The following is a 72,089-nucleotide window of genomic DNA, read 5'->3' as shown; positions in this document are numbered from 1 at the left end:
TTTATGAATTAAACCTACAAATTCTATCCTAATTCATGTCATAATATTACCCAAGGGTCAATTAACTATTAACTATTTCTGTCATACTCAACTAATCTCCATTAATGGAGTTTTAAAGCTATAAATACCATCATTATTGAATTATTGGTTTTCTACCACCATAAATCATATTTTTAAAAAATAATTTCATACGAGAAAGAGTAAATTTATGATCTATAATTAGCTCTAGATTATGTTACTCCAACCCATATGTTTTTAAAAAATCTCATAAACCTAGGGTTCTAACCAACAACTCCACTCTGAAAGATCATTCTAATAATTCTAAGATGACGATGAAGATGATGGAAGAACTTATCTCAATAATAAATTTTCACCTTAGACCTTGAAAAATTGCCCCTATAGGGCTTTGGAATAAAGTTCTTGAGTTCAAAATCCCAAAGTCATCAAAAACAAGTATAAGTACATCCCGAAGCCCTTTATAGAGGCCTAAATTTATCTATAGCAGCCTTGTCCTGCTATAGCGACCTAGTCCTATTATGAAGGCCTCATCTTTTCAACTCAGATAATCTTTAGTAAAATGGCCATAACATTTTACCAATGAATTAAATTAATAAATAGGTAGTTTCATTAGAAAGAAGACCCAAAGATATATAATTTAGTGGGTATCTAGCCTCATAACTCTTTAAATTCTAGTAGGACTGATCATTGGAAGTTGACCCTTGTTTAAACTTAGACCAAAAATTAATCGGCAAGTACACTTCCAATTTAACTTTGTTCTGGGGGTATTTTATGACATTAATTAATGTCAAATGCACAACTATACCAAAGAATTGATCCTAAAAACTATGACTAATGACACTCTTATGCCTTGATCACAAATATTTTTAGCAATGATAGAATAAAAGTGTATCTAATTTGGACTTATGGGAGACTAGGGAGGTTCATATGCTAGTCAATTGTTCCAAACTTATACATATGTTATTTTCAACAAGTGTTATACTCCAATCCACATATAACATTAAGTAGGTGTGCTGCTACTATCAATATAAAATGTAATGCATAATTTTTAGGTGTGCAACCCTGATCACACTTGACAAATACAGATTTCAAGGTGATGTATTCATAGATTTGCAAAATTCTACTGACATTTTTAGCTTTCCTTTTCAATATCCACGTCCATATAAACATCTTATATGAGACAAAAATATGGTTAGAACATCCACTTTGATAAGATATTGTCATATTCTAACTCCTAATCCATAAAGGAGAGTAAGATAATCAACTCACATATTTATGAAATAAAATAAGTCATGTAAATCATGTTATCATGGAAATGAATCAAACCAACAAGTAAAATAATCACATAGTTTCATAAAATGTCTCCAGTAACTTCATAAATACTTATCATCTAATTTATACAAAAACCTCATTATCTATTTCAAAATATACACATTAAACAATGCATAAACACTTTATAAAATGTCAAAAAAACTCAACATGTCTTAAATCAAAGTCCAAAAAGTCAAATTATAGTATTATCCTACCTTATAATCTCTGAATGAGCATAATATGATTCAATATATAATCTACATAAGTATATAAATTTGAAGATATATTGATATACTTCTATTTTGGGCCCAAAACGTCAATTTCAAGCTCATAAGGATAAAACTAAAATTTATTAGAAAATCATGTAATACACAGTACAAGGAACCAAAATATAAAATATTATTAAAATGATCTTAAATTGACATTCAAAGTATTAGAATTTTATTTCAAACCCTTTTCCTTTGCTCTATTCCCAACTTGTAACTACAACCTTAAAATTCTCGATTTTCTAATAGAAATCTACAATTTGAAGGAAAAATCATCAATAAAATATCATAAATATATAAATTATGGCTTAGAATCATAACAAATTAATAAATCTAGATGAACCTTATTTAAATCATCCCAAAATGTGATTTCAACCTTTCAAAATTTATTACATTTAAGTTTGAAAAAATATATTTAAATATGTCTAGGTGATTGCATCTTCACAAATGCGATGGTCTCCTAGATTTCAAGGCTAACCTATCCTAACTAGTCATGATCATCATGAATTTTTTCAAATGCGAAGAAAAATTTTAACCAGGCTTGAACTAAACCCCTCTTACCATTCACGATCATGGCACCATCCACATAAGTACATTATATTTTTTGTTTCTATGTTATAAGAAATGGGTACTCAGTTAGATCTCAATACAACCTTTCATCCAAAGATAGATGGTAAGTCTGAGGAGATCACTTAGGTTCTTGAGGATATATTTTAACCATGTGTTATTAATTTTTGGTACAAATAGTCAATCTGAGTGGACTATTCAAGTTCTTAAAGCATGTTTTATTAATTTAGGTGGTAATTAGGATCAATTCTTAAATTTGTTAGAATTTTCTTATAATAAAAATTATCATTTTAGATTTTAAGTAATATTGTTTGACTTCTTGTATAATAAGGAGTGTAGATCTCATATTGGCTAGTTTGACATCTTTGAGATTAGGCCAAAGGTTTTATATTTATTGAGAGATTCTATGGATAAAGTGAATGTTATCTTGGAGAGGTTTCTTATAACCAACATTGGCTAAAGAATTATACTTATCATAGGATTTATGATTTGGAGTTCCTAGTTAGTCATAGAATTCTATTGAATGGATCTCCCATGAAAGTGTGATCAAGTGAAACACCTTGGTCTCTGGACCTTAGACAATTTCCTTAGATTATGATCTCTAGAACCAATACGACCCATGGTTACGAGCAGCATATTTGGGTACAGATGGTATGGTCCAATCGTATATTGACTAGTGTTAGTTGGTGGGATGGATTTTTTCTAATGGAATAGATACCACTTAGGTGTACGAGTCATATTAGTGGTTATGGGTTGTCTGGTCCCTTAACTTAATCTTGGACTTAGTTACTTAGGTTGGATTTGAGTATAAGTGACTCACCGTGAGCTGTAAGCTAGGGTACGAGTCATACCTAGGATTACTATGGTGGACAGTGTATAAGTCTTCCTCGGGTTTAAATCTTCTAGGGGTACGGATGAAAGGTACAGATCGTATGGTTTCGATATGACTTGGTTGGATTAGTCTCATACTGGACAGTATTTGATCCAAAGGTTGAGGCTAGGGTATGAGTGTAGGGTACAACTCATAGTGGAGGTTAAAACTCGTGTGGGTAAGTCGTACCCCTGTGATGGGATCTTGGTACAACTTAAGTAGGGGTATTTTGGACATTTCTCCACTTATCCTAATAAGGCCTCATCACTTCTAACCTACTTGAAAGATTATTTACCATATTATTCCATTCATTAACACTTAGAAACTTTTCAAAACAATCTAAAATTCTCTCAAGAACTTTTGGACAAGGAAAGCTAGGGTTTCAACTAGAGAATTGATTTGGGACTTGTTTTGGTGATTTTATTCCATCATTATCTTAGTTTAAAGCATGTTATCTTCCATCATTGTTAATTTTATCTAAAGGCGTGGTTTTATAAATGTTTTCATGATTTTATTGATTATATAATGTTGGTTTTCAAATATGAATTGAGGGTTTTGATGTTAAATGGTTGGTAATGGTTTCCCGTGGTTTAAATTATTCTTTTATTTATATTAATGGTGGTTTTAGATAATTAGATTTCATAGAAATGGTTTAATGGTATTTGAAATTGGTTTGGGTCATATTATGCCCCAATATGTTTGACAAAATTCTTATAAAGATATGTTCTTTACATTGACTACTTTTAATGGAACTCTTGCATGTTTTAAAACTTTATAAAACAATAATTCATGGTTTAAATGGCTTGGAATGGTAAATGGCTAATGGTTATGCTTGAGGGGCACATGGAATCCCCCAAGTGGTTTATTATAGTAAATGGAAGGGCACTTGAAAGTCCCTTTAAACCTATATATAGTTGGATATTGATGATACACTCAAGTAAGGGTTGGTATAATAATACTAATATCAATAGCCTAGGTTAATAAAAGGAGTATGGTTTGGTTATTTGAAACTTAGTTTTAATTGGGCAATAATGGCAGGATGTGTAGCAAAGCCATAGAAGGTAGAGGTCCTGAGGGGACCAAAAATTGAAACTCATATTTGTCGATATGAGGTTGGTATTGTTGACTGTGTGCATGATGTCACACTATATTTAGGGGATGTACTAGCCATCCCAGGATTTCTTCTCTAGTTGTACAGCTACACACGCTGGGGCCCTTTCAGCAGGGAGAGCTGAACCCATATAGCCCGTGGATGGTTTAGGATAACAAAGCTACATAACCTAGGTAAAGGTTTTAAAGGCATGCTAAACCCTACCCCTTTCCTAGAATGGTTATATATATATATATGCATGGTTGTGTGCATATAGATGATTTTACTTGGTTTTATAAATGGCATTATTTTATCCTTACCCTGAGATCATACTAGCGATCACTCGCTAACCTCATCTACTGGTGGTTGTATACCTAGGCTATGCAAAAACTGACCATTCTACTTCTCCTATATAATGATTGGATCTGGGACAACATTGGATTTAAGTGGTGAGGTTCCATCCTTTCAGAAGGCTCTATTTTATGTTATGGATATTTTTAGACAATTTGATTATATTTTGGATATTGTTTTTTTCTATGGTTGGGGGAATGTCCCAACTAAATTTCATCACTTTTTTGGTTTAAGACTTTGTGGTACTTCTATAGGTTGGATTGGGCGAGATATAAGCTGATGGGATTACATCATTAGATGATATTGTTGGTTGCTCCATCCTATTTCATTTTGGGATTAATTATGTTATGTTTAGTACTTCATTAGTTATGGTCTGATTTATGACCCTTGTTTTGGTATGGTTTTGTATGGTTGAATTATTGGTCTAGTATGGTTGGACTTGGTTGGGTTGGTCACGATTGTGATCTTATCCCAGAGTCTATATATGATTTGTTGCACTATCTTGTTACATACTCTAAATTTATCCAACTAGAGGTTAGGTTGGGTAACGAGGCTGGTGTCTGATCCTGGTCAAACTTTGGATGCCCATTATGACAAGGCCCCAAGGCAGGTCGCGTTATGTTCATATTAGAGCCTAGGTTGATGGTCAATTGGGAGTCCATAAAGACAAGTCGAGTAGAGTCTTTTTTTGGGGTGTGTAGCGTGCCACACTTATAATAGAGAGTCTACAAGGCATTTAGAAATGTTTCAGTTTCTTTGGTATTTTATTTTCAAGCTTGGAGTCTCGGTCCAGGAATATTCTCTAATTCTTGTTTGTTTGTAATTTAGATCATGCCTCATAGATATGAAAGACAAGAAAATTCTTATATCCCATCTAGGGGTAATGCTGAAGGGGTACATCCTACTTTTGGTTTTCATCTTCAATCTTACGATCCTATCCCTGATAGTTTTAGAGTCTGACTAGTTGCTAGTAGTCCTCCTCAAGGAGAGGTAACTAATGTAAAATTCTGTAAGTCCATTCTTGCTATTGTTAAATTAGTTGCTGCTTAGGCTGAGCAGGATATGTCTGGTTCTTTATCTTTTGAGGCCATAAGGGTTGTCTAATTTATGAAGATGGGTCCTCTCACTTTGTCTGGAGTAAAAGTAGAGAAGGATCTATAGGGCTTCTTGGATGAAATAGAGAAGATATTTTTGGTGATGCATACTACCAATATGGAAGTGTTAAACTTTACATCTTATTAGCTCAAGGAGGTTGCATATCAATGGTATGAAGAGTGGGATAGGGATAAAGAAGATGTGGAGAAGTCATCCTTATGGGATGCCTTCTATGGTGGTTTTTTAGATTATTTCTTTCCCTAAGAGTCGAGGAAAGCAAATATGGAGGAGTTTGGAACCTCAAGCAGGTGATAATATCTGTTAAGGAATATGCCTTGAAGTTTTACCAATTATAAAGGTATGCTCCTACTTTAGTAGATGACATGCGGAAAGGATGAGGAAGCTCACTTCTAGGTTAAATTAGGATTTTATTTTGGAGATCAAAACTACCTTGTTGATTAAGGATATGGACATCTCTAGGTTGACTATTCATATGCAATATATAGAGAATGAGAAGAGAAAATAAGTAGAGTTTAGGGATATATAAGGTAAGAGAGCAGGTTTTTTAACCAGGGAGGTGCTTAATCTTAGAGTGGTCGAGATGGTGGGAAATAGAAGAATAAGAAGTAGGGGAGTTCTGGTTCCTACTCTTCTACTAGTGCTCCTTACCATTCAAGCAACAGAAGTAATCATGGTGGTGACAATTTTCGAGCACAGGGTGCCCAATATCAGGCAAGTGGAGGTTAGTCAGTTTCTTTATGCCCTCCTTGTCAGTTATGTGGTCGTCCTCATCTGGGTTATTGTAATGAAGGAAGGAAAAATGCTTCAAGTATGTCTAGGCAGGCCATCATCATAGTATTTTCCTATTAATAAGGTTTATACGGGGGAGAATAAGATTCCTATGGCTTCATATTCTACTCCTACCCTTAGTGGTGAGGTATCTACTTCTATTACTGCTCCTGGTTCTAGTATTGGTCAGAATAGGTTGTATGCTTTGGCATCTCAATAGGATATCTAGGTATCACCTGATGTCCGTACTGGTATGTTCTAGCATTTTTCTCATGATGCATATTATTTGCTTGATCCAGGGTCCAATTTCTCCTATGAGACTTTTTATGTGGCTGTATCTTTTAGTTTTGATCCAAAATTTATTTTGGATTTTTTTAATTCTACCCTAGTAGGTGACTCAATTACTGCTAAGAGAGTCTATGAGGAGTATGTGGTATCTGTTGGTGGAAAAAAGAACTTGGTGGATCTATTTGAGTTGGGTATGGTGGATTTCGATGTCATTCTAAGTATCGACTGGTTGCACTTTTGTAACACATCTTTGGATTGTTGGACCCGTAGGGTTATTTTTTGGTTCTCTGGTGAACCAACTATAAAGTGGGAGAGTGTTTCTTTAGCTCCTAGGGGGAGATTTATTTCTTATCTTAGAGCTCAGAGGTTAATCTCCAAAGGCTGTCTTTATTATTTGGTTCAGGTTAAAGATTATAACTCAGAAGGTCCTTCTTTACAGTGAGTTCTAGTGGTTAATGATTTTCAAAAGGTCTTTTTGGATGATTTTCCTAGTGTTCCTCTGAATAAGGAGATAGAATTTGGCATTGATCTAGTTTTGGACACTCGTCCAATTTCTATTCCTCCATATATAATGGCTCTGACTAAGCTGAGGGAACTCAAGGAGCAACTTAAGGATCTTCAGGATATGGGGTTTATTCATCCTAGTGTATCTTCTTGGGGTTTATAGGTGTTGTTTATGTGCAAACAGAATGGATTCCTTTGAATGTTAATTGACTATAGCAGTTGAACAACGTGACAGTCAAGAACAAGTATCCTCTTCCAAGGATAAATGATCTGTTTGACTAGTTGCAAGGTGCCAAGTTTTTTCCTAAGATAGATCTTCGGTCTGGGTACCACCAGTTAAATATTAGGGAGGTGGATATCCCTAAGGCAACTTTTTGTGCTTTGTATAGGCACTTTGAGTTTTAGTGATGTTATTTGGATTGACCAATACTCCGGCGGCATTTATGGATTTGATGAATATAGTTTTTTGTCAGTATTTAGATCTCCTTTCCATTGTGTTCATTGATGACATTCTGTTCTATTCAAAGAGTGAGGTGAATTATTCTAATCACCTCCGTGTGGTGTTGCAGACCTTAAGGGAACAATAATTATATGCTAAGTTCTCCAAGTGTGAGTTTTGGTTGAATGCTGTAACTTTCTTGGGTTATATTATTTCTAGTGAATGGATCATGGCAGATCCACAAAAGGTCATTTTTCTGAAGAGGTGGCCTAGACACACTACTACATCTAATATTTAGAGCTTCTTGGGTTTAGCCGGGTATTACAGGCAGTTTGTGGAAAGCTTTTCATCGATAGCTGCTTCTTTGACTAAGTTGACTCAGAAGAAGGTTAAGTTTTCTCAGTTAGATGCTTGTGAAGGATGTTTGGAGAAGTTGAAGAATAAGTTAACTTCAGCTCCAATTCTGACTTTTCTGGAACATAATAATAAGTTCATAGTTTATTGAGATGCATCTCGGGTAGGTCTTGGTTATGTGTTGGTGTAGCATAGGAAGGTGATTCCCTATGCTTCTAGGCAGCTGAAAATGCATAAGAGGAATTATTCTAATCATAATTTAGAGCTATTGGCAATTATGTTTGCTTTAAAAATATTACAGCATTATTTGTATGGCATGCACGTGGATATTTTTTTTGATCATAAGAGTTTACAGTATGTGTTCACTCTAAAAGAGCTTAATCTCAGGCAGATGAGATGGCTTAAGATTCTCAAGGACTATGATATGAGTCTTCACTATCACCTAGGTAAGGTTAATATAGTTGTTGATGCTCTTAGCAGGTTATCTCATATGGAGGAAGGAAAGTGGGAATCAGTGAAGGATATTCACTGCTTCGCTAATCTAGGAGTTCGCCTCTTAGATTCAAAGAATAGTGGTGTGGTAGTGGAAGAAGTGGTTAGATTGTATTTGGTGCAAATATTAAGGAGAAGCAAGTTCTAGATCCTATCTTGATGAAAATCAAGAGAGACATTATTGGGCAAAAGGTAGTGGTGTTTGAGATCAGTGGTGATGGTACCTTACGGTACAAAGGGAGGTTGTACGTTCCTGATGTATATGGGTTATGGCAAAGGATATTGATGGAGGCACATGACTAATGCAATGTTGTTCATCCCAGCTTAAATAAGATGTATCATGATCTCAAGAAAATCTATTGGTAGAATAGCATGAAGAAGGATATGGCTATTTTTGTGGCCAAGTACATGGTGTTTCAATAGGTTAAGGTTGAGAACATAAGGCTAGGAATTTTTTATCAAGAAATTTATTTGCCGAAATAAAAGTGGGTAGTGATCAATATGGATTTTGTTACCAGCCTTCCTCGGATCAATATGATTCAATTTGAGTCATTGTGGATAGGATGAGTAAGTCTGCAAACTTTTTGTCTGTGCAAACTACCTTCTTGGTGGAGGATTATGCGAAACTGTATCTTTAAGATAGTGTCAAGTAGCATGGAGTGCCTATTTTGATTATTTTTTATTGTGTCACGCAGTTTACATCTCACATCTGGCGATCTTTTTACAAAGGATTTGGGACTAAGGTGAGCTTGAGTACTGCTTTTTACCCTCAGACGGATGGTCAAGCAGAGAAAACTATTCAGTCACTAGAGGATATGCTTTGGGGTTTTGTGATTAATTATTTTGGCAATTGGGTTGAGCATATACCTTTGGTGGAGTTTGATGAAAACAATAGCTATCATTCTAGTATTGGTATGGTCCCTTTTAAGGTATTGTTTTGTTGGAGGAGTAGATCCCCTATTGGTTGGTTTGAGCTTGGTGAGACAGATATGTTTGGTCCTGACTTGCTTTACTAGGCTATGGAGAAGGTGATGGTGATTCGGGAGAGTCTTAAGGATGCTCAAAGTTGCCAAAAGTCTTACGTAGATATTAGACTTAGAGACTTGGGTTTTGAGGTTGGGGATAAGTTTTTTCTCAAGGTATCTCCTATGAAAGGAGTAGTGCAGTTCGGTAATAAGGGGAAGCTCAGTCCCTAGTATGTTGGTCCTTATGAGGTTTTGTAGAGAATTGGTAATCTTTCTTATGAGTTGGAGTTACCTTTTATCTTGAGCTTTGCTCATCCGATCTTTCATGTTTCCATGTTGAGGAAGTGCATTGGCTATCTTTCTTCAGTTGTTCCTTTGGAAGGATAGAGTATCACTGATTCTTTGTTTTATGAAGAAGTCCCAGTTGAGATCTTGGATAGATAGGTTCATCGGTTGCGGACCAAGGATATGGCTTCGATGAAGGTTCTTTAGAAGAACCATAAGGTGGAAAAAGCTATATGGGAAGCGGAGGAGGACATGAAGTCCAAATACTCGTATTTGTTTTCTGCTCCTAGGATGCGTACGGAAGGTATATATCTTTAACATATCTTTATTTTCTGAGTTTGTTAAAGGAAAGATTTATATATTTGCCTCTTTGTTTTCAAATTTTGTTAAATATTAGGAATATATTTGATAATGCAAATTATAGTTGCATGTGGTTAACCCTACCTTATCTATCATTTGGGGATGAATGTTCCTAATGGAGAAGACTGAAATACCTTTATTTTTGGACCTTAGAAAATTTCCTTGAATTTTGATCTCTGGACCTAATATGACACATGGGTATGAGCCATAAGTTAGGGTATGGATGGTATGGTCCAGTCGTATACTGGCCAGTGTTAGTTGGTGGGATGAATTTTGGTTACTGGAATAGATACGACTTAGGAGTATGAGTCGTATTGGCGATTATGGGTCATTTGGTTTCTTAAATTAATCTTAGACTTGGTTAATTAGATTGGATCTGAGTATGAGTGACTCACCATGAGCCGTAAGCCAGGGTACGAGTTGTACCTAGGATTCATATGGTGGACAGTGTCTAAATCTTCCTTGGGTTTAAATATGCCAGGGGTATGGGTGAAGGGTAAAAATTGTATGATTTGGTTATGACTTGGTTGGATGAGTCATATGCTGGATAGTGTTTGATATAAAGGTTGAGATTGGGTACGAGAGGAGGTTACCACTCGTATTGGGGGTTATGACTCGTATAGGTCATTCGTACCCATGTGATGAGATTTTGGTGCAACTTAAGTAGGGGTATTCTGGATATTTTCCCACTTATCTTAATAAGGCCCCACGACTTCTAACTTATTTGGATGGTTATTTACCCTATTATTCCTTTCATTAACACTTAGAAACTATTCTAAACGCACTAAAATTCTCTCAAGAGCTTTTGGGCAAGGGAAGCTAGGGTTTCAACTAGTAGATGAATTTTACGCTTGTCTTGGTGATTTCTTTCCATCATCATCTTGGTTTAAGGCGTGTTCTCTTCTCTCATTGTTAATTTTATCTAAAGGTATGGTTATATGAATGTTTCCATTATTTCATTTATTATATAATTTTGGTTTTTAAATATGAATTAGTGGTTTTGATGTTAAATGGTTGGTTATGATTTTCCATAGTTATAATTATGATTTTATACGCATTAATGGTGGTTTTGGATAATTGGATTGCATGGGAATGGTTTAATGGTTATTGAAATTGGTTTTGGTCATATTATGCCCCAAATGTGTTTGACAAAATGCTTATAAATATATGTTTTTTGTGCTCACTACTTTTAATGGAACTCTTATATGTTTTAAAACTTGGTAAAGGAATTATGGATGATTTAAATGTGTTAGAATGGTAAATGGCTAAAGGTTATGCTAGAAGGGCACATAGAATCCCCCAAGTGCTTTAATAATGTTAATGGAGGGAACTTGAAAGTCCTCTTAAACCTATAAATGGTTTGCTATGGATGATACTTTCAAGTAAAGGTTAGTATGATGATACCAATATCAATGGCCTTGGTTAATAAATAGAATATTGTTTAGTTATTTGGAAATTAGTTTTAATTGGGCAATAATGGCGGGATGTGTAGCAAAGCTGTGGAAGGTGGAGGTCCCAGGGGGAACAAAACTGGAAACTTATATTTGCCGATATGAGGTTGGTCTTGATGACTGTGACCATGATGTCACCCTAGATTTGTGGGATGTACTAGTCCTCCCAGTGTTTTTTCCCTAGTCATGCAGCTACACGCACTGGAGCCCTTTCAGCAGGGAAAGCTGAACCCATATAGGCCGTGGGTGGTTTCGAACGACAAAGCTACACAACCTAGGTAAAGATTTTAAAGGCATTCTAAACCTGGTCCCTTTTCCCGACATGGTTACATATATATATAAGTATGATTGTGTGCATATAGATTATTTTAATTGGTTTTACAAATGGCATTATTTTATCATTACCCTGAGATCGTGCTATCAGTCACTTGCTAACCCTGTCTACTGGAAGCTGTATTCCCATGCTATATAGAAATTGGTTGTTCTACTCCTCCTATATAGTGATTGACTCTGGGAAAGCATTTGGATTGAAGTGTTGAGCTTCCATCCATTCAGAACGGTTTATTTCATGTTATGGATATTTCTTGACACTTTGATTTTATTTTGGATCTTGGTTTCGCTATGGTTGGCGGCATGTCCTAACCAGAATTTATTACTCTTTTGGTTAGAGGATTTGTGGTACTTCTATATTTTGGAATGGGTAGGATAGGTATTGGTGTTGGCCTTGGCATTAGAACATGCTGGTGGGCTGACATCATTGGTAGTTATTGTTGGTTGTTCTATTATATTTCATATTAGGATTAATTATGTTATGTTTGGGAACATCATTGGTTATGGCTTGGATTATGGCCCTTGTTTTTGTATGGTTTACTATGGTTGGATTGTTGGTATGGGATGGTTGGACTCGCTTGGGTTGGTCACAATTGTGATCTTATCGTAGAGTTTGTATGTGAGTTTTTATACTATCTTATCACATGCTCAAAATTCAGCCGACTTAGTGCAGGCGGATAGAAGTTGGGTTAGGTAACGGGGGTGGTCTCCGATCCTGGTCAGACTTAGGATGCCCATTACAACAAGGCCCAGAGCAGGTCCATCATCAAGTTTGAGAAGAAGCACAAGTTAGCTCAATGTTCATTAATCAATTTGAGATCCTTCAGCATATTGGGGATGTGACCTATAGTTTCCTTTATATTTAGGTATTTTAGGTATGCATCCTGTTTTTCATCTGTCTATGTAGAGGAAGTATAATTCTAATGGTTCTCAGATGATTTAGTGAAAATTCATGGATTTGGATTTGAACATATCTTTTGAGGAGGAGCCTATGGCTATTTTGGATATGTAGATTAAAACGTTAAGGTCCAAGAAAATTGCTTCTATGAAAGTTAAAGAAGCATTGTCTAGTCGAGGAGGCTACTTGAAAGATTATTTTGGATAAGTTGAGTAGATATCATAATCATTTCGACAATTCAGGTATCTTAGTTTTTCCTACGTTTGAGGATGAACATGTGTTTTAATGATGGATGATGTACTAATCCTCATAGTTGCTTTTCAAGTTTTGCATGTATTTCACCCATTCATGTAACTTCATGACATTATTTTTGTTTGTAGAGATAGGTGTTATAGTTCTTGAGGTGATTATATATGTATTTGAAGAAGTTTTTTTTTCAATTTTAGAAGACTAAAATAATTTAGCAAAGTCAATATTTGATAAAGATAAGCTCAAAATAGAATTTTGACAATTCCATTAGCTATGTAAAGTGATTTTTGTGTTTGTTAGGCATTTGAATGATGTTTGAAGGCTTTCAAATGAGTTTTGGGGTCATTAGACAGAAGTTTGAAACTTCTAAGTTAAGAGATGACTTCAATTAATATTTTTTCAAATTGACCTAAATTCGGTGTTTTTATGGTTCCAACAAGTTTAGAAGGTCGTTTTCAATCTAGTAGCATATTTGGTTTATATTCATGGGTTTGGGAGTTTGAACATGACTGTATTGTCTAATTTTTGTTGTTTTATCAGCACAAATGGTTTCTACTTTGCATTTGTGAAGGAACCCTAGTTTGCTCTAAGAGATGACGAATTACATGTAGATATTTTTTAAGTGTTAGAGAAAAAGGAGAATCCCATTAATCCTATTTAGAGTAGTCCTAAATAATGTGGTGTAGGTGTTAAAGAAGTGGGAAAGACAAAAAAGAGTCCCTGATAAAACTATAATTGAAGTTGAAACTACTAAACTGAGACAAATGAGTCTTAGAATGACTAATTATCACTTATAATGACTCATCATCTTAGTCATAGTGAGGGACTATTTTGGGGCCTCTAGATAATGAGTGGTCACAACAGCTCATTATGACACCCAATGGCACATTGTCAAAGGTCATCTTCACTAAGTAAGATTACCAATCCTTAGACCTTTGGGAAATTTCACACAAAATGAGTGTCGGCATAACTTTTTGTACCTGACACGGGTCATTGACAACAATCATTATCACTCAGGTGGAAAATAGCCCTTTAGGACTTTCATGAGACATCTTCAGGATGAGACTCATGACGACTCACATGACAAATGATTACTAGTAGTCATGAGTTATTGCCAATGGTATGATTTTCAATCTAAAGGATTTTTAGCAAATACTATAGGACGGATCACCCAACGAGTCATTGGTAAGGGTGATAACTCATTTCCTAAGTGGTTCTATGGATAATTTTCTGGTTTCTAACTAGCTTTTTGCACTAAGTCTAAAATGAAGTCTTAAAATTTTGGGGTGTTACAGTATCCTCCCTTGGTAAAATTCATCCTTAAATAAAAATTGACTAGGATGAAAAGATAGAGAAAGATCTCCAATTCCAAGACCGAGTTCTAAAAGCTCTCTACTGACATGATAATTTAATTTATGACAGAAACATACACTAAACTGAAATCATGAAACATGCATGGAAACTAAGACATGAGAGAAACTGAGGGACATGAAACAAAAAGGAATACTAAGGAGGAAATTGCGGTGATGATTAGCGAAAATCTCACAGTGAACTCCATATAAGTAGTGTCGCCATAATTTTAGCACAAGAACAACTATGACTAACTCCAAATCATAAGAAGGGTAGTACCTCTCATGAACCTTCAACTGTTGAGAAGAATAAGTAATCACCTAACCCATTTGCATCAACACACCACCCAATCCAACTCTAGAAGAATAAAAAAATATGTTAAAACCTAGTTTCTCCTTGAGAAAATTCAATATATGAGCCAAAGACAACAACTCCTTGAGCTATTGAAAGCTCTTCTCACAATTATCCAACCACTGGAAAACAATCTTCTTCTGAGTCAACTTGGTCAAAGGAGCCATAGTAGAAAAGAAATCATACATGAACCCCTAATAATACCCTGCTAACCCAACAGTACTTCAAATCTTAGTTGGAGATGTAGGTCTAGCCCAATCACAAAATGCTACAACCTTAGCCGGATTTACCGAAATACTATCCTTGGTCACTATATGACCCAAGAAAGAAATAGAATCCAACCAAAAACTCGCACTTGGAGAACTTGGCCAACAATTTCTTATCTTTCAATATTTGAATTACTCCCAATAAATGCCTTACATGGTCAACCTTATTCTAGTAATAAACCAAGATACTGTCGACGTACATAATTATAAATCAATGGATATAATGTTAGAGGCATTAGTCAGCCCCAAAAACATGGCCAATAACAAATAATGTCCATACCACATCCAAAAAGTTGTCTTTGGAACATCCAAAGCTCTTATCTTTAACTAATGGTAACGAGATCTCAACTCGATCTTAGAAGACATTGAAGCATCCTGAAGCTGATCCAAAAAATCATCGATTCCTGAAAGAGGGTACTTGTTCCAGATAGTAACTTTGTTCAATTGCCAGTAATCAATACACATAAATATTGATCCATCTTTCTTTTTCACAAATAAGATAGGAGAACCCCAAGGAGACACACTTAGTCTAAAAAAACCCTTACTTAGCAAATCCTGTAGTTTTTCTATTAATTTCACTAGGACCATTCTAGGGAGAAATAAAAATAGAATTAGTTCCCTCATAACATCAATGGAAAAATGAACTGGGTGAATGCTTTCACTATAGATTTGTTACACCTAGATTGGCTAATCTCATAATCTTGGCGAAAGAATCCGAAATAGCATGTTAAGCAGTTAACCAATTAATGCATGACATAAAAATAAACAATATCAAGGATAATTAAGTCCACCCAAGTCTTATGACCCTGAAAGGTCACTACACAGGATAAGTATATCTAATCCACAACTAAATAATTATGTGTAGGGTTAGAAACACGAATATGCATAACAAGGGGCTCACAGATAGCATTAATACCAATAGAAAAATATGCAGACACATAAGATAATATAGACCCAGGTTCAAATAATATTAAAGTGGGGTGATGGAGAACTAGGATATTACATATAATTACTGCATCAAAGGCCTCTAGCTTAGGTATCATAGGAAAAGCATAACACTAACCATATCCATTATTAGAATAAGAGACTACTCATCTGCTACTACAACCTCCCTAAACCATACCTATGGTACCTCTATAACCACCTGTACTTCCCTGTGTACTACCTTTAACTGCTTATATTAGAGTCGAACAAATACGAATCTAGGAACCCGACACAACCCACACTTACGCTCTTACTCATCCTCTAGCAAACATTAAAGCTTATCTTAATTAATCAAGTATAAGAGTACCACCAGTTTGGCTGATATAACAAATTAAACCATATATCAACTCAAAACATCAGGTACACTTTCTGATCATTATGTAAGAAATACAAATAAATAATAAACCTTTAACCTCCTAGCCTCAAATATGGAATATAACTCATCAAATTTTATCTTGCTTACCTATTATTGTAAAATTAAGTTAATACATTACCTATCTATCATGAAACAAATGCCCTCATAAAAATAAATAGTCCACACACTAAAATCAAAAGATTAGATATAATTTAAGGAATTACCATCAAAGAACAACTCTCACATTCACAAAAAATTAACATGTATGCACAAACAACCATCGGCTTTTCCATTATATAAATCTCCACCAATTAAGTATGACTTTAATGGGTCGTAATATTGACTTCAGGACAAGTAGGAAAACTATATAATAGTAACTTACAATTCTCTAAGCATGTTGTGCTTTTTCTTTGACTTCATTATCCATTATTTTCATTACTTTATTTTTTTAGCCTTCTCTTTATCAATAATTTTTACTAGTCTCATCATACCAAGAATGCTTCCATCAATTCTTTTTTATCAAGCAATTTTTTTCAAGCATATGCTTTCAAAAAGGATCGTTTCATCACTTATTTGCTATCACTGGTCTCCTTTTACAGTCAACCATCCATTTTCTTTAAAGTTTACAATTTTAAAACAATCAATGCTACAACACTCAAGGAAATAGGGCATAAAATTTAGAGATTTAAAATGTAAAGGGATTAAGGTAAAAAATATGGGTACCAAAAGAAATACTACAAGATCATAGGCGATAACTAGTAATATAATATCTGAAAAGACTAAAATTCACAAGACATATCAAATGAAGCCTATTATCATCTTGTAAGCAGAGCAATACTTTTTATTTTGTGTCAATAACATGTAAGGAAAGTTTTATCCCAAGATGTAAAATATGAAACATATGAAAAAAATTCGCACCACACATGACAGAAGTATCAATCCAGATGATCAATTTTACTTTTAAGATAGGCAGAATCATCGCAAACTATAAAATAAGAAGAAGCTATGTACAAAGTCACAAATAAGCCTAGGTGTCAAAAAATTTATTAGTTAATGCATACTCAAGCACTCATATAAAATTACTACTCAAAATTAGGCCTAAATTACGAATATCAAACAAATCAAATAGGCCTTTTCTTTTCTCTCCTAAAAAAATAATCCTATGAATAATTTTTTTTAAAATTACTCCCTAAAAATAATTACTTGGTACAACGCCCCCTCCCCTCTAAATTCCTCCCTCCCAAAAAATGAGACTAAAAGAAAAATCAAGGGGTGGGAAAAAGCCAAAAACCAACAAAACTATTCAAATCTAAAGAATCAAAGGAAAAATCTTTTTGTGTTTTCAGATTTCTTTATTCTGTCTTTTTTGTATTAAAAATAAATAAATAAAAGAAAATCTTATCCATACCTCACCCTTAACAAATATCGAAAGATATCTCACCTCACACTTAAATTATGAATTGTCCCAAAATAATAAATAAAATAAAATGAGGGTTAAATATACTCCATAAGGCCCTCTAGGTCCTAGCTAGTAGTCTGTTTCTTCTATTTTCATTAAGGGTCGCACACACCCTACTCTTAAACTCAAACATGCTTCTTAGCTTCAAATTTGGGTACTCAGTCTTCCCCTAAATCTGCAAAATAAGACAAAACTAAAAAAATGGCACTATAAAAATAAAAATAAAAAATAAAAAGTTACATTACTAAATGGGTTGCCTCGTAATAACATCGTGGAACGATGCTATCAACTTCACCACTTTGATGAAATGAATAGAATCATTAATTTCTTTCTTAATTTTCTTTTATGTTCAGGGGTGGCAGAATAAAAATAAAGTAACCAAGCAATAAATATGGCATGTTACAATTCTTGACCACTAGTGAGGAATATATATTTTTGTTTTGGCACATCAATTCAAGAATATAATATATTTTTCCTCCTTTTGAACTCTTCCATAGTCTTAGATGACTTAATTAATATCTTACTATCTAAACACAATGCCAAAAAATAATTAGAATGATGTCCAATACTGAAACACCCTATATTTTATCCCTTAGAAAATTCTTGAGCTTTGAGCTCACTGTCCTAGGAGTGACTTAACCATACGAGTCGTATATTGTGGGTACGGGTTAGGTGACCCAAATCGTGAGGTGTCCAGTAGATGGTGGTTGGGTTTATTTTGTGGTTACGAATTGGTGGTACGATTTATTAGGGGTGGTGACGAGTCATTGGGATGATTATTAACTAAATCAGTAAATTAGTTGCTTGACTTGACTCTGAGTATGAGTGGATCACTAAGATCCATAAGGATAGGTTGCAAGTCATAAGGTGAAGTCATAGGTTGTCCTTTCTCTAATCTCTTTAGGCTCTGTCTTGGATACGACTGGACCATATTAGTCGTATGGTCTAGTATTGAGTGGGATCATAGAGTCATATAGTAGACAGTGTATGTGGGTTCAACTCACTATCTTGGTAATGACTTAAGGGAATGAGCAATATGTTATGGTCATGAGTCAAGCGGTCGACTCGTAACCACTTGCGGTTTTTTTAAAGCTTTAAATTGGGGAATTTAGACATTTCTCACTTAAAACACTTAAGACCTCACTTACCTATAACACTTTCTGATCATTCATTTCACACTTTACATGATTAAACATACTCTTTACTCTTTCAAAATCCTCTCAAGAAAAATTATCTAGGGTTTCTCAAAAGTGGTTATCTAAGAGCTTAAGGATCAATTTTTTTTTGTGAATCTTTGTAATTCAGCAAAGTTACACCTCTCTCGTTGTTATTTTACTAAAGATTTATGTGTTACTGTATGATTTTCATGGTATTGTTATTATTTTGAAATAAAGGTAGGGGTTTTTGGACGTTCATGAATGAATAATTCTTATCATGGTTTAATTATAGTTTTTTATTATTTTATTATGATTTTGAATATTGTGGGATGCATTGTAATAGTAAATGGATTTCAGGGTACTATGGATTCCCCAAATTACTTGGCTATGGTCTTGGAACTTATGTTTCCTCAACTTGTTTGTAAAATTGCCTATGAATGTGATTTAGTCACATAGTTTGACTATTCTTGGAATCCTTGCATTTCATAAATGGTTATGGAACTTGAATTGGATTGGTTTGATTTCAAATGGTTTTAGGAAGGCCTTAGTGTCCGTGGTTTTAGCTTAATTTGAAATGATGGAGTCTTATTTTGGTTTAATGGTTCTATATGGCTTGAGATAATACACTTGCAAGATCTAACTTTGGTATGACGATATCAACGATTAATTCCTAATTAAAAAACTCCTTGAAAATTTGTTGTAAATGTGTAAATGGTTTTAAATGGTCTTAAAGGGGGTTGTGTAGCAAAGAAATGAAAGGTAGAGCTCTTGGGAAGAACCAACACTGGAAACTCAAGTTTCTTGATATGAGGTTTGTTCTTGATGACCTATATGCATGGTTCACACTATTGGTATATATTTGTATTAAGGATTGATGTGGGGTCAAGGAATTCCCTCATCTTTCTTGATACCTCCGGTTTGAGTGGCTAACACATACTGAGGCCCTTTCTGTAAGGGGAGCTAAACCAATATAGCTAGTGGGTGGATATTTAGAACGACAAAGTTACACAACCTGGTTCGGATCTCAAATTGCATGCCAAACCTTGTTCCCTTTCCTAGAACGATATACATATATATGTATATGTATATGTGATTGCATATGATTATTTGTTTTGGTTCTGAATGATGGCATTATTTTACCTTTATCCCTAAGTTACATGCTAGCATTCACTTTGCGAATCATCTTCGGGCGTTGTATCCCCACGTGATGCATCACCATCCATACTATTATTCTTCCTACTGAGTGACTTACATTCGGGGATATCTTTGAGTCAAATTAAAATAGTTGGCTTTAATACTCTAAAAGACTCTATTTCTTTCTATGGACTTTTTTTCATTATTATTATTTTTTTGGTTTTTGTTTTGGCTATGGTTGGAGGCATATCCTGATTGGTTATTCTTTGATTCTGTTTAGAGTCTTTGTCGGACTAGTATGACATGGGCGGTGTTGGTATTAGTGTTAGCATTGGTATTGGTATTGGAATTGGTATTTATATTGGTTGGACACATAGTTATGACTGTTTGGTTATGACTATAGACTTCATCTAATTCTTTTAAACATTTATTATTTTATTATTTTATATGTTTAGAATTCATCCAACGTAGGATGTAGCATGGTTACAGTGGGGTATTAGGGGTGGTCTCCAATCCTCATTATACTTGAGATACCTGACATGACTAGGCTATAGTTTTGGTCGTGTCAGATTTGTATCAGAGTTCTAGGTTTATGTCCAATTAAAATTCTACAATTCCATGTCGATTAAAGTCTCTATTAAGGGTGTGTAGTATGCCACGCTCATAAGGGAGAGGCTGCAAGGCATTTAGGAATGTTTCTTTTTCTTGTGTTATATTTTTGGGCTATAGAGCTTAAAGCCCTGAAATCTTTTCTAATTCCCTCTTGTTCATTTTTCAGATCATGCCTCCTAGATGATCTAAATCTCATGAAAGCTCCTCTATCCCACCCTAGGAAAACATTGATGGGACATATCCTGGTTATGTAGTCTAGACCCAATCTATAGTCTAGTTCCTGATTGCTCTTCTTGAGTTCCACAGGTCTTCTCCAGTCCTTCTCGAGCTCCTTAGGCTTATTTGATGAATTATGAATTTACCCAATCTATCTTTATGTTGGCTCAGTTGGTAGCTACTTAGTCTTAGCATGGTGCTTCTATTACTCCATCTTTTGAGGTTGCAAGGGTTATCCAATTTATGAGGTTGAATCCTCAAACCTTTACTGGAGTTGAGGTCGAAGAGGATCATCAAAGTTTCCTTAATAATTGGAAAAGATCTTCTATGTGATGAATGCCACTAATATGAAGGGCATGAAATTCACCACCTACCAATTAAAATATATGACTTATCAGTGTTACGAGAAATAGGAACTATCAATGGGTGACAATGTTGAGTCAGCTCTATGGAATAATTTTTATAATGTTTTCCTGGATTACTTCTTTCCTCATAAGCTAAGGAAAAATAAAATGGAAGAGTTTTTAAATATAAAGTAAGGTAACATGTCAATCAAGGATTATGCCTTGATATTTCACCAGTTATCTCGGTATACTCTGGTGTTAGTTTCTAGCATGAGGACTAAAATGAGAAAGTTCTTTTTTGTATTATCGTGAGACTTGATTTTGGAGAGTAAGGCTGCATTATTGAACAAGGACATGGACATCTCCAGTTTTGTTGTGTACATACAACATTTCAAGGAAGAGAAGAAGAAGTAGACAAAGATAGAGGAAAGGTTGAGCAAGAAGTTTATATTTTCTGAGTTGGGTAGTGGCCAGCAGCAGAGTGGTAGGGATGGTTGAAAGTGGCCTAAAAAGAAATGGGGCAATTTGGGGTCATACTCTATGGCTAATACTCTCTACCCGAAGCTATCGAGTGACATATATTTTTATGATGGAGACCATTGTAGGGCATACGGTCCCTAATCTCAAGATAGTGGGACCCAATCAGCTCCATCCTATCATCTCTATAGATTTTGTGGTTGGTTGCAGTGGGGTTACTGTGATGAAGGAAAGGACAAGTTCTTTAACTGCGGTCAGCTAGGGCACATGATTAGAAATTGTACGATTAGTAAGGTTACTTCTAGGGAAAACAAGGTTCCCATTGCCTCTTTATTAGCTCTGGCACCAAAGAGTGCCTCATCTAGCTCTGGAATTGGTTGAAATTGATTCTATGCTCTCACTACTCATCAGGAATTCGAGGCATCACCTGATATTGTTATCGGTATGTTGAAACTCTTTTCCCATGATATGTACTATTTACTTGATCAAGGGTATACTTTTTTTATGTGACCCCATTTATGGCTATGCATTTTGGTTTTGCTCTTGAGTGTATTTCCGACCCTTTTTCTATTTCTACCCCAGTGGGCAACTCTATGGTGGCTACAAGAATCTATAGGGGTTATGTGGTATCTGTGGGTGGTCGGGAAACCTTTGTAGATCTATTTGAATTAGACAATGTAGATTTCAATATTATATTAAGGATTAATTGGTTGTAATCGTGCTACACATCTTTATATTATCGGACTTATAAGGTCATCTTTAAATTTCCTAATAATCCAATTATTGAATTTGACAGTGGTTTCGTTGCTATTAAAGGAAGGTTCATATAATTTCTTAGAGATCAAAGATTAATTTGCAAGGAGCATCTCTATCATTTGGTCTAGATTAAAGATTCTAACTTAGAGGGTCTTTCTTTACATTCCATCTTGGTGGTGAATGATTTACTGAGGTCTTCCCTGATGACCTTCTTGGTGTTCCCCCTGATAGAAAGATTGATTTTAGGATAGATCTTGTTTCTTTCACTCGTCCTATTTCTATTCCCTAATATAGAATAGCTCCAGCTGAGTTAAATGAGTTTAAGGAGCTAAATGACCTTTTAGACAAGGATTTCATCTATCCTATTTTATCTCCATGGGGTACAGAGGTGTTACTCATGCAAAAGAAGGATGGCTCCCTCAGAATATGTATTTATTACCGACAATTAAATAAGTTAACAATAAAGAATAAATACCCTCTTCTAAGGATAGATGATTTATTTGATCATCTTTAAGGTATTAAGTTTTTCTAAAATATTGGTCTCTGATCTGAGTATTATTAGATAAATATTAGGGAGGTGGATATCCCTAAAACTACCTTTCACACTTGATATAGGAATTTTGAGTTCTTATTCATGTCTTTTGGGTTAAATAATGCTCTGGTGTCATTCATGGACTTGATGAATAGATTCTTTCGTCAGTTTCTGGATTTATTTGTCATCATATTTATAAAAGATATTCTAGTGTATGATAAGATCATGGTGGATCATGCTGATCACCTCCATATTGTGTTATAGACCCTGCAAGGTTAGTAGTTGTATGCCAAATTTTTAAAATGTGCATTCTGGTTGAATGTTGTAACTTTGTTGGGTCATGTCATTTTTAGTAAAGGGATCATGGTGGATCTGCAGAAAGTTGCAGTGGTTAATAGGTGTCCTAGACCCATGAATCCAATTGATATTCTGAGCTTCTTGGGTTTATCCATTTATTACAGAAGGTTTGTGGAAATTTTCTATTCTATAGCTACCCCATTGATTAAGTTGGCTCAAAAGAAGGTAAAGTTCTTATGGTCTGATGCTTGTGAGTGTAGTTTTAAGAAGCAAAAGGATAAGCTGACTTCATCTCTACTCTTGAATTTGCCTGAAGGTACTGATGGTTTTGTGGCCTATTATGGTATATCCTGTGTGGCGCTTTGTTACATCTTAATATAGTTTGGCAAAGTGATAGCTTATGCCTATAGATAATTGAACGTGCACAAAAAGAATTATCTGGCTCACGACTTCGAATTGTTGGCTGTTGTATTCGTATTAAATATCTGGTGTCATGATTTGTATGGAGTGCATATGGATATCTTTTTCAATCATAAGAGCCTTCAATATATCTTATTCTTAATATCTTTGTTTTCTAACTTAGTTAAAGGTAAGAGTAGAGACGTTTGGAGTTTGATCGTACTAGTCAATGCCTTATTCCATCCCATAGTTCAAGGATGAATGATCCAAGTGGTGGAGAATTGAAACACCCTGTCTTTTGGACCTTGTAAAATTCTTAAGCTTTAAGCTCACTGTCCTACTAATGAATTAACCATACAAGTCATGTGGTTTGGTTACGGGTCAGGTGACCCAAATGGTGAGGTGTGTAGTAGACGATGGTTGGGTTTTTGTTGTGGTTATGAGTTGGTAGTATAAGTAGTTAGGGGTGGTGATGATTCATTGGGATGATATTTAGTAAAATCAATAACTTAGTGGCTTGACTTGATTCTGAGTATGAGTCACTCACTACAAGCCATGAGGATAGATTATGAGTCATGAGGTAAAGTCATAGTTTTTCCGGTGTCTAATTCCTTTGGGGTATGTATGAGATACAACTAGATATATGATTCATATGGTTTGGTAACGAGTGGGATCATACACTCATATAGTGCACAATGTATGGGTGTTCAACTCACTGTCTTGGAGACAACTTAAGGGTACGAGTCATATGTTATGGTCACGAGTCAAGGGGTCGACTTGTAATCACCTGAGATTTTTTTACAGCTTTAAGCTAGGGCATTTTGGATATTTTTCACTTAAAACCCTTATAACCCCACGTCCCTATAACACTTTTTGGTCATTCATTCCACACTTTACAAGATTAAACATCCTTTTTGCTCTCTCAAAAACCTATCAATCAAAATTGGCTAATGTTTCTCCCAAGTGTTCATCTAAGGCTTTGAGGATCAATTTCCCTCCGTGAATTTTTGTAATTTAGGCATATTACTCCTCTCTCATTTTTATTTTACTAAAAGATCATGTTTTAATATATGATTTTCATAGTATTGTTATGGTTTTGAAATAAATATTGTGGTTTTGGATATTCATGGTTGAATATTGCTTCTCATTGTTTAATTATGGCTTTTCTTAATTTTAGTATTATTTGGAACATTGTGGGCTTGATGGTAATAGTAAATGGATTTTGGGGTACAATGGATTCCCCAAATTACATTGTCATGGTCCCGAAACTTATGCGCCCTCAACCTGTTTGTGAAAATGCCAAGGAATATGATTTTGTCACATAGTTTGACTATTCTTGGAGTCCTTGCATTGCATAAATGGTAATGGAACTTGAATTGGTTTTGTTTGATTTCAAATGGCTTTGGGAAGGCTTTGTTGGTAATGGTCTTGGTTTAATTGGAAATGGTGGAGTCTAATTTTGTTAAATATTTTTATATGGCATGAGGGAATAGACTTGTAAGCTCTAGTTTTTGTATGACGATACCAACGGTTAATTCCTAATGAGAAGAGTCTTTGGAAAATGGTTAGGAAAGTGTAAATGGTTTTAATGTGGGCTTATAGGGGGTTGTGTGGAAAAGTCATAGAAGGTGGAGTTCCTAGGAAGGACCAACACGAGAAACTTATGTTTGCCAATATAAGGTTTGGTCTTGATGACCTATGTGAATGGTTCGCATTATTGGTATATATTTTTATCGCATATTGATGAAGGTTCAAGGCATTCCCTGGTCTTTCTTGATACCTATTGTTCGGGTTACTAATATGCATTGGGGCCCCTTTTGGCATGGGGAGCAAAACCCATATAGCCCGTGGGTGGATGTTTAGAACGGAAAAGCTACACAACCAAGGTTAAAGTTTCAAATTGCATGCTAAACCTTGTTCTCTATCCTAGCACGATATATATATATATGTGTGTGTGATTGCATACGATTATTTAATTTGGTTTTGAATGACAATATTATTTTACTTTTATCCCTATGTTATATTCTAGAATTCACTCTGCTAATTGACTTCAGGGATTATATCCCCACGCAATGCAAGAACCGGCCATACTACCATTCCTCCTACTCAGTGACTTGGATTCAGGGAAAACTTTGAGTCTGATTGAAATGGTGAGCTTTCATACTCCGAAAGACTCCCTTTCATGTTATGGACTTCTTTTCATGAAACACCCTGGTTTTTGGACCTTGGAAATTTCCTTAGTTTTGAACCTTCTATTGATCATACAACTCACCATACTAGTCGTATGGTCTGGGTACGAGTATAGGTACCCTAGTCATATGTTGGTCAATATGATATTGTCAAAGTTTTGTCTAAGGTACGAGAAGACTCCATAAGAGTCGTATTGTCATGATACGAGAAGTATAGTGCCAATCCATATTTTGTTAAGTATCTAGCCTTTGGTGTTCTTCCTAGGGTACGACTTAGGGGTACTAGTTGTATGATGATGATACGAGTTAGGCAAAGAAGTCATATGTTTGACAGAATGTGAATTCCAACTTTCTGTCTTGGATAAGATTGGAGGGTACCACTCGTATGATGTGTACGAGTTGAGGGGCTCCAATCGTACCCACTATGTTGGAATTTTACCATTTACGTTGGGGGTATTCTGAATATTTTCCCTGTTAACCCCTTTTGACCCCATGACATAAAACCATTAGAGGCTTCCTAAACCTATTATTTTCAATCAAACACACTTTATACACTCTTATATCTCTCTGAAGCTCTTGGTTTAAGAAAATGCAAGCGTTTCTTCAAGGTGATCAACTAGGGGATTAGGAAGGTGGTTTCTCTCCATCTTTCTTTGTGTCTAAGGCATGTTACTCCTCCCTCATTGTTAGTTCAACTAAAAACATGTTTTAACGAATATTTCTCATGGTAATATTGCGATATTAACTTGATTTTGAAATATATGTTGGGGTTTTTTGTTGTTCTTGGTCTGATAATGTTTTCCTATGTTTATCTTATGGTTTTAATATTATAATAGTGTTTTGATCATGTGATTTCATAGGAATGGTCAATTGATACTTGATTTTGGTTTTAGAAACTACATATCCTCTCAAACATATTTGATAAAATGCCAAAGAGAATGATTTTGTCACATAGTTTGTCTTTTATTGAATCTTTGCATTGCATAATATGGTAATGGAACTTATATCTGTTTGGTTTGTTTTAAATGATTCAAAAAGGCCTTGATGGCCATGGCTTTGGTTTAATTAGAAATCTTATCGGGTACATACGAATCCCCTAAGAGTTGGATAATGACAATTCTTGCAAGCTATAGATGGTATGACGAAACCACCTCATAATGCCTTGGTAATTAAATTTTGGAATTGGTGGTTTGATTATCTGCTAAAGGTTTTAATTAGGCAATAATTGTGGATTGTGATAGTTAACTGTGAAGGTGTGAGTCCAATGGACGGACACTGGAAACTCATGTTTGGCGATATGAGGGTTGGACATGGTAATGATATACTTGTGGAGTATATGGGAATCTCCTAAGTTTATACTTATATATATGTATCATGGAGGGGGAAGGGTTCACGGGAATCCACGGCCTCTATAGTATCTCTAATTCATAAGCCTGCTTGCACTAGGGCCCGTTCAGGGGGTAGTAATAGACCCATATATCCCATGGGTGGTTTTAGGATGGTCAAGCTACACAACCCAGGTTAAAGTTTTAAATGCATGCTAAACCCGATTTCCTTTCCTGGCATTGTATATATGTATATATGTATGTGTTTTCTTATGGTTTTTTACTTTGGTTTTGCATAATGACATTGTTTATCCTTACTCCTCAGTACATGCTAGCATTTATTACACTAACCATCTTTAGGAGCTATATCCCCATGCATGCAAGAATCGGCCAACTACTCCTCCTTCTTACTGACTTGGATTGGGTGACAGCTTAGAGTCAAACTGAAGTGGAGAGCTTCCATACTTCGAATGACTCTATTTTATGCTATGGAATTCTTTACTTTTTTTTCTTGGACTTTGGTTTTTGATATGGTCAGGGGCATGTACCGATCGTATATTCCTTACTTCTAGTTAGATGCTTTGTGTGACTACTATGGTTATGGGCGGTGTTGGTATTGGTGTCAACCTTAATATTGGTATTGGCATTAGGGTCGGTTGGATATTCAATTGGATATTTGGTTGGTTATGGTTATGGATGTTATTAATGTCTTTGATTTATTATTGTTCTATCTTGTTATATGTTTGGAATTCATCAAATATAGGGTGCAGGGTAGTTATAGTTCGGTCCCAGTTGGGCTTAAGGCACCCAACATGACTAGGCCATGTTTGGGTCGTGTCAGATTAGTATCAGATCCATAGTTTCATGGTTAGTTGGAAGTCTACAAAGCCGTGTTGAGTAGAGTCTCATTTAAGGTTGTGTAGCATGCCACACTCATAAGGAAGAGGCTATAAGGAGTTTAGGAGTTTTTCTCTTTCTTGTATTTTGTTCTCTAGTTGTAGAGTCTAAGGTCCTAAATTCTCCTTTAATTCATGTTTGTTCACATTTTTAGATCATGCTTCCTCAATGCTCTGAAGCTTATGGAAACTTCTCTATCCCAACTGAGGATAATATTGATGGGACACGCTCTACTTATAGGGTCCATTCCCAGTCTAAGGGTCTAGTTTCTTATTTTCCTGGAGTTCCAATAGTTCTCTTTAGTTCTTCTCGAGCTCCTTAGGCTAAAGTGATGAACAGTAAGTTTCATAAGTTTATTCATATGTCAACATGGTTAGAATCTCTCTCGACCTAAGTAAATAATAGCGGTAAACGAGTGGATAAACCATGAAATAGAATAAATCTTGGTCTAATTTCCAAAACCTCATAAATCATTAATTATGATGGTATGATTCCCATTATATAAGAATTTTTTCTAAAAGTGAAAAGTGGGAGATAATCTCTTTTTACAAATCAGAAGTAAAAATCATGGTTTTGGTTGAAGCCACTAAGTGATCATGAATTTACCATAATCTATGCATGTTATCACCAGTATTCAAACAACACAACCATAAGCATCCAAACGTCCAAAGAGTAAGGATACATCCATTACTAGGATAGAATACTCACCTGGAGTCTAATTGGTAGCTATACTATGACCTTAGGCCCAGTAATATATAAGTACTATCACAATAACACTATAATACGGGAAACTATGATCCAATCAACTAAGTAAAGAGATACTTAATAACAACTATGATCGACATGCTTATGACCTAGGGTGAAGGTGTTCTATAGCTATAGCAAGTATTCCATCTTAAGAGTTGCTTCACCCTTTTATACCCAAAACTCCTAAATTAAGATAATTCAAGATATTCTAATAGCATACAGGTCCTATCACACCCACCTAAATGCAATCTACGCTATCTCATGAAGAAAAGTAGACTGAAGCCTACCTTGATATCGAACTGCAAGTCTTGAGTCATCCATAATTCTCTTGTCTTTTATCCACGATCCTAAAATAACACCATGCTATTTAAGTAATGATCTAAGAGTCAATATGAGTAAAATTAGACAGTCCTAGAGTTGATCTTAAATAATGAATTTACAAACTTACACTTTTTTATTCACAGTTTAAGTTCATGCCCTTATTATATATACATCTCTCCTATACTGGATGGAGTAGAGTGATTGATACAATAACAACCAAGAACACCCAAAACAAACACCCAAAACAGCCTACAAGTTCAAGAGAACCGAGGACCCTTTGAGTGACCCCTCTCGGATTCAAGAACAACAATAATAACACAAAGTATTGTGGTGTTTAACACCTAATTTCTAGAGATCCACAAACTATCTACATAATATGAGAACAAAAATATTACATTAATAAGAAACTCACGAGTTACACTAACAACAACAAGAAATCCAAAGCTTACAACAACAATACAAGATAGATAGTTAGACCAAATGAAGGGACAATCTTAAGAACCCAAGAATTGTGAGACTCATGGACCCTTAACACTACCCACGACACAAGCATAACTCTAACATTGACATAAGAGTGATGTTACCTCCTCTAAACACCAACGTTTCAATCCAACGATGCAACACAAGTGATATCCTCACTTGGGCAGCCCTAGTTACGGATTGGTGGATTTTGCAAGCCCTACAACAAAGGGGTGTTACACTCCTCACACTAGAGAGAGAGTTTTTCTTACATCAATATACAACTAAGTCCTAAAAACCATATCTTGTTCTATTTATATTACATTACAAAAGAAGACAAATGACTACACTACCCTTAAAGAAAGGGGTATCCATGGTGTGCATTTTTGGAAAAGTGAAGTGACCAAAATGCCCTCAATGAAGATGGCCCAAAAACCGTGAGCTATTAAGTGTCCAAAATTGTGAATCCTTAAGTCTTAAATTGGAATTTCTAAGAACACATCACCTTCTCTTTCAAATGAACAATCCTCACTTAGACACAAACCACTACGGATATCAAAGGCATCACAAGGAAAACAATCTTTACCAAGACAATCACAATTTGGGTTTCCTAATCAATCAAGCACATCAAGGTCTTTTCCACCTGATTGATCATTGTCCACATTCTCACTAGTTGTTGGCAACTTATATATCAATGTAGACTCATCTTTTTTTTTCACATGGGTCAACTAGTGTGTAAATACTCTCGCCACTTTGTAATGGAACCTTAGTCAAGTTATAAGTGCTAGCACTAGATTGATACAAATCATTCTTACGCAGAGAATCAATTTCGTCATCTAAAGGATCAACTAGTTATTGTGTGTCTACAATAAGAGTTTGGTCCTTATGAGACCTAACAATTCCAAGAGTATCACAAAAGGGAGACTCAGGAACCTCTACCCTAGGCAAAGCCGCAACTACACCCACTTGGCTCCTACTATCCACAATACTGCATTCTAAGTCCGTAGAAGTGTAGGGAATAACATTTTTACCTCGTAGCTCACATGAGCTACGGCCTTACTCTTTAAGTTTGTTCGGGCAGCCCACTTGCACCCTTTGACCTACCATATTATCCAACCTTTGATTTGGCATAGCTAGGTCTTGGGACATAGTATCAAGGTAGGCTAAAATGACATTGGTGGCATTGCTATCCATGGGTTGAGAGGTTGAAGTCGTGGGTTCCCTTTCAATTGTTCCTAAAAATGAAAAGAAAAGAACAAGCCTACAAAGTTGTAGCGTCCTGAATCTGGTACCCAGAATACTACACGGTGCTTATGACCCCGAAGAACCATAAGGTAACCCATGACTAATATATGTACCTATATACTGCATAAAATACTTTATAATACAAAAATATGAATTGAAAGGCCATAAGGTTCAATACTGAACATAATCTGAATGATATAACCTCTGTGTGGGGTAATAGAATATCCAAAACAAAACTGAAAATACTGGTCTGAAACATGATAGTCTAGAAAGCCTCTAACTGATTGAACTATCTGAGTATGGAGTTGATGGGTCATGTCCCCAACTAACTCCAACTAATAGATTAATTACTGAGATAATGGGGAAATAATCATGTCCTCAAAAGATGAGGACTCACTTCTAACTCTGTCTATGGATATCTGGAATCTACAGTTGCTCTGGAGCTTGTGTATCTAAATCTATGGTTAAGACACCATAGTGCAAATGTGTCAGTACTTTGAATGTACTAGTATTCATGTGAGGTAGGCTGAATGCATGGGGTTCATATGCATGAACAATAATAATAACTGACAAACTATCATGAGCGTGAGAATACATGCATGAGACATAACAACTGACACTAATACTGTGATAACATGATTACTGAATCTGAATATAACTTATAACATGAGTGACTATATCTGATAGTCCTGAATCTGAGGGAACAATCTGAGTTCCATTTTTTATTTGAGTTGACTGTATTTGACAGTTCTGAATTCTAAAGAACTATTTGAGTTCTTTTACTAAAACTGAGACTGAGACTATGGGAGGTAGTCATCTAACCAACATGCCCCAAATGATGAATTATAGCTAAATTAGGATCCAATATATGCCCTGATTGGAAGGGTGTCAATACCACGCCACTGGTACGGACAACATATGAGTGACCCTAATATAATAGATAACTCTAGGGAGAACAGTGGGAACCCTCATATAGTAGGCTAAACCACCTCATATACCCTCATATAGTAGGTTGTGATGTCTCAAACTATGTTGGCTACATACTTTTAGAATGCAAAGATTGCTTCTAAGAATCACACCCTTATATAACTGGTGAGTTCTCATCCTTGGGTTCTCTCAGTGCTAATTTCTACTCCCATCTAAATAGACACTAAACATGATTTACTGGAATAAATATGGACTAAGTTACTGAATTCTATTGACTGATGGAATACTACTAATATCTAACAACTAACTGAGTTCATGAGATCAAGGAGATTTTCTGAGTCATAACACTGTCTAAAGTCTAAGGATCATAGCTTGAATGAAAGTATCTTGAAAATATGACATGGCTCTAGGGACAAAACTAATGTTTCGGGTACGACTACCCTTATGACTCGATAGAAGAAAAAAAACAAGCATAACTTACTTGAACATATAACTAACATCATAATCTAGAATACATTTACAGAAGCATTTCATCAAGACATGTGATAGGCATAACTTGTATATACATGGGGATTTCATGGTATCATGCTAGTTAAACACTTTTCCTTTATCTATGCATTTAATCAAACATATTGTAGGCATGGTACATGTAAACATCATTTACAACAATTAAACATCATTGTCACATTACAATTTCATCATTTAAGGGTTTAGTCATAGGTTGCATGAATCTATATCTATAATAATTAAACCCAAATAGAAATTATCACCCAACATGGAGTAAATTTAATTTCTCATTGATCAACATGAACAAGAACATCCCAATCATGAAATCATAAAGAAAATCCATAGCTTGATGTTGGAAAAGGGATTCTTGGACTTCATAGACAAAAAGAGTCCATGAGTGAACACTATGCATACCTTAGTTCATGATTTTGTGAAGATTGATGGCGAAACTTTCTTGGAATTGGATCTTCTATGAAAACTCTAGCTTCTTCTTCAGAGGTTTTTGAGAGAAGAGAGTGTATTTTTGGTGAAAAGTGGCTGAATCACGTGTTAAAGGTCTTAAATAGTGGTAGGAAGTTGACCCTTTTAACCTCAGACACTTCATTTAATTTCATTAATATTTTCCCACATTGAACCCCTGGCACGAAACGGTGCTATTGCGCCGTGTCAATGGAATTTTATAATTGAGAAATTGAGGAATGGAATGATGCCGAGCTATCACGTTTCCCCTTTTTTGTATCCTAGAACTTTTGTGCAACGCGGAGGAAATCACACTAAGAAATTGGAAAAGGACAATTCTGAATTAGGGCCCTGGTGTGACGCGCCATAATCGCGGACCCCTATTGGAATTTTCAAAATGCCATTTCCTCTTGTGGCACGGTGTGCCGCTGACTAATATGGCGCTGTTTTACGAAGAGAACTTAAAATAGTCGTAACTTCTCACTTGGTTAGCAGATTTGGATGAATCTTATATCGACAGAAAGCTTATTGAATTTCCCACATGACAAAAAGTGAAAATCTTGAAAAATCTTCATGGAATAACCATAATTTAAATTTAGAAGCTAATACTAGACATTCTTGAGATGAAATTAGCTAGGAAAAGTATGGGGTATTACAATATCTCCCCCTTGAGAACATTCATCCTCGAAAGAGACTGACTGAGATGGGAGAAAAGACAACTAACGTACCTATTGAACATGCATAACTAGAACATGATCTCATGAATGACAAGCTGAACATATAATATTGAACATGTATATCTGATGCATGTGTAACTAATTTAGAAATGCATGACTGAGTGTTCTAAAGAACTAAGTTTCTCATAATGAGAATACATGTCTGATGGATTATTACATAACTAAACTGATACATGAGTGCATGATTGAATATGCAATGGTACTTGATACCAAGTTTATAGTGGGAACATAAGCATAAAACTGCATACCAAGTTTGTGATTAACACTGAACATGAAACTGAGTAAGCTTAAGGAGAACTATTATCTTGAGCTTGATCTGAGTTGTAGAAGAAAAGGTGAGGATACTTCGTACGCATGTATTCCTTTGCTTCCCAAGAAGCTCCCTCAACGGACTTATTTTGCCAAAGAACCTTAACTAAAGGGACTTCTTTGTTCCTCAATCTATGAGTCTGATAGTCTAAGATTTCGATTGGAATCTCTTCATAAGAGAGAGTGTTCTGAACATCAATCCTATGAATAGGGACTACAACTGATGGGTCACCTATGCACTTCTTGAGAAAAAAGACATGAAAGACTAGATGAATAGAGGGTAGATTGAAGGCAATTCGAGCTTATAAGCTACCTTGCCGAATCGACTGAGAATCTTAAAGGGGCCAACATATTGGGGACTGAGTTTCCCTATCTTAACAAAACACTTCACTCCCTTCATGGGATAGATCTTTAGATAGACATAGTCACCAATCTTAAACTAGAGATCTTTTCTATGAACAACTGCATAAGACTTCTATCGGCTTTGAGCAGCTCAGAGTCTTTCTCTTATCAACTAAACTTTTTCTAAGGCATTGAATACTAAGTCTGGACCTATCCCGAGGCCTCACAAAATTTAAACCAATCAATTAGAGATCTACATATCCCACCATAGAGAGCTTCAAATGGAGCCATCTGAACACTGGAATGATAGCTGTTGTTGTATACAAACTCAATCAAACATAAGTGGTCATCCCAACTTCCCTTGAAATTGATTGCACGCCCTTAGCATATCTTCTAACATCTAAATGGTCCATTCTACTTGACCATCTGTCTAAGGATGAAAGGCTGCACTAAGATGAACTTGGTTACCAAGACCCTTTTGGAATGCTTTCTAGAAATGAGAGGTGAACTGGGTACCTCTATTTGAGATAATATATAGCGGAACTCCATGTAATCTGACCAACTCCTTGATGTAGAGTTCGGCGTAATCCTCAGCTGAATAAGAGTTATGGACTACAAGGAAATGAGTCGATTGGTCATTCTATCTATAATGACCCAGATTGAATCATGCTAATGACGAGTTCGAGGCAAATCTGTCATGAAGTCCATGTTCACAACTTTTTATTTCTAAGTAGGAATACTGAACTCCTGCATGGACCCGCAAGGCTTTTGATGCTCTATCTTAACTTGGTAATAGTGTAGAGCACTTATCCATAAACTCTTCAATGTCTCTATTTATCCCACTCCACCAATAGATTTTCTGCAACTCACGGTACATCTCTGTGTCCGCTAGATGAATAGAATAGCAAAACCCATGTTCTTCTGCAATATTTCACTGCCTTAAGTCATCTACACCTATAACACAGACTCGACCCTGACAATGAAGAACACTATATCCCCCTAGGAGAAAACCTCTATTTTCTGATCCTAGACTGATTCTTTCAACTTGACTAGGCTGGAATCTCTATCTTGATTTTCATTCACCTCAAAAACTAGAGATAATTCTGAACTACTCTAAACCTATATATCACCCTCATCTGTATTGACTAAGCGAATGCCTAGTATGGAAAGCTGATGGATTTCCTAAGCTAACTTCTTCTTACTGTCCTCAACATGAGAAACACTACCCATGGATAGTCTACTGAGAGTGTTGACCACTATATTGGCCTTTCCTAAATGATAGATGACACTCATGTCATAATCTTTCAAGAGCTCTAACCACCTTCTATAATGAATATTGAGATCTTTCTAAGAAAAGACATACTAAAGACTCTTATGATCTACCAAGACATATATATAAACACTGTACAAGTAATGCCTCCAAATCATCAAGGCAAATACTATGGCTGCTAACTCAAGGTCATGAGTAGGATAATTCTTCTTATGGGATATAAGATATCTAGAGACGTAGGCTATGAACTTACTGTGCTACATGAGGACATAACCCAAAACTACTCTGGATGCATCACAATACACTACAAAACCATCTGAACCATCTAGAAGAGCTAGAACTGGAGCTGAGGTGAGTTGAGTTTTCAACTCCTAAAAACTCTTTTCGCAAAGATCTGATCACTGAAACTTGACTTTCTTCTGAGTCAATCTAAACACAAGGGATGTAATAGAAGAAAATCCCTCAACAAGTCGCCTATAATAGCTAGCAAAACCTAGGAAACTCCTAATATCTGATGGAGAGATAGGGCGAAGCCAGTTTCTTACTACTTTGGTCGTTTGAAGATCAAACCAAATGCCATCATCGAAAATGATATGACCAAGGAATGCTACTGACCTTAGCCAAAACTCACACTTACTAAATTTAGAGAATAGCTAATGATCTCAGAGAGTATGAAGTACTGCTCGGAGATAATCTGTATAATTGCGCTCACTACGGGAATAGACCAGAATATCATCTGTGAAGACTATGATAAACATGTCTAAGTACTGCTTGAACACACGGTTTGTCAAGTCTATGAAAGCGGTAGGGGAATTAGTATGACCAAATGATATAAGTAGGAATTCGAAGTGACCATACCAAGTTCGAAAAGCTTTTTTCGAAATGTCACATTCTTTGACTCTGAGCTGATGATTGTCGGATCTGACATCTATCTTAGAGAAATAACTGGCACCCTGAAGTTGGTCAAACAACTCATCGATTCTAGGAGGAGGATACTAGTTCTTGACCATGACCTTATTGAGTTGATGATAGTCTACACACATCCTAAGAGGATTGTCTTTCTTGTGCATGAATAATACTAGAGCACCCCACGGAGAAAAACTGGGCCTGATGAATCCCTTATCTAAGAGATCTTTCAATTACTATTTTAGTTCTTTGAGTTTGTTGGTGCCATTCTATATAGCAGAATAGAGATAGGATGAGTATCTGGAAGAAGATCAATATCGAAGTCTATTTTCCTTTCGGGAGGAATTCCTAGAAGATCTTTGGGAAAGACATCTGAATATTCATTCATTACTGGGATTGTTTCAAGACTAGGAGTCTTGGAACTAGTGTCCTTAACTCAAACAAGATGATAGACACATCCTTTAGATATAATTTTCAGTGCCCGAAGGTAGGAAATAAGTTGACCCCTGGAAGCGGATACATTACCCTTCGACTCAAGGATGGGTTTATTTGGAAACTGAAACGGGACTATTATGTTTCTACAGTTGACTGTGGCATAGCAGTAATGAATCTAATCCATGACGAGAATGACATCAAAATCATTCATCTCTAATTCAACTAAGTCTGCTGAAGTGACTTTCTGAAATATCATAATTGGCCAGTTTTTGTATACCCGCTGGGCTATGATGGTTTTACTCACTGGGGTAGACACTAAAAAGGGCTCTGCTAGAATTTTGGGACTGATTCTGAAATTACCTGCTATATAAGGAGTAACAAAAGACAAAAAATCTCCTAGATCTTGCAAAGGATAAACATGCACATGAAAGATCTGTAACGTACCAATAACCATATCAAGAGAATTTTCCTGATCTTGTCGGGATTGAAAAGCATAGAGACAATTTGGGCATTGCCCACTAGTAGCACTGGAGATGGAACCCTACTAATTTGGGTGATCAGACCGAGCTGAGAAGCAATTATGGGGACCTTTTGGATAGTTTATGATAATTGTTCTGGGTGTTGATTGCACCTTTTGGATTTATGGGGACCGAATTAGTTATTATTGGTCATTACTATCAAGTTACTTCATTGTTGCTATGATGGTTAGCTTATGGTAGGCGTATTATAGATTGATGTTGAGGTTAAAGATTTGATTCTGGACTCTTTTCCCTTCTAAGATAAATTATATTATGGATAGTTATCTCATGCTTAGACATTATGATTAGGGACCCTAATATGGCAACACTAGTTTCTTACTTGGTTAGGGTTCCTTGAGATTCTTGGATAGTTACCTTAGTCATTACCTTGAGTAGTCCTATTTATAAATATACCTACATATGGTATTACTATATATCCCTTGCTTTTTTGTCTATATATGTCGTATATGCATTCTTGTCCTTGTATAAAATTATATAACCTTTTTTCACTCTTCCTTGTATATTGGCTAGTGATCTATGGTATTGTGAGTCTCTAATTACATATAGGACAAGATAGATTTATCATTATTACTCCCCTAGAATTATCATGTTCGGTTTCATATATGGACTTTTATAGTTACATTCTTTATTTACGTGTTATTTATGCTTGCATTATCTTTAGATCTCAATTGGCCAATGCCTACTAAGTACCATATTTTTGGTACTCATACGACACTTCTACAACCTGCATATCATAATACGAGTTCTCACTATTTTGTGCATCATGCGGAGTAGCTATTGATCAAACACTTAGGGTGAGCTCCTAGATTTTGGAGTATTATTACTCTCTCTCTTATAAATTAAACTGATCTCTATGTTGTATTAAGAGATGAATTTTACTTATATTTATGTCATATTTAACTTTGAACTCTTATGATATTAGAAGCTCTTGTACTATTCCACTAGGTTTTGGGACTTTTTACATGTATTATTCTTCTATCATATTTATTCTTCTATTTTCTTTCATTTCCCTTGTTATTCCATTAATAGTTATTTTGTTCAATGGGTTGGCTTACCTATCAGTGGGTTATTGTAGGTATCACCATGATATGAGAATTTGGGTTGTAACATTCTCACTACATACTTTATCTCCTAGAAAGTTGCGATAATTACTAAATTAAAGATCTCATGAAGTCCTTTATATATACCATATAACTGAAATAGTCCTTGATAATATGAATAAATTGATCATTTTAGTCCTTCATATATACCATATAACTGTAATAGTTCTTAATGTATTGGAAAAGTGATCCTTAATGTTCATCTTTTCTCGATCATTAACTACATGAGTTATGGTGTAATGACCCTCCAGGTTGTTTTCCTTATTTCCATTTATTTTTGACATTAGAGTATTTCTATAACTTCCCAAGTCATTTATAACTTGCTAGAACAGATAGTTTGGTTACTGGGCAAATCATTTGGTTTTGAGAGACAACTCCCCATTTGAAAGTCTTCACTAGTTCCAAATGGCCACTGAGCAAAAAATTAAGTGAAACAATCTCGGATGCAAGTTTTGACTGCACTAGAAGCTCTAAAATATCAATTTTATTCTAGGTAGACCTTAGGTTTGGGTCCCAACACACCTAAGCTTATTTTGATCTATCGGTCAGAAAGTTGAAAAATTGGAAATTTAGGTGTGGGGATCACTTTTGGTCAAAACAACCTTGGATGGAAAATTTGACTTTTCCATTGTGTCCAGAATGTCAAATTTAATATGATTGCATAGTTCATTTGTCCCTATCGGATCCTAGAGGAATCCTAAGGGATTGGCCAAAACTTGAAAAAATTTCAAAGTTTTAGCTGATATCTGGTGCATTAGGAAGATACCAAAATCATGCATCCATGAAAGGTAATCGCACTCTGGTGATCATAATCCAATGATGGCAATAGCCATTCCTGATTACCTAGTATGGCTATAAAAAGGCCTTTTGGCTTATGTTTTTGGGCATTTTCACTTATTTTGAGACGAAGAAACCCTAAATGGTGTGCTAATCACAAATTGAGTCTTGGGTGAAACTAAGAATCTTGATTAACAATGTATTTGAGGTATGAATCCTTCTATTTCATGCTTGAATTTCTTGAATTCTTGACAAAAAATACAAATAGCTTGGAGCCTTAATTTAGCACCAAATAAGCTTAGTCTTCACATATTTTTGGAGGGTTATGATTCCTTGATGGTGTATGAACTTTGGGTTGACCTCAAAAATATGTTTTCCATAAGTCGGATCCACTTGGAGATTTTTATGTCATTTTTGAACTCGAAGCACAATGGTGCAATATGGGTATCGATATTCTCATGATGATATGTAGATTGGATATTTCATAGCTTGGTACCTTGAAGAATCTTCTCAGAAGGGTAAAGTGATGTTTTAGCAGTTCATGAAAGTTCTTTCGATTTGAGGTAGGCTTGGATTAGTCCTTGTTAGATTGAGCTACGTTATAGTATAGCTGTGATATTTTGTAAGATTAGGATGAGTTTTAAGTTTTGGATTGATGCGACATAAGAGTTGGGTTAGTTGGACCATTTAGGCTATGTGAATCTTAGAGTTGAAAAACTTGACTTGTTTCCCCATTATCTTAGGTGGACTAGACTTTGTTACTCATATTTATCATGAGAATGCCATAGAATACTCAACCTTAGGTGAAATTTTCTAGTTGCTCATACTTAGTAAATTGGCAAGACTTTCTTATACTAGAGAAGGTTGCTTTAGTACTACTGGAGTTAGTAAGAATGCTTGAGTAGAATATCTACCTTATGGCTTATGGTGGCTTGCTATACATCTAAAAGTTGATTTAGATGCCTTAGCCTAGTCCGAAGTAGAAATTGATTTAGAATGTATTTTGGAAATTTAGAAGTGGCTCATTGACCCACCTTAAAGCAAGTCTTATGATTAGTTCTCTTAAACCCCTATGCTTAGTAATTGGATAGAGAATGCCTCTTTAGGGAAATATTGATAGCTCTTGGTAGATGCTGTTGATGATAAATGGCATTAAGAATAATGCCCAAGTGATAATTCCTTGACATGTTATATTGGTTAAAGCTTATGTTGAGCTGTTAATTATGTATTGTCATTAACTATTGTTTAGGCTAACAAACATGCTATTAAATGACCCATTGACCACAAAAATGGCCTAAGCCATATATGATATTATCGACCATGTTATTAACATGCTATACATTATGCCATTGATAATACTATTGCTCATGTTATGACCATACATAATAATTATGCTAGTAATTATATTGGAAATCTTCCTTATTGTTGATATTAGAGAAGATAATTTTAATGATTCTTGAAGGTACACTTGTTGATTATATGTAGAGTTATTCCATAAATTTTGCTTGCACTCATGATACCTCATTATACGAATAATTATATTAATGATTTAGCCACTTATTATACCTATCTACATACCATCTCTCTGGTATGGGTCAGAGAAAGATGTTGGTCTTTAATATATAAGTTTTGGAGAAAACTCGATGATAGTTTATAACATTCATGTTACATATACATAAATCTATTGATAGAGTGACTTTGAAGATGAACGGTTGGATTATGGAGGTATGCTCTTCTTTACTTCTCCTTTTTATTTATTTACTTTAGCCCTCATGGGGCTTGACATTTACTTCAACCCTGATGGGTCTTGTGATTTACTATACCTCTCATAGGGCTTTTTCTTTATTAATGTTATAAATTTATATATTGTGATGATATATTGATACTCGGCAAGGTCGGAGGATACAATGATGATATGATGATACCCGAAATGGACGGAGGATACTATAATAATATGATGACACTCGTCAAGGCCGGAGAATACTATTATCATATAATGATACTTGTCCAAGCTGGAGGATAGTATGATGATATGATGATACCCAGTACGAGCCGTGGATATATGATTTAATATTGATACCCAACAAGGTCGGAGGATACTACTATGATATGATGATTCACGAAACGGCCGGAGGATATTGTGATGTTATATTGTTAGCCGACAAGGCCGGAGGATACTATGATAATATGATGATATCTGGTGTGTTCAGTGGATATTGTGATTTTATATTGATACTTGGCAAGGTCGAAGGATACTATAATGCTATAATGATACCCAGCAAGAAAAGAGGATGATTGTTGATGTGCCTATGTGTACATTTATTAATTTGATTTTGAAAATCCCTATGTATGAAAATTATATGTTGATTTATTTTTTTTTGTAGTTGGGTATAACATTGATATTTGAGGTGTTGGTTATATCCTTCTAATGAGTTAAGATATTAAGTGGTATAGATTTAGACTTAAGGTGTAAAAGATGATTAGTGGTGGCTATGGCTAAATTTGCTAATAGTGACAAATGGATTTCTGAACCTTAGTGATGAAGAGGACTAGTAGCATCAATGGTTATTAATAGTTATGCTTATTTTGTTATGTAGGTTAGTGATAATAGGTTAAGCAAAGATGATGATTAGTTGCTAATAATGACTAAGTCTATGATGTTGATTAGTTGTTAAATTGGAATTTGTGGATTAATGATGCTAGTTAATAAAAAAAGTTAGTTGATAGATGAATAGTGAATAAATAGTGATTAGCGACCACTTGGTAAATGATGACCAGAAAAATTATGATGGATAGAAATAATTATTGGTTAATTGACAAATATGGTCTAGTTATGGATCTTAGCTAGATGCTAGATATTGGCAAGTTGGTGAATAATGCTTAGTCATTGACCCATGAATAGTAACAATATGATGAATAGTGGATAGATAATAATTAGAGGTTATATTATCACTAATGAGAAACTGGATTAGTTATAAGTATTTGCTAGCTAAGAAAGAGCTTTTAATGTATATAGATGATATAGTTCTTGGCTTATATTATTATTATTATGGTTACGAGTTGTTAGTACATGTTGTTTTATTACGAACATGGATAATCATTATGAATTTTGACAAATGGTTGATTGACGGAAATTGTGTAAAATTGTAGAATAATGAAGAAGTTTGGATATATTGTTAACTTGATTCCCATATATTTCTCTTGTGTGTACACTTTGGTGGTATTGGATGTTGTGATGAGTTCGATACTTTATGCACCAATTGACGTATGTGAGCCAACTTTGTACTTGTGAATGCTTGTGTTAATGCATATGATGTGTTATTATTTCAAACTATCTAATTCTTATGTACGATGATATTAGCATGCGTTGATGACTTATGATGGATTGTTCTTCTGATATATATTGCTTGCTATGCACAGTGATATTGGCATGTGTTGATCTTTTTGTTATACTATTTTTTTACGTGATTACTTATCACATGTAGTAGTGATGATAAGGATGATTTAGGTTCAATTTTGTACCTGGACTTATTTATGATTATATTGCATTTTATCATCCTTATATCCTAACTTAGATTAGTCGGCCGGTGATACCTATTGAGTACCCATTTCTTTGGTACTCATACTACACGTTTGGACCTTTTTAGTTTAGATCTGAGCATTAGATGCCGCCATTGATTATGGTTTGTGTAGTGATTGATTGCCAGAGAGAGGGTGAGCTCTTAGAGTTTGAATCACCTAATTTCCTTTTATCTCTTATATTCAATCTTTAGTATTCGAGATAGATGTATTGACTATTCTAGACTTGGAGCTGTATTGATACTATTAAATGTTTTTGTACTAACTCTACCATGTGTTAGGATTGGTATCTTGTTTAACTGTCTACTTTATCTAGAGCCCCTAATTTTTATAATTAATGTTCTTTAATTTGCCTATGTTAGGCCTTTCTAACCAAATTAACCCATTGTGTTAGCTCTGGGTTATGGTATTAGATTACTTCTAGAAGGTTGTAGTACGTGCCATCATTGCCCATAAATTAGGTCGTGATAAATTTGTATCAGAGCTTAGGTTTCACCGACATTGTTGGTACAAGAGAAAGTGTCTTGTAGTGTCCTATCGATCAAAATGTTGATGTCTGTTTTCTATCTTTAGGAGGCTATGGGACTTTATTAGGAGTTCTTCACTTATTTCACTCATATCTTTCCAAGAGTCAGTTAGTTCATAGAGTATTCTCTTGACATTGACCATCCATAGAAGGCCAAGACATGTGTTATCGCTATAAGAGATGAGGGTCTCGAGACTGAGCTTGAGAATCCTACTCTTGTTATTGAACTTGGATGATCAAGAGGTCATGGACAACCTAGAGATATGTCCCCAGCTAGGGGATAGGATAAGCCGCCTTCCCTAGACCCTATCCCTATACCTAAGCTAGAGACTCTTCCCCCATATCAAGCAGTAGGCCGGAACCAATCCAAGATTCACTAGGGTTCATTCTTCACAGTGCTCAAAGATGTATTAATTTAGTTGTTGGGTATTATTGGTGGTGTGCCATCAAATGATGCACAGTATGTAGACCAGAAATGTACTGAGGCAGGGGCGCAACCAGTAACTGCAGCTCTTAGAGTTGAGATTCCTCCTACATCGGTAGTTTTTCAACAGGTAGTCGCCCAGCCAGTGGTTACCCATCTTACTATTTCTACTGAGAAGTAGAAGATGTTGGGAAAATACCTGAAGTTAGCTCCAGCAAGGTTTTTTGGTACTCTTAGAGAGAATGCACATAAGTTCTTGACTGCTTGTGAGGATAGGCTTCATGGTTTGGGACTTGTTGACACTGGTGGTGTGGATTACACCATATTTCAATTTGACATATCTACTCGTCATTAATGGAGAGTTTATATGTATTCTAGACCAGCTGGATCTTTGCCTTTTGTCACAGATTCACTTCTCCAAGATGTTCTTGGAGAAGTATATGCCGCAAAACCCTAGAGATCAATTAATAGATCATTTCTCTAGATTACAGTAGGGTGCCATGATAGTTACTGAGTATAAGATAGTTCATTACTTTGTTAAAGGTTTGAAGTTTTCTATTTGTATGTCTACTCAGAGTATGGTCATTTTAGGTGGGTCTTTTGTTGAGGTTTCAGAATATGATAGATTGATGGAGGAGATACGCCATGAGGGTCGTGAGTTCTATTATAATAGGGCTAAATTTCAAGGCTGATTCAGTGGAAGCCATCATAGTTCCCAACCCAGAGATAAAAGTTCTCAGAGTAGGTATCCTCTATATCCGTCCTTATAGCCTCAGAGTCAGCCAAGTGGACTTGTTCATACATCTCTTCAGATTACAATCGGAGGCCAGCCTAGTGCTAGAGATCTCTGTATAAGGGCAGTGATCAGTTTTTAATGTGTTGATTTTCTTGTCTATCTAGATTTAGTGGTCATTTTGGGTTAGTCAGATCTGTTGGTTTTGGTTTTGCCTATATTTATTATTTTACTTATGGAGTACATGGTTACTACTCATAAGATTGACCTAGTCGTAGGTCAATAGTTGATTTAGCTTAGAGAAGTTCACCTCTCAGATAGTGATGGTTCTCATAGTCGCAGTAGTGGTTTCTAGGGTGCTCAAGGAGATTCTCAGATGGCAGGATAAGAGGTCGGGTAGGCGCTCAATGAAGTAGCAGACATGGTGAGTTATGTGCAGTACCCGTTAGACCCTAAGCTTAGACTTTGTATACTATAGTTACAAGTGTAATTTTGGTTTGTCGCCAGTCGGCTCTTGCTTTACTTGATCTGGGATCCACTTATTCTTATATCTTTCCTTATTATTACCATGCTTGTAGTTGTCTTATGATTCATTATCTGTGGTATTGGGCGAATATACTCATGTGGGTTATTCTTTAGTAGTGAATTGAGTATTTAAATCATGTATTATGACTGTCTGTGATATTGAAACTTATGTTGATCTTATTATTATTGATATGCTGGATTTTGATGTGATTTTGTTCATGGACTGGGTATCCCACTATCATGTCATCATGGACTATTTTGCCAAGACCATTACATTAGACATGCCCGGTGCACCCCCATCGTGTTGCGGGGAGCTATTAGCAGTGAGCCAATGGGGATTATCTATTATATGTGTGCTAGTAGACTTATCTCTAGGATTACAAGTCTTGTCTCGCTTATGTTTGTGATGCTAGTGTGAGAGTCCGTTGCTTGACTCTATTCTTAATGTTTATGAATTTCATAATGTGTTCCCTAATAACCTGCCTGGTATTTCTCCTACCCGTGAGATTCAATTTGTTGTTGACCTCAATCCTGCCACCCGACCTATTTCTAAGGAGCCTTATTATATGGCTTCTGCTAAGCTTAAAAAGCTAAATTCTCAATATTAGGACCTTCTTGTAAAGGTTTTATTATATTCAATATGTCCTTGTGGGGAACTCCTGTATCGTTTGTAAAGAAAAAAGATGGATTGATGCTTTTGTGAATTGATTATAGGCAGCTAAATAAGGTGATGGTGAAGAACCATTATCCTATGCCTCGCATAGACAATTTGTTTGACCATCTTTAGGGTGCATCCATGTTTCTCAGATTGATTTGAAGCTTTGTATGCTAAGGGATGTTTGAAACACCTTGGCTTTTTACCCTTTGAAAATTTCCTGGATTAGTGGATATTAGACATCATACTACTTGTGGGTACTTGTAAGACCCCACAAAATTCTAAGCTTAACTTAGTCCTTTAAAGCTTGTTAAGGGGTCCCAGACTTAGAAAAATTTTAGCTAAGTATCAAGACTTATAATCACTCTAGCCTTCCAAATTTTAAGGATTTTACATCTGACCTTCCTGACCTTAGTTTGTTGATTTTCAAATTAATTCCTGATCAGTGTCACTTGTAGGTCATCTCAGGCGAGTTTTGGATTTTTCAGACAAGCGTAAGGGCGATTTTGGATGCCCAAAATAGTGAAGGTTCGCGATAGCCCTGCGTCACGAGAGCTAGTGAACCCAACTAAGGGTCGCGCCGTAATGGCTACTTGACTCGAGTAGGGGTCACATCGCGATGGATACTTGACCTAAGCAGGGGTTGTGATGCGAGGGCATCCCTATTGAACATTATTTTAATACGGGTTATGGGGGAAAATGGGTCATTTTTCCAACCATTATTCAGTCTTAACACAAAATAAATTAGTCTATAGGGAAAAATCTCATTTATTACACTTAAAATCTCTCAAGTGCAAGCCCTAGCCTTATCAAGTTCAAGATTCAAATCACAAGGATTTCACCATCAATATTCTCAAAATCAAGCATCAAGGTATGTGAAGCGTTCATCGAAGGGTCCCTTCCACCCTTAGAGTCCAAGAAACTATTTATAAACTTCAAGTTTATGGATTTGATGAACCATGTTGGGTTTGATTATGTTCATGTTTATAATGATTAATTGGGTTTCTAACCCATGTTTTGTGATATGTTTCATGTGCGGTAAATTGATATGTATGTAGTATCATGAGGATCCATGTAAAACCCTTGAAATTGTCAATGGGAATTTGAATTATGATGCCTACTTGTTGTTTAGTGTTATGTCCATATGTATGCTTACCAAGTGCTTGATGAATTACTCTTGCGAACAAATAAGGGAAAGAGATCATGTCATGTTAGCTTATGTGCAAGTTATAGAAGTCAGGAAAATCTCAGTAGTATTGATTAGTTAGTCATAATACTCAGTTTAGAACTTAGTAGCATTTAGTTAGATAATAGAATTCAGTAGTATTTCATCAGTCAGCAAAACTCGGTGAACTTAGTTCAGTTCAGTTAAACAGTACGATCAGAAACAGTTCATTCAAGCCTAGTATGAACTAGGAAATCAGTTTAGTGTCTATTCAGTTGTGAGTAGGATTCAGCACCGAGTGAACCCAAAGATAGGGGCTCACCTGCCAGTAGAGGGTGTGATCCTTAGAAGCAATCCTTGGATTCCAGAAATATGTCTCCATCGTAGGTTGAGATATCTCCTTGCAAGACTAGGGTTGATATATCTCATTTGAGTTTACCTACCAAAAAGGGTTGACGGAAGAGCTTCCTATCAGAGAAGGTTTACTCACAGCTTGTCCTTACCCGTGGTACGGTACTGACACCTTTCCAACTGGAGTTATAGGTTGGACCCCTATTAGTTCAGAAAGGGGCATGTCGGTTAGATGATTACTTCCCACAGTCTCAATTTTAGATTCAGTTTCAGTATAGAACTCAGTTCAGTTCTACAGACTCAGGAAAGTCAGTATATTTCCATAGAATCAAGACTGTCAGATACATTCATTCAGTTGTCAGTACTATAGTATCAGAAACTCGTATACCAAAAAATCAGTATCCAGACTAAGTATCAAGTGTTGTTACGATCTCGTTATAGTTTATGTATTCATGTTTGTACTCTTATTCAGTCATATTCATGTCATTCAGTTAGTAATATTCATTTATATAAACCCATTCATTTCAGCGTACCTCACTTAGCATAACAGTACATTCAAAGTACTGACGTATACTTTTCTCTTGTGCTATAATGTCTTATATCATAGGTTTAGATGCTTGGGCTCCCGAGCATCCTTAGAAGTTTAGACTTTAAGTAGTCAGAGTTAGCAGTGAGTCCTCATAGTTTGAGGACATGATTGTTTTCTTTTAGTATTTTTGTTATCAGTTTACTTGCAGTAGTTGGAGTTTGTTGTGGGCTTGTCCCATTAACTCCAAAGTTCAGATAGTTTAGAGGCTTTTCAGACTTGAATATTTTCAGACAGATGTTTTAGTTTTGGTATCACTATATCATATTCAATTTTATTTCAGTATTGAACCTTATGGCATATTTTCTACTTAGTTTTTGCATATTACAACATTATTAGTCAGTTATTATAGAAGGTACCAGTCAAGGGTTAGCTTGTGTTCCTACGGGATTATGAGCACCGTGTAGCATCCAAGGTACAGATTTGGGGCGTTACAAACTTAGTATCAGAGCCAAAGGTTAACCAGAGTCCTAGGAAGTATGAAAGTCGCATCTAGTAGAGTCTTGTGCATGGGTGCGTAGTGCGCCACACTTATGAATTAGAGGCTATAAGATATTTTATGAAAAGTTTTCCATCTTTCAGTATTCATGTCGTGCAAGTGAGAATGAGCTCTAATAAAACTCTCAGTCTAATTCGCTTCTTCCTTATAAAACATTCTTCCCAAAAGGACTAATAAAAGAAGAACCAGAAATCAGTCAGCATCTCAGCCCATTCAGGCAGATCCCTTGGATAAGCACGTCTCTCATGCAGAATTCAGGGTTGTATTCACTACTCTAGCCAATTTAGTCATAACTCAGAATGGCTAGTTATTGTTCCAGCCAACCCAGTGGCCAATACTGTTACAGCTAGGATTTGGGACTTCACCCGAATAAATCATCCCTTATTCTCAGGTTCTAAGTCTGAAGAGGATCCATGAGATTTTCTTGATCAGGTTTAGAAAGTCATAGATATAATGGGAGTGTCTTGCAATGAGAGTGTTGAGTTAGCCACCTATCAGCTACAAGATATAGCCGATACATGGTTTAAGCAGTGGAAGAAAGATAGGGGTGCAGATTCAAAGCCCATAAAATGGGAAGAGTTTGCTACGACCTTCTTAGATAGATTTTTTTCCCTTAGAGCAGAAAGAAGCCAAGGTATTAGAGTTCATAAATCTCAGGAAATGTAGTATGAGTGTGAAAGAGTACTCCCTAAAGTTTACTTAATTAGCTGGGTGTGCTCCCCATGTAGTAGCAGACAATAAATCCAGAATGAACAAGTTTGTATCTGGGGTATTAGGTAGAGTAGTTAAAGAGTGCAGGACTGTGATGTTGATTTAGGGATGGACATATCTAGGCTTATAATCCATCCTCAATAGAGTGAGAAACAAAAACTTTATAAGAAGGAGAGAGAAAATAAGAGAGCCAGAATCGGTAGCTTTAGTTTTTCCCATCCAAGGTCAGAGGGTGGTAACTATTCTTAGTTTAGTCAAAAGTTTTTAGCCCTAGTTCCATCTTTATCTGGTACACCAGTGCCAAAGTTTGGGAATGACATTCATGATGGGGCGCCAAGCTCCAAAACCCAGAGTAGTGCAAGCGATGTTTGTACTAAATCGCTTTGCGACAAATGTGGTAAGAATCATTAGGGTATGTATAGAACCGATAGTTATATATGTTTTGGAAGTGGTGAGTCAGTTCACAGAGTCAAAGATTGTCTTAAGCCTGATCTACAAAGTCAGCCTAGTCATCCTTCAGCTTAGTTCGATTGCCTGAATCTGCAGGGTGCGACTTTCATTGCGCCAGTGGGCAGTGCCCAAATTGGCTTTATGAACTTCAGTCCAGGCAAGATCAGGAAAGTTCCCCTGATGCGGTCACTGGTATGTTATAGACCTCCCATTTATATATTTATGTCTCATCAGATCTAGGAGGTTCTCTGTCTTTTATAACTCTTTGCATAGCAGTTACCTTTAAAGTCAGACCAAGTATTAACAAAACCTTTCTTGTCCTCCACCCCAGTGGGTCAGTCTATCATAGCCTGATGGGTATACAGGAATTGTCCTGTTATGATATCTCAAGAAGTCAGGCTTCCATATTTCAGTAGTAATATTATTATGTGTAGAAAAGTAATAGGTGGGAATGATGCCCAATCCGTCTTTACCTTAGTTCAAAGTTTTGTACGTCAGTCATTATGATACCTACACATGTTTTACATCTCAGCTCTATGAACATATATTCATGCACTTTCCATAGAATCTTGTGCATTTTTAGTTCTTAGTATGAGGAGTTCTAGTTCACTTAGTAGTACGAATCATGTTCTATAAACACGAAAACTCCAACCACAGGTTATGCAGCTCATGACTTTTGCACTCATGCCTTATAGTATGTTCAGTCCTAGTTAACGTCTAAATCATAGTCTCAGTTATAGTTTTAGTTATAGTGTCAGTCTCAATCCAGTAATTAGATCAGAAACTCAGTTCAGTTTCAGTTTTGCTTGACCATAGCGTATAGTTATTAGTTACTCAATTATTAGTATTTTAGTACCTCAATTGATAGAATATTTCAGAACCATGTTATACACTTGGTCTTGCATTCTTAAATAATACAGCTTTCATAAATTCATGCTCAGTTATCTCATATTACCCAGTCAGTCCTTAACTCGCATACATGATACTCTATAGTTTTAGTCCAGTTATTCAGACTAAGTTTAGTTTAGTCTTGTAGACCCAGTATTCAGCTATCAGTCATTCATTTAATCAGTAAGTTAGTATTCTTATGCATTCGTGCGCAGCGCCCATGCGAATATTTTTCAGTAGTCCCAAGTAAAGTGTCGTACTAAGGTGGAGAATATAGTTGAGAGAATATTCAAGGGATATGTCTAAGCTTGAAAATTTATAGTTGCAGTGCAGACGTCTTAGTCACTCTATCTTAGATAATGATTCGTAGGCCTCACCTCATATTGCAGAATTTTATCCACGTTGTGATGTCTTATTCAGATAATGCCAAGCTTTCCCTTGCACCCTAAAGTTGCTGGAAACTTAATAAAAAGAGTGTCATACAAAAGCTCTAGTCGAGAATAAGTTTTCAGTATGAGTTAGTCAATAAAGTCAGTAATTCAGTTTAGCAGTCAAACAGATAAATTCCTGTGGTATGGTTTTCCATTTTTCCATCCATTCACACTATCCGAAGTCTCATGAATATAACTATTCTAAGATGGACCAACCAGGTAGTTGCGTGTTCATCTCAGCTCATGTATCATTTCTCAGTTTGAGGCCCCAAATATTTAGTCACTATTTAGTTCGTATCTCAGCCAAGTCAGTATTCTTTGGGGGATATAACGTCCCATAGGGGAGATCCACTATAACTCCAAGCTTTTGTGTCCTAAACCTCCCAGTTCTCTTCACATAACGAATCCAGTTTGGAGTAGTGGGTACCTATAAGTTGACCCCTAAGTTCAAATATCAGCCGTAAGCCTCGTATTCAAGGGGCTCAGTTTAATTCACGATATTTAGTTCATGTATCACATTCCAGTCTCAGTCATGTTCTCATTTTCCTGTTCATGCGTACCCCGAAAATGATCTTTCGTTCATCAGTATTTTTCAATTTAAGTAATAGTTTTTCCTTGAACTTACTCATTTCCATATTCATATTACCTTTACAAATATGGTATCTGTTATCGTTGCATATTCAGTCATACATTCATGAGTCAATTAAGTAATGTATTCATGAATAATACACATATTCAGTTTGAGAAAATTTATCTTAAGAAATACCAGTCATGCATTCACAAGTCATCTCAGTCATGTACCTATACATCAGATATGCATGTTCAGTATGAAAACTAAGTATATCAGTAGTTTCATTCATGCAATCATGCTTTAGTTATGCATTTCCAATATGTACTTTCAGGTTATCATTTTCTCCCATCTTAGTCAGTCTCATTCGAGGACAAATATTCCCAAGGAGGAGATATTGTAAGAACCCGCAAAATTCTAAGCTTAAAATAATCCTTTAAAGCTTATTAAGTGGTCCCAAACATAGAAAATTTTATCCAAGTATCAAGATTTAGAATCACTTTAGCCTAACAAATTTTGAGGGTTTTATTTGTGACCTTTTTGACCTTAGTTTGTCAATTTTTGAATTGATTAAAGATCAAGGTTACGTGTAGGTCATCTAAGGCGAGTTTTGGATTTTTCAGACTAGCTTAAGGGCGAATTTGGATGCCCTCGTGTCGCGAGGGCCAGTCAACCCAAGTAAGGGTCGTGCCACGATTGCTACTTGACCTGAGTAGGGGTCGCATCGAGATGGCTACTTGATCCAAGAAGGGGTTAAGACACGAGGGAAACCCTGTTAAGCATTATTTTAATATGGGTTGTGGGCACAAATGGGTCATTTTCCCTACCCTTATTCATCCTTAACACGAAATTAATCAGCCTATAGGGCAAAATCTCATTCTTTACTCATAAACTCTCTCTAGAGCAAGCCCTTGCCTCATCAAATTCAAGATTCAAATCTCAAGGATTTCACCATCAATCTTCTCAAAATCAAATATCAAGATATGTGAAGTTTTCATTGAAGGGTCCCTTCCACCCATGGAGCCCAAGAAACTATTTTTAAACTTCATGTTTATGGATTTCATAAATTCCATGTTGGGTTTGATTATGTTCATGTTTATAATGATTAATTGGGATTCTAATCCATGTTTTATGACATGTTTAATATAAGGTTAATCAATATGTATGTAATATCATGAGGATCCATGTAAAACCCTTGAAATTGCTAATGAGGATTTGAATTATGATGAGTACTTATTGTTTAGTGTTATGTGAATATGTATGCTCACCAAGTGCTTAAAGAATTACTCATGCGAACTAATAAGGGAAAGAGAACATATCATGTTAGCTTATGTGCAAGTTGTATCATGGAAGTGTTTATAAAATGTTTCTACAAATGAGTTATGAACAAGTGCACATGATTATGCTTTTCAAGCTCATGCTATAATTTACCTTTCATGCTATCGAGTCCTTGGGGTATCCAATACCTAAAAACTTAGATGTTTACCTAGAGCTTCAGTAGGTTACAAAACTCAGGAAAATCTCAGTGGTATTTATGAGTCAGTCACAATATTCAGTTCAGAACTCAGTATTATTCAGTCAGATAACAGATTCAGTAGTATTTCGTCAATAAGTGGAACTTAGTGAACTCAGTTCAGTTCAGATAAATAGTGCGATGAATAATAGTTCAGTCAAGCCTATTATGAACTAGGAAATTAGTTCAATGTCCATTCAGTTGGGAATAGATATCTGTACTGAGAGAACCCAAGGATGGGGGCTCACTTGCCAGTAGAGGGTGTAGTCCTTAAAAGCAATTCTTGTGTTCCAGAACTAAGTATCCAGCATAGGTTGATATATCTCCTTGCAATACTAGGGTTGATATATCTTATTTGAGTTTACCTACCAGTGAAGGTTAACAAAAGAGCTTCCTATCAGAGAGGGTTAACTCATAACTTGTCCTTACCTGTGTCACAGTACTGACTCCCTTCCAACTGGGTTATAGGTTGGACCACTATTATTTTAGAAAAGGGAATGCCAGTTAGATGATTACTTCCCATAGTCTAAATATTAGATTCAGTTTCAGTATAGAACTCAGTTTAGTTCTACAGACTCAGGACTGTTAGACATAATTACTCATCTCAGTACGGAACTCAGTATGTTTCCACAGAATCAGGACTATCAGATACAGTCATTCTGTTACCAGTAATACAGTATCAGGAACTCAGACACCAATAAATCAGTATTTTGACTCAGTATTCTGTGTTGTCACGATCTCAGTTACAATGAACGTATTCATGCATGTATTCTCATTCAGTAATATTCATGTCATTTAGCCAGTATTATTAATGCATATGAATCCCTGCATTTCATCCTACCTCACTTCGCATACCAGTAAATTCAAATTACTAACGCATACTTTTCTCTTGCGCTATGATCTCTTATATCATAGGTTCAGATGCCTGGGCTCGCGAGTACCCTTAGCAGTTCAGACTTTAAACAGTTAGAGTTAGCGGTGAGTCCTCATAGTTCGAGGACGTAATTGTTTTCTTTCAATATTTCTGTTATTAGTTCACTTTCAGTAATTGGAGTTAGTTGGGGGCTTGTCCCATCAACTCCATAGTTTACACAGTTTAGAGGCTTTTCAGACTAGAGTATTTTCAGACAGATATTTCAGTTTTGGCATTACTTTACCATATTCAGTTTTATTTTAGTATTGAACCTTATGGTATATTTACCACCTAATTTTTGCATACTGCAGTATTATTATTCAGTTATTGCAGCAGGTACCAGTCATGGGTTAGCTTGTGGTCCTTTTGGATTATGAGCAACTGTAGCATCCAGGGTATTGACTTAGGGCATTACAATACCGATCGTATAATAGGGTACGGTTGGTATCCTTTGTCGTATGCTAACTAGTGTTGGTTGGTAGGTTGGATGGGTTTTTAAAATGGGTATGACTTGGTAGGTATGAGTCGTATAGTGGATAATGGTTCATATGGATTGGTTTATCCTTCACTTAATCTGATACTTAGTAATATGAGTACGAGTGTCTCACCATCAGTCGTAAGTTAGGGTACGAGTCATACTATTGACTTGTATGGTAGACATTGTTATTTTCTTTGGTTCTACACTACTAGGGATACAGTTTGTTCGTACTGGCTATATGGTTTGGTACAACTTGGTTTGGGTAAATCATATATTGGATAGTGTTGGGTCTAAGAGGAAGGCCTAAGGTACGAGTGGTGGGTACCTCTCGTATAGAAGGGTACGACTGGTATGGGGGAGTCGTACCATCTTAAGGGAATTTTAAGAAATTTATGTTGGGGGCACTGGACATTTCCCCACTTAACCTCTTAAGGCCCTACAACCTATATCACTATTAGGACATAATTTTCCGTATATTTCTAATCTTAATTATTTAGAAACTCTTTCTAATTTTCTCTGAAGCTCTTGGGGATATGAAGACTTGAGTATCATCTAGAGGATCAATTTGGGGCTTGTAAGTGTGATTTGTCTCCATCATCTTCATAATCTAAGGCATGTACTCATTCTTCATTGTTAGTTCCAACTAAATTCATGTTTTATACAGTGCTTTTATGCCATAATTATATGTATGGTTTGTGTTTTCAAATATATGTTGGGGTTTTGGTACCAAAAGCTTGGTTATGATGTTCCCATGTTTTAATTTTGTAAATACATGCTTTAATGGTGGTTTGGACAATTAGTTGAATGGGAATGGTTAATTTGTAATTGGATTTGGTTTTAGAAACTCTATGCCCCCAACATGTTTGATAAAATGCCTATGATAATGCTTTTACTATATTATTGGACTATTAATGGAACTATTGCATGGTATGGTTTTGTAATGGAACCCTAAATAGTATAAATGGCTTTGAATAGTTAAATGGTAAGGGTTGGTGGTCGTGGTTATAGTTAATTAAACTTTCTTGTGGGGCACAGGAAATCCCCCATGTAAACATGATAATGAACAACTTGTGGGGTACATGGGGTACTTGTAAACTTTCTTGTGGGGTACTTGTGAACAACCGAAGGTAACAGTCTTTCTTAATTCAGTTCTTGTCCAGTCTCAAACTCAGCCATATAGTTATCTTCATATCAATTCAGTTTTTTAGTTTGTTTTAAATTCAGTTATGCAATTAGTTTTAGTTGTGCATGCTAGCGTATTGCCTCAGTTCCTTGGTATCTTAAGTTTAAATAGTCTCATTCGAGGACGAATGTTCTCATGGGGGAGATAATGTAATACCCTGTACTTCTCCTAGCTCTATTTTACTCCTAGACTGTTAAGGAGCAACTTTAAAAATGAATAGCTCTTAATACATATAGAATTTTCAAGCTCTAAACCCCCTAATGTGTAGATAATTGGCTCAGCTTTCCAATAATACCAATTTTGCATCAATCCAATACTCGGTTGAAAAGTTTTGGACTTATAGTGAAGAAAGTGTCTCAAAATAAGTAGCACCGCATTGTGGTGACATGAAAAATGATACTTGTCCAATTTTCAATGAACCACCTATTGGCCAACATTGTGGTAAAGTCCCAGTTCCTGTTTGTCAATTTTCAGTAGCTTACCATGATAGTACTGCATCGTGCTGATGGCCTAAATGGGATTTGTCAATTTCTAGTGGCTTATCGCGATAGACCTGCATCCCGAAGAAGTTTCAGTTCGTAATAATCTATTTTCCAGTAAGCCACCACGATAGTGATGCGTCTAGTGGGTGGCAAAATTTGGATATTGCAGTCACGATCTAATTTTTAGAAAGGGAAATTGAGTGAATTCCACTTTCTCTAAATCGTGAAAAATACAAGATTAAATCTATTCTTAACCTATTACGCTCATCATTCATCAAAACTCTCTCCAAGAAAACCCTATAACTCAAAAATTAATCCCCAATAAATCCAAATTCCAATATTCTTTCTCCAAGGAAACTCAAAATTCAAGGTTTCCAAATCAAGATAATTAAGAATCCATTAAAAAGAAACCAAATAGGGATGCAAAATCAAGTGTTATCATCAATTGCAGCAATTAAGGTATGTGGAGTTTTTCAACAAGGATAATCCTTTCATCCTTGTGCCCAAAATTAGTTTTAAAGTTGATTTTGTATGAAATTACATGAGTTTAAAATTAGAGTTCATACCCAATATTGCTAATTGAAATATTAAGAGATTTCAAGTGATTTAGATGATGAATTTGCATGTTTATTTTCGTGTGTATTGCAGAAATTTCTAGATTTTCAAATGAATTATCAATACATACATTATCAAGCATGAACCTTATGATGTTTTGACATGAATTTGATGCGTGGGTTGTTAAGCCCTAGTTTGTATGTTGATATTTCAAGACTTTCTATACATTAAGCATCTTATGATTAATTATTTTTAGATTTTGATGAAGATTTGATCTTTTGATCTCATTTTAGATATGGAATCCACTTTATAGTTTTAGTTACAGAATAGATTAACAAATACGAAATTGGTTTTCATTATAAACCTTTATACTAGTTTTGAAAGTGGATTTCAAACAGAATGGGCATACGGATTAAAGGGATTAGTATTTAGCACAGAGTTGGGTATTTTCATATGCCCCAGAACTACGAGCCAATATAGGTTTAAATTATCTGTTTATTCCCATTTCTATATGGATGACAGATACAAATGTGATTACTTAGATTAGGTTATACTCTTTGGCAATAGTATGACACCTCTCCCTAACGTGAGATTTTTCCATAAGGGAACTAGACATGGACATTATGATAGCTCACATAGTGTATGTCGGTTAGAAGAACCTCCCTAATATTAAAGACTTGCATAATAGTTTTTAAAAAAGTTTCCCTACAACTTACAGAAAAGAGTATAGAATAATAGAAAAGCTTTTACAAAACTAAGTGTAAAGGCTCATAGATTTATTCAGATATTTCTGTATATGTGACATCAGCTATAAGGTTTCAAATTTCAGATTTTAGATATAAAAGTGAGTCCTACACTTAGACTATATGTTTTAAAGGTCGAATACCAATACATCTTTTAGAAACTAAATGTTATGATTCACTATATTTTTATGCAATACGTTTTGCTATTCTTGGTTATGATTTACAATTTTTCAGATATTCCAGCTTATGTGAATCATCTACATTTAGCATGCATTCTTTTATAAATTTATAATAATATTGCGATATTGGTTTACTTATGCATTCACCCCATATACTCAGTACAATCTAGAAGTACTGATCCACGTATGCATCTATGTGCTACATTATCTCAAAATGTAGGTTTAGGTGCTCAGTTTTAGGAGCGTGAGTGATTTCTAGCATCTCCATCTGCATCACAACAGTTGATGAGTCCTCATAATTTGGGGACCTAGTTATTCAGATTTCCTAGTTTATTATAGTAGTTGATTCAATATTTTCAGACAGTTCGAGTCAACTAGGGGTTTATCCCAGTAGGTCTCTAGTATTAGTAGTAAAGGCTTGTTAGACTTCTAACTATGATTTAAATTTTCAGAATTGATTGATTAAAATCTTGAGTCTAGTATTTTCAGATAATATATTTAGATAGTTTTAGTTTAGCTCATATAGAATTTCATATTTTAGTTTGATTATATATCTATATTTCCTCTATTATGGGCTTCAGATTTAGTATAAGGTTGACATGGTTAGCTTAAGGCTACTCGTAGTCTTGAGCACCGTGTGACATATTGAGACTTATATTTGGGGTGTTACACCTTTCCATTACCACCCCAAGTCATTTATGAATTTGCTGAAACTAATAGTTTGGTTATTGGGAATTTCATTTGGTTTTGAGAGACAATTCCTAATTTAGAAGTCTTTGTTGGTTCCAAATGGCTAGTGAACTAAAACTTAAGTGAAAAAATATTGGATGCAAATCCTAACTATGCCAAGAACTGCAAAATATTGATTTTAGGTTAGGTAAACATTTGGTTTGGGTCTTAATGCATCGAGCTCATTTCAACCTATCTGTCGGAATATTAAAAAATTCAAAATTTAGGTGTGGGACACATATTTGGTTTAAATAACCTCGGATGGAAAATCCTAATTCACCATTACATCTACAACATCAAATTTAGTATGGTTTCATAGTTCATTTATCTATTAGATCCCGGGTGAATCCTGAGGCATTCACCAAAATGTGGAAAATTTTCTAATTTTCAGCTGCTATTTGGTGAATCAGGAAGATATCGTGATTGCACAACCATGAATGACGATCGCCGTATGGAGATCATTATCAAGGGATGGTGATATCCATACCTAATTACCTAGTATGGCTATTAAAAGGAATTTTCAGCCCATTTTGGGCTTTTCACTCATTTTTGAAACTAATGTACCCTAAAATGGTGTGGTAAACTCAAATTGAGTCATGGGTGCAACTTAGAATCTTGATTAACATATACTTTCATGATTAACAACAAATTTGAGGTATGAATCCTTCCGTTTTATGTTTGTATTTCTTGAATTCTTAACTGAAACCGCAAATAGCTTGGAGTCTTATTTGGCCCCAAATAAGCTAAGTCTTCCCCTATTTCTTGAGGGTTATGATTCTTTGATGGTGTATGAACTTTAGTTTGACCTCAAAAATGTGTTTTTCATAAATGGGATCATTTGGGAATTTTGACATATTTTTTAGATCCAAAGCATAATGGTGCTATATGGGTATGAATATTCTTATAATGATGTGTAGATTGTGTATTTGATAGCCGAAAGGGGAAAGCAAAGGTTTAGTGGTTCGTGAGCTTCCTCTGAATTTTAGGTAGGCTAGGCTTACTCCTTTTTAGATTGAGTTATGTTATAGTATAAGTGTGATATCTTGTTAGATTGGGATAGGTTTTAAGTGTTGGATTGATGAGATGCAAGACTTGGGTTTGTTGAACCATTTATGCTATGTGAATCTTAGAGTTTAAAAGCTTGACTTTTTCCCCATTATCTTAAGTAGAATAGACTTTATTACACATGTTTAGCAAGAGAATGCCTTAGAATACTCAAACTTAGGTGGAATTATAATATCCTGCAACTCTAACCAATAGTGCAACCATGACTCAAGCTCATGAGCAATAAATTATAGTTATTTGGGGATTTTTTATCAAGAGTGATTTGTATTAAGTCCTCAAAGATGTCCTAGCGATTAGGTTAATCAAAATGTCCCTTATTGATTGAATTCTTGAGAAGGATTTTGGCAAAGCCAACTTCAAATGAGCATATCTCTTACAACCCTAAAAACTTTTGAGCTCATGACCCACCAACAGATAGATAATTGAATTAGATTTCTAACGGAATAAATTTTATCCAAATCCGATATCAGAGCCAAGAGTTATGCCCATTTTACTCCAGCATGTCAGGCTGGAAAACTGAGTGACGACATTTTGTGATAAGTTGTCACAAGTGTGATGACTTATCACCAATGTCATCAACCTTAAGCAGAAAATCATAAAATCCACCCTTTTGTGATGACATTTTGTGACAACTTGTCACAAGTCTAACGACTTGTCACGAATGTCGTCAGTTATTTTTCAGCAATTAAAGGACATTTTTTCAAGGCTATTTTGATATTTTTCCATCTTTTGGAGGCTCCTATATATATAAGAATTCCCATCTAAACCCTAATTTCTTCACTTTCTCTGCCAATTCTCTTAAGAAATATATTAAAGTTTCAATTAAGAAAATTTAATCTTCCAAAAATCATCCATAAATCTTCAAGATCTCTTCAAGAATCAAGTTCCTCATAGTGTGGGCTTCAAGAATCATTTATTACAAGTGCAGATAGAGTCTCAAGCACTAGAATTCATCCAATTTCAAAGATTAAGGTATGTGGGGTTTTGAACAATAGAAATCCTTTCATTCTAGTGCCCAAAGCTTTGATTTCTATTATCGATTTATATGATTTTGCAAGTGGGTTTATACCTAAATTACTTCATCATAAGACTATGAGAATATAAATTGTTCAAGCTTTGTTATACATAATTATTTTACTATTCCTAAGTTATGACTTGATATTTAATATTGTGAATTTCATATTTCTACCATGAGTTGATATTTCAAGTTCTTTCAAGATATGTGTCAAGATTTAAGCTTCCTTATGACAAATTAGATTAATGAGTATATTGATGAGATTGAGTTGTTACAATGAGTTTTGATATTTTCTTAAAGTTATTGATGTTTCCATGATTTAATGAATTGATACATTTTGATATTGAGAAAGATTGATTTGATTTGAGTCGAGTTAGGAATCCATAAATTGATTATGATTTGATAAATGAGAAAGAGATTTGATTTGGTTTTCATGATAGACCTTGGTGATGTTTGTGGTGAATTTCCTAACGCGTTCTGAACTTTTTTTTGGGAGTAGTATTTATCACCGAGTGGGAAATGTGGTATTTCTCCGAAATGACGTACTATCATAGGATTGATATTGATAATTGTGGGCCAGAGGCCGAGTATGAGATTGTGATCACTAAATTTAGGTTGTACTCCTTGGCAAGAGTACGATGCGCTTGCCTGAGATTCTCTCCTTAACAGGGAAAAACGTTGGATTTCATGTAGCTCTCATGGTTTATATCGGTTATAAGAACCTCTCATGTCCATAAGAGTGGAGTTTCTTGAATTACCGAGTCACTCTGAGTCTTGACTTGAAGAGTTAAGTTGTTTATGATGATTTATGAGGTTTTTATCATATGATTTACTTACTATGAGATTATGAAAATAATGTTTCAATCTAATTCAAGCCAAGTGAGCCATCATTGTACATATGCATATTTTCCTAAAATTGATGATGATATTTACATTGTTGCATGCACCCCCGCATACTCAGTACATTCCAAAGTGCTGACCCACATATTTTCCTATGGGCTACATTTTCTCGTAATGTAGGTTCAGGTACTCAGCTGTAGACACATTAGTGATATTTAAGTGCCTCTACTACATTCCCTCAGTGGTGAGTCCTCATAGTTCAAGGACCATGTCTATATTTTTGTGATATCATTTTGTTGTTATGGTTTTCAATACTGTTGAGTCAGTTGGGGTTCTGTCCCAAAGTCTCCTTCATTCTGATGTGTAGACTCTTTGTCAGACTAAAGGGTTGGTGTGTACAGATATTCAATATATTTTGGTTGTACAGTATACTATTCTCTAGTATTTATCTTTTACCCGATGTGGTATATCTCTTTGTTGTGCATGACAATTGTTGAATTTGATTCCTTGAGGTAGTGCCTAGCTCCAAGGGTTATCTTGGGGATACGTGTAGCCCTAAGAACCTGTGGCATCGCGGAATAAAGTTTTGGGGCATTAAAAAGCTTGGTATCTGAGCCTAAGGTTTAAGGAGTCCTGGGGAGTCAGACAAGCTGCGTTACGTGGAGTCTTAATGATCGTGTGTAGTGAACCAGAAATATGAGCAAGAGGCTACAGAACATTTTAGGGAGAGTTGTTTCTTTCTTTCTAAAGTTTATTGTGCCTACAACTGTCTCTTTATCTATGATTAAATCGTGCTCTCTTATAACAGAAAATGTCTCCTCGTCGTGCTCGTAGAAAGAATGAGCAACCTCTACCCTTTGAGCCCTTAAATAAGCATGTGTCTCATGTGGAATTCCATGCAGCTTTTCAGGCGCTAGCCCAGGCAGCTACCGCCAATGCTCAAGCTAACACCCAGGCTACTGTTCCTTCTTTATAAGAGAATAATTCTGCAATAGCTCGAGTTCGTGACTTTATAAGGATGAATCTACCTGATTTCTATGGGTCAAAGGTAGGTGAAAACCCACAGATGTGCTTAGATGAAGTGAGAAAAATCACCTAAATTATGCACGTGACTGAGGAGGAGATGTGGGGGGGAGAGTAGGGGAGACGATGCCACTCCTATGACTTGGCAATTTTTCTAGGATACGTTCTTGGACAAATTCTTTCCTCTTGAGATGAGGAAAGCAAAGATAGAGGAATTCATGAATTGGAGATAAGGCTCCATAACTATTAAGGAGTATTGTCTTAGTTTCAATCAATTATCCAAATACGCTCCTAGTATCATGGCTGACTCTAGGACCATCATGAGTAAGTTTATGACCGGTGTGTCGAGTTACATTATGAAAGAGTGTGGATCTATTATGCTTAATAGGGAGATGGACCTTTCTCGGTTGATGATAAATGCCCAATAGATTAAAGATGATAAGGGAAAAGAGGGGGAGATAGTATAAGGGAATAAAAGAGCTAGATTAGAGCAGCAGGGATTCAGTCAGTCCAAATTCCATGAAGGGAACCGCCCTCAATTTCAAGGACATCCATTTATGGTCGTGCCTTTCTCAGTTAGTGATCCCACACTAGAAGCAAGCAGGAGCAAGGAAACAGGCCTATCCTGTCCAGGTCTCAGAAAAGTTTAAGTAACAGACCTCATTCTCCTTTATGTGCCAAGTATGGTAGAGATCATTTTGGTGAGTATTTTGTTTATCAGAGGGGTTGATTTTGTTGTGGAAGGTTGGGCCACCGACTTAGAGATTATCCATATGCTTGATAGGAGAGTCGAGATACTCATCCCTAGAGTTAAGCTACCAGTGCCCCCACTCCTGTAGTCCACCCAGTTCCTCCTCAGGGCACCTCTTCTAATACTATTGGCGGTTCGTGCCAGAATCACTTCTATGCTATACCACCTCGCCAGGAGTAGGAGGACTCTCTAGATGTTGTCACTGGTATGCTCAGTGTCTTTTATTTTGATGTGTATGTATTGATGGACTCCAGTTTGAGTTTCTCTTATATGAAACCTCTGGTTGCTGTAAATTTTGAGATGGACCCTGAACAGATTCCTGAGCCTATTCTAATTTCTACCCCGGTAGGAGAATCTATTATTGCTAAGCGATTGTATAAAAATTGTCCTGTCACTGTCCTTCATGGGTCATATGTTCTGATTTGATTAAGCTAGATATGGTTGATTTTGATGTCATTCTGGGTATGGATTGGCTTCACCCATGCTATGCTTCCATAGATTATCGTACCCGTGTGGTCAAGTTTTAGTTTCTTGATGAGCCCAATTTTGAGTGGTTTGGGAGTTCTGTAACTCTAAAGATCCATTTCATATCCTACCTCAAAGATAGGAAGTTGATTTCCAAGGGTTGCATCTATCACCTAGTTTGAGTTAAAGACCTCAAGTCCAAGACTCTGAATATTCAGTCAGTTACCAGTGTTAATGAGTTTTCCAATGTTTTCCCAGAAGATCTCCCAGGGGTCCCACCTGATAGAGAAATAAAATTTAGGATTTATCTCCTTCCCGACACTCAGCCTTTTTCCATTCCTCCGTACCGTATGGCTCCTACAAAACTTAAAGAGTTGAAGGACCAACTCAAAGATCTCTTAGACAAAGGCTTTATCAGACTTAGTGTTTCCCTATGGGGTGCACTTGTTCTATTCGTGCGTAAGAAAAATGGTACATTGCATATGTGCATTGATTACCATTAACTCAACAAGGTAACTATCAAGAATAAGTACCCTTTTCCTAGAATCAATGATTTATTTGATCAGCTACAGGGTACAAGTTATTTCTCAAAGATAGACCTTACATTCGGCTATTATCAGCTTAAAGTGAAAGAGTGTGATATTCCAAAGACAGCCTTCCGAACCTATTATGGTCACTTTGAGTTTCTTGTCATGTCCTTTGGGTTGACCAACGCTCCAGCAGCCTTCATAGACCTTATGAATTGAGTGTTCAAGCAATATCTTAATATGTTTGTCATTGTATTCATAGACAATATTCTTGTATATTCTCTAAATGAGAATTATCATGCCGACCATCTTAGAATTATCTTACAAACTCTTACAGATCATCAATTATTCACTAAATTTAGCAAGTATGAATTTTGGCTAAGTTCAGTTGCTTTTCCAGGTCACATTGTTTCCGCCGAAGGCATTAGAGTCGATCCCCAAAAGACAGAAGCTATAAAGAATTGTCCTAGACCTACCTCCCCATCTGACATTAGGAGTTTCTTGGGTCTAGCTGGTTACTACCGTCATTTTGTTGAGGGCTTTTCTTCCATTACATTTCCCATGACCCGGTTGACCCAAGAAAAAGTTAAGTTTCAGTGGACAGATTCCTATGAGAAGAGTTTTAAAGAGTTGAAGACTTGACTCATTTCAGCCCCAGTGTTAGCTTTACTCGATGGTACTGATGGTTTTGTGGTGTATTGTGATGCTTCTAGAGTTGATTTGGGTTGTGTGTTGATACAGAGGGGAAAAGTTATAGCTTATGCCTCTAGATAGTTGAAGCCTCATGAGAAGAATTACCCAACCCATGATCTTGAATTAGCAGCTATAGTTTTTTCTTTGAAAATCTGGAGACATTATTTGTATGATATTCATGTTGATGTGTTTACTGATCACAAAAGCCTGCAGTATATGTTTACTGAGAGGGAGTTGAATCTTAGACAAAGAAGATAGTTTGAGTTGCTAAAAGACTATGATATGAATGTGTTGTATTACCCGGGCAAAGCCAATGTTGTGGCAGATGCTCTTAGCAAGTTGTCTATGGGTAGTGTAGCTCATGTAAAGAATGATAAGAAAGAATCAGCTCATGATATGCATTATTTGGCTAGGTTGGGTGTTAGATTGCTTGATTTTGCTGAAGGGTGTATGTTAGTTTAGAGTAGTTCTGAGACCTCTTTGGTCTCGGAGGTAAAGGAGAAGCAAGACAGGGATCCTAGTTTGGTTAGACTGAAGGAGTCAGTTAAGGACCAAAAGGTAGAGGTTTTCTCCCGAAGGGGAGAGGGTATGTTAAGATTGTAGGGTAGATTGTGAGTTCCCAATGTTGATAATCTAAGGTAGAGAATTATGGCTGGAGTACATGGCGCGCAATATTCTAATTCATCCTAGTTTGGTTAGACTGAAGGAGTCAGTTAAGGACCAAAAGGTAGAGGTTTTCTCCTAAGAGGGAGATGGTGTGTTGAGATTACAGGGTAGATTGTGTGTTCCCAATGTTGATAATCTAAGGCAGAGAATTATGGCTGAAGTGCATGGTGCGTGATTATCTATTCATTCTGGCGCTACCAAGATGTACCGCGATTTGCGGGAAATCTATTAGTGGAATGGTATGAAGAAAGATATAGTAGGATTTGTGGCAAAGTGTTTTACTTGTCAACAGGTTAAGGTAGAGCACCAAAATCCCGATAGTGTAATGCAAGAGTTTACCATTCCTACTTAGAAGTAGGAAGAAGTAAATATAAATTTTGTTATTGGTTTGCCTCCTTTTCATCGTCATTATGATTCGATTTGGGTTGTAGTAGATTGGTTGACTAAATCAGCTCATATCTTTCTAGTGCATTCGTCTTATATAGCTGAGGATTATGCTAGATTGTATATTCAAGAATTCATTAGACTTTTCATGGAGTTCTTTTTTCTTTTATCTCTGATAGGGGTACTCAGTTTACTTCCCAGTTTTAGAGGGCTTTTCAGAAGGATCTCGGTACCTAAGTTCATCTAAGTTATGCTTTCCATCCATAAATAGATGGTCAGGCTAAGTGGACCATTCAGACTTTAGAAGATATGTTAAGGGCATGTGCGCTTGATTTTAAAGGTTGTTGGGATGACCACTTGCCATTGATCGAATTTGCGTATAATAATAGTTTCCATGCTAGTATTCAGATGGCCCCATTCAAAGATTTGTAAGGGAGAAGATGTAGATCACCTATAGGTTGGTTTGAAGTAGGAGAAGCAGTTGTGATTGGGCCTGATTCTTTGTTTGAGGCTATGGAAAAAGCTAAGTTGATCCAAGAAAGATTGAAGACCGCTCAAATTCATCAGAAGTCGTATGCGGATGTGAGAAGAAAGTATCTTGAGTTTAATGTTAATGATTTGGCGTACTTGAAGGTTTCACTCAAGAAAGCGGTGAAGAGATTTGGGAAGAAGGGAAAGCTTAGTCCCCGTTATGTTGGTCTGTAAAGGATTCTGAGCTGTGTTGGGAAAGTAGCATATGAGATGGAGTTACCCATAGAGTTGTCTATTGTTCATCCAGTATTCCATATTTCTATGCTTAAGAAGTGTATTGGTGATTCTGTCATGGTTGATTCTTCCAAAATCTTACATATTCAGGATACCCTTTCATCTGAGGAGATTCTGGTTAACATTTTGGATTTTCAAATCCATAGGCTAAGGAACAAAGAATTTCCTTTGGTTAAATTGCTTTGGCAAAACCAATCTATTGAGAGTGATACTTGGGAAGCCGAATCTCATATATGATCCAAGTACCCTCACGTCTTTTCTATGAGTTTGGAGCGAGTAGAAGGCACTATTTTTACTTAATTCCGCCCTCTTCTTATTAAAGATTCAGCTGTGTGTCTGCTTCCATCACAAATTTGTGTATTTTGTATGGTATCCGAAGGTATAGAGTGAAGTAAGCACTTTAAGCGAGTCGTTCCACCTATACATCCTCATTTTCTCTTGTTCTTGGCCTATTTGGCAGCATTCGAGGACGAATGTTTCTAAGAGGGAGATATTGTAATACCCCGAGACTCTAACCAATAGTGCAACCATGACTCAAGCTTATGAGAAATAAATTATAGTGCTTCATTTGTTTTCTGATCAAGGATGATGTGTATTAAGGCCTCAAAGATTTTCTAGCAATTAGGTGAATCAAAACATCCCTTACCTATTAAATTCTTGAGAAGGATTTTGGCATAGCCAACTTCAAATGAGAATATATCTTGCTACCCTAAGAATTTTTGAGCTCATGAATCACCAATGGATAGATAATTGAATTAGATTTTCAACGGTACCAATTTCACCCAAATCTGGTATCGGAGCCAAGAATTATGCCCATTTTACTCTAGCATATCAGGATGAAAAACTGAGCGATGATATTTTGTGATAAGCTGTCACAAGTGTCACGACCTATCACCAATGTCGTCAGCCTTAGGCAGATTTCCAACCCCCAGTGACAACATTTTGTGATAAGTTGTCACAAGTGTGACAACTTATCACCAATGCCATCAACCTTAAGCATAAAATCATAAAATCCACCCTTTTGTGATGACATTTCATGACGACTTGTCACGAATGTCGTCAGCTATTTTTTTCAGCAATTAAAGGACATTTTGCAAGGGTATTTTTGTCGTTTCTCATCATTTAGAGGACCCTATATATATGCGAATTCCCATCTAAACCCTAATTTCTTCATTCTCTCTTCCAATTCTCTTAAGAAATATAATAGGGTTTCAATCAAGAAAATTTAATCTTCCAAAAATCATTCATAAATCTTCAAGATTTCTTCAAGAATTAAGTTCCTCATAGTGTGGGCTTCAAGAATCATTTATTAAAAGTGCGGATAGAGTTTCAAGCACTAGAATTCATCCAATTTCAAAGATTAAGGTATGTGGGGTTTGGAAGAAGAACAATCCTTTCATTTTTGTACATAAAGCTTTGATTTCTATTATGGATTTATATGATTTTACAAGTGGATTTATACCCAAATTACTTCATCCTGAGACTATGAGAATATAAATTGTTCAAGCTTTGTTATACATGATAATTTTACTATTCCCAAGTTATGACTTGGTATTTAATATTGTGAATTTCATATTTCTACCTTGAGTTGATATTTCAAGTTCTTTCAAGATATGTGTCAAGCTTTAAGCTTCCTTATGACAAATGTATTATTGAGTATATTGATTCATGAGATTGAGCTGTAATAATGATCTTGATATTTTCTCAAAGTTATTGATGTTGCCATGATTTAATGAATTGATACATTTTGATATTGAGAAAGATTAATTTGATTTGAGTCGAGTTAGGAATCTTCAAATTGATTATGATTTGATAAATGAGAAAGAGATTTGATCTGGTCTTCATGATAGACCCTTGTGATGTTTGTGGTGGATTTCCTAACGCATTCTGATCTTGTGTCTGGGAGTATTATTTAGCACCGAGCAGGAAATATGGTATTTTCCCGAAACTATATGCCACCGTAGGATTGATATTGATAATTGTGGTCAAGAGGCCGAGTATGAGATTGTGATCACTAAATTTAGGTTGTACTCTCTGGCAAGAGTACGACGCTCCTGCCAATATGGGCTTCTCTCCTTAGGAGGGAAATATGTTGTACTCCAAGTAGCTCTCATAGTTTATGTCGGTTATAAGAAACTCCTATGTCCATAAGAGTTGAGTTTCTTGATTACCGAGTCACTTCGAGTTTTGAGTTGAAGAGTTGAGTTGTTTATGATGATTTATGAGGTTTTTATCATATGGTTTATTTACTTGTGATTATGAAAAGTATGTTATAATCTAATTCAATCCAAGTGAGCCATCGTTGTACATATGCATATTTTCATGAAATTGATGATGATATTTACATTGTTGTATGCACCCTCATATACTCAGTACATTCCAAAGTGCTGACCCACATATTTTCCTATGGGCTATATTTTCTCATAATGTAGGTTCAAGTACTCAACCGCAGCCATGTTAGCGATATTCGAGTGCCTCAACTATGTTCCCTTAGTGGTGACCCCTCATGATTCGAGGATCGTGTCTATTGTTTTGTGATATCATTTTGTTGTTATGGTTTTCAGTACCATTGAGTCAGTTGGGGGTTTTTCCCAATGGCTCCTTAATTCTGATGTATAGAGGCTTTGTCAAACTAGCGGGTTGGTGTGTACAGACATTCAATATATTTTGGTTGTACAGTCTAGTATTCTCTAGTATTTCTCTTGAACCCGATGTGGTATATCTCTTTGTTGTGCATGACTATTGTTGAATTGAATTCCTTGAGGTAGTTTCTAGCTCCGAGATTTAGCTTGGGGCTACATGTAGCCCTAAGCACCGTATGGCATCTCAGAATGATATTTTGGGGCATTACAGGAATGCTCTAGTTGCTCATACATAGTAAATTGGCCTTAGTTGTTTATACTAGAGAAGGTTGCCTTAGTTCCATTAGACTTAGTAAAAGTAACGGAGTAGAATATCTACCTTAGGTATTATGGTAGCTTTCTAAACATCTAAGATTTGATTTAGATACCTTAGCCTAGTCTGGGGTAGAAGTCGACTTAGAATGCATTTCAGGAATTTAGAAGTATGTTCATTGACCCACTTTAAGGCAAGACTTATCATTAGTTCTCTTGAAACCTTATGCTTAGTAATTGACTAGACAGTGCCCGTTTGGGGCAATAATGATGGCTCTTGGTAGGTGTTGGTTATGATGAATGAAATTCAGAATAATGCCCATGTGATAATTCCTTGACATGTTTTATTACTTAAAGCTTATGTCAAGGTTTTAATTATGAATTGTCATTGACTATTGTTTGGGCTAACAAACATATTATCAAATGATCCCTCGACTACAAAATGGCTAAGCCTTATATGATGATATCGACTATGTTATGAACAAGCTATATATTATGACATTGATAATACTATTTCTTATGTTATGATCATGCATAGTAAGTATGATAATAATCATATTGTAAATCTTTCTTATTATTGATATTGGAGAAGATAATGTTAATGGTTCTTGAAGGAATGCTTGTTTATTTATGCTTGGACTAATTATGTTAATGCTTTGGCCACTTATTATACCTATCTACATACCCATCTCTCCAGTATTGGATAGAGAAAGATACTGGTATTGAAGATACAAGTTCTGGAGAAAACCCAATGATAATTTATAACATTTATGTTACATAAACATAAATCTATTGATAGAGTGACACTGAAGATGAATGATTGGATTGTGGAGGTATACTCATCTTCACTTCCTCTTTTATATTTACTTACTTTAGCCCTCGTGGGACTTGTCAGTTATTTTAGCCCTCGTGTGGCCTGTTATTTATTTTATCCCTTATGGCTCTTATAATTTATTAATGTTTTAAATTTACATATTGTAATGATATGATGGTAACCGATATGGCTGGAGGATACTATGATGATATGATAATACCCGACAAGGTCAGAGCGTACTATAATAATATTATAATACACAGCATAGACAGAGGATACTATGATGGACAGAGGATGCTATGATGATATGATGATACCTAGCAAGTCTAGAAGATAATATAATCATATCCAGTGCAGCCAGAGGTTATTGTGATGTTATATTAATACCCAGTAAGGCAGGAGGATACTATAATGATACCCGGTATGGCCGTAGGTTATTGTGATTTTATATTTATACTCAGCAAGGCCGAATGATACTATGATGATATTACATTACCCGATGCGGCCGAAGGATATCATGATGTTAAACTGATACTCGATAAGGTTGGAAGACACTATGATTCAATGGTGATACCCGGAAAGACAGGAGGATGATTGTTGATGATCCTATGTTTACATTTACCAGTTTAATTCTGGCTAGCCCTATGTATGGCAATTATATGTTAATTTATGTTCTTCTTTAGTTGGGTATAGTGTTGATATTAGAGTTATCGATTATAGTCTTCTAATGAGTTAAGTTATAAAGTGGGATATGTTGACTTAAAGTTTAAAAGATGATTAGTGGTGGATATTGCTTAAGTGGGTAATAATGACTAATGGATTAATGAACCTTGGTGATAAAGAGGATTAGTGGCAGGGATAGCTATTAATAGTAATGATTATTTTGTTGCAAAAGTTATTAATCATGGGTTTAGAATAGGTGATGATTAGTTGCTATTGATGACAAGTCTATGTTGTTGATTAGTTGTTAAATGGGGATTTGTTGATTAATGATTTTATTTAATAAAAGATGTTAGTTTATAGATGAATAGTGAATAAATGGTGATTAGCGGCTATTTGATAAATGGTTATTACTAGAATTATGATGTCTAGAAATAACTATTGGTTAATTACCGAATATGGTCTAGTGTTGAATCTTGGCTAGATGCTAGATATTGGATAGTTAGTGAATAATGGTTAGTCGTTGACCATGAATAGTAATTATGTGATGAATAGTTGATAGATAATAATTAGAGGTTATATGATGACTAGTGTGTAATTGTATTAGTTATAAGCGTTGTCTAGCTAAGAAAGAGCTATTAGTCTGTATCAATGATATAGTTGTTGGCTGATATTATTATTATTATGGTTACGAGTGTTTGGTACATATTGCTTAATTACGAACATGGATGATCATTATGAATGTTGGAAAATGGCCGATTGATGGAAATTGTGGAAAACTATGGAAATATGAAAAATTTAATATATATTGTTGGAATGATACCTTTATGCTTCTTTGGGGCATACTCTCCATTGGTATGGGATGTCGTGATGGGTTCTTTACTATATGCACTTGTTGGCATATAGGAGCCAACTTTGTACTTGTGAACGTTTATGTTAATGTTTATGATATGTTATGATTTTGAACTGTCTAATTCTTATGTATTGCAATATTGGCATGCGTTGATGTCTTATGATGCATTGTTATTTCGATATTTATTGCTTTCTATGCACAGTGATATTGGCATGTGTTGATGCCTTATGTTATACTATTATTTTTTTGATTACTTATTACATACACTGATGATAAAGATGATTCAGGTTTGATTTGTACCTTGACTTAGTTATGATTTTCTTTCATTATATTATCTTTGTTTCTTAACTTAGCTAAGTCGATCGATGATGCCTACTTAGTAACTATCACTTTTGTACTCATACTATACTTCTGTATCTTTTGGTGCATATCCAAGTATTAGCTTCCACTATTGATTGTGGTTCATGCAGTGATCGATTTTCATAGATAGAGTGAGCTCTTAGAGTTTGAGTCACCCAATTCCTTCTATCTCTTGTATTCAGTCATTAGTATTAGAGATAAATGAATTGATTATTCTAGACTTGGAGGTGTATTGATCCTATTAGATGATCTTATACTAACTTAACTAGTTTTTGAGCTTTGTATCTTGGTTGAC

Source organism: Capsicum annuum, chromosome 1 (genome assembly GCF_002878395.1).
Source record: "Capsicum annuum cultivar UCD-10X-F1 chromosome 1, UCD10Xv1.1, whole genome shotgun sequence".
Lineage (NCBI taxonomy): Eukaryota > Viridiplantae > Streptophyta > Magnoliopsida > Solanales > Solanaceae > Capsicum > Capsicum annuum.
The sequence above is the reverse complement of the archived record's forward strand: the minus strand, read 5'-3'. Positions refer to the sequence as shown.